The 70059-nt window shown below is 48.3% G+C and overlaps 2 protein-coding genes and 4 long non-coding RNA genes across 9 annotated transcripts; 4 read left to right on the top strand and 2 right to left on the bottom strand.

The window, feature by feature from the left end:
* The first annotated feature begins 14710 nt into the window (after positions 1 to 14710).
* Positions 14711 to 24934, top strand: FMOD (fibromodulin). Its single transcript, XM_004325632.4, has 3 exons — positions 14711 to 14848; positions 17561 to 18551; positions 23036 to 24934. Exons 2-3 carry the CDS (start codon positions 17570 to 17572, stop codon positions 23185 to 23187), a joined length of 1134 nt encoding a protein of 377 aa, XP_004325680.1. The 5' UTR covers positions 14711 to 14848; positions 17561 to 17569; the 3' UTR covers positions 23188 to 24934.
* LOC109547184 (uncharacterized) lies at positions 18544 to 32207 on the bottom strand. 4 transcript variants are annotated; one of them, XR_012330591.1, is made up of 5 exons: positions 31432 to 32207; positions 26676 to 26757; positions 25252 to 25364; positions 22036 to 22219; positions 18544 to 20322 (listed from the first exon to the last, which is right to left on the bottom strand). It is a non-coding gene; the product is annotated as an uncharacterized lncRNA (long non-coding RNA). The 4 variants fall into 4 exon arrangements; XR_012330589.1 differs by lacking the exon at positions 31432 to 32207 and adding an exon at positions 31350 to 31388; XR_012330594.1 differs by lacking the exon at positions 25252 to 25364 and having other exon boundaries at positions 31432 to 32204.
* On the top strand, positions 29051 to 32856 carry LOC141278237 (uncharacterized). The gene is made up of 3 exons (XR_012330588.1): positions 29051 to 29168; positions 29868 to 30081; positions 32748 to 32856. It is a non-coding gene; the product is annotated as an uncharacterized lncRNA (long non-coding RNA).
* Positions 32857 to 41958: 9102 nt separating this feature from the next.
* Positions 41959 to 53470, top strand: LOC109547158 (uncharacterized). Its single transcript, XR_002172894.2, has 3 exons — positions 41959 to 42221; positions 49603 to 49659; positions 53337 to 53470. It is a non-coding gene; the product is annotated as an uncharacterized lncRNA (long non-coding RNA).
* On the bottom strand, positions 45183 to 49275 carry BTG2 (BTG anti-proliferation factor 2). Its single transcript, XM_019918496.3, has 2 exons — positions 49007 to 49275; positions 45183 to 47662 (listed from the first exon to the last, which is right to left on the bottom strand). Exons 1-2 carry the CDS (start codon positions 49158 to 49160, stop codon positions 47328 to 47330), a joined length of 489 nt encoding a protein of 162 aa, XP_019774055.3. The 5' UTR covers positions 49161 to 49275; the 3' UTR covers positions 45183 to 47327.
* Positions 53471 to 54059: 589 nt separating the features above from the next.
* On the top strand, positions 54060 to 58597 carry LOC141278234 (uncharacterized). Its single transcript, XR_012330584.1, has 3 exons — positions 54060 to 54072; positions 56752 to 56908; positions 57830 to 58597. It is a non-coding gene; the product is annotated as an uncharacterized lncRNA (long non-coding RNA).
* Positions 58598 to 70059: the final 11462 nt, after the last annotated feature.

Here is a 70059-nt window from a genome sequence, read left to right as displayed (position 1 = left end):
TAGCACAGTGCTTACATTTGAAAGGTACCTGAACAGTGAGCTGTGCTGAATGCTTACCAGATGGTCTCTGGGGATCTCTCAGTCTGAGGGGGACACATGGACAGGCCAAGCACCCACAGACAACCCAACAGCAACATTATAACCAAGGTAGGAACCTATGCCATAGCCCAGTCAGGGGTCAGGGCACTTTGGGGTGGGAGCTGTGGACCTTTATAGTTGCAGACAGAGCAGAGATTTGAATCTGTCCTGTCCTCCACAGCCCATATCACGTGACCAATGCAGGACTCTGTGCTGAACTGGCCACTGAGCAGAGGGAATTACACAGCTGTGCATCCTCTCTCAGGGGTCTACACTCATTTCCACAAGGCAGTGTAAGTCCTGGGTTCTGAGTTCAACTACAGTTTATTTTTTAACTTCCTATCCTTTGATTCACTTGGGGACCAGGAATAAACCCTCTGGTGTTTTATAAAATCATATGGCTTTGACTTGTTGAATTTGAGCCCCAGAAGGGGTCACCATGCACTTCCTCTCCACTCATATCCCAGAAGACCCTTCTTACTAGCAGTGAGATCGAGTAACTTCCATGTCCTTTCCCAGCCTCAATCTTTTTATCTGAAAAATAAGGATGACATTGTCAACCTCACAATACCCTTATACCACGTTACAGGCATTTAACAAATTCTAATTTCCTACTTATTTTCTCATTTAGGCTGAAGAAGCCAGTGCCCAAGTCCACAAAGTGGTAGAAGTGGGGCCTGAGTCCAGTTTCTCTATCTCTCCATCCAGAATTCCATTGCAATGGGTTGAATTGTGTCTCCCAAGAGGATATGTGGAAGTCCTAATCCCTGGTACCTGAGAATATGACCTTATTTGGAAATAGGGTCTTTGCAGATGTAGTCAAGTTAAGATGAAGTCATATTGGACTAGAGTTGGCCCTAAATCCAATGACCTATATCTTGATAAGAGAAAGGAGACTGAAATTTGGACACAGAGACACACAAAGAAAAAGATGGTGTAAAGATGAAGGCAGAGATGGGAGTGACGCAGCTGCAAAGCCGAAGAAATCCAAGATCTATGGGGAGCCAGGAGAAGGTAGGATGAGGCAAGGAAAGGCTCTTCCTTGGAGCCTTCAGAGGGAGTGTGGCCCTGCCAATACCTTGATTTCACACTTTTAGGCTCTAGAACTGTGGAAGAATAAATTTCTGTTGTTTTAAGCCACCCAGATTTTGGTAATTTGTTCTGGCAGCCTTAGGAAACTAATACCTCCATCCTCCCCACAAACCCGAAGCATGGCTGCTGACCTTTCCTTGGCTGGCCCAGTCCCATCAGCGGCCTCTGCTCTCCTGCTGATCTCCACCCTTATCTGACCCTCCATAAAATAAAATAATATTTTACATGTGAATCATGCTTTATAGTTTACTGGGTCTCAACAATACACAAGTTTTTCACTCAACCCTCACAGCCACCCTGAGAGCTTTAAGGTTTGCTGACCCCATTTTACAGATGTGGAAACTGAGGACCAGAGAGATTAAGTTGACTATACTATGATCTCATGAAAAATAAGTGGAAGAGCCGCGGATGAACCCAGATATTCTGACTCGTAAGCCAGGATTGTTCTTCTTTAAGCTTTTTTGTTGTGAAATATAACAATACACATACATAAAGATGCACAAAACATGGGACTTCCCTGGTGTTCCAGCGGTTAAAAATCTGCCTTCCAATGCAAGGGACGTGGGTTCTATCCCACATGCTGCCGTGGGGCAACTAAGTCTGCGTGCTCTAAATCCCGCATGCCACAACTAGAGAGCCCACACGCTGCAACTAGTGAGCCCAAGCGCTCTAGAGCCCTCATGCCACAACTGGAGAGAAGCCTGAGTGCCGCAACGAAAGATCCCGCATGCCGCAACTAAGACCTGACTCAGCCAAATAAATATTTTCTTTTAAAAGATGCACAAAACACAAATGTATAGCTCAAGGTCAGCAACACCCACATAACCACTCTCTAGGTCAAGGAATAGAACGTTGCCAGCTCCCAGGCACCCTCTGCCAATCACTCCTCCTTCCTTCTGCCCAAGGTAGTCACTGCCAGGCCATTCCTCTCTGTTCCATTCTGACCTTTGCATCATTAGGAATCAACAGAGACCACAGGAAGAGACAGAAACCTGTCAACTTTTTCCCCTAAGGCCTTTCCCCTGAAGCTAGGACACTCTAGGGCTCTTCCCCACCCTACTCTTCAGGAGAAAAATAAAAACAAAACTCCCAACTGGTCTTGACATTTCAGAACCATAAAATCTGGGAGTGGCTGCCACTTTTTGAAGCGGTCAAACCACAGACTTTTAACAAGAAGAGAGAGAGAGGGAGGGGGGAAAGCAGAAGGATAGGCCCAAGGGCAACAATCATGGATGAGTTAAAGAAACAAAGCAAAAATTACAAAGTCCCCCAGGACCCCCTGGCTGCCACTTCTTCCTCCCCATCCCATCCGAGATGCCTCTGCTGTACGTGCAGGGGTCAGCTAGACCCACAGGATTTCAGCCTAATCTCATCCGGAGGCAGGGGTGAACCACATGGATTCTTGGATCTTTCCTGCCTGAGTTTGCGACACCTCTCTTCTCCAGAAGTCTGTGCTCCTACTCTCGGTATCATGGGCAGGGCAGAGTAAGAGAATGGGGGCTGGGCAGAAAGCGCCTGCCGGGAATCTGTGCTGTCTTCCCCTTGCCTGACTGCCGGAAAGCCACTTAACTCCTCTGGGCTGCAGACCCAGCCCTCTGAGGTGAGGGTACTGGTCAAGTCCCTCTGAGGTGCTGGTGAGTAAACACTGATGCAGACATGAAATGCTCAGGCGGGATCCCAGATGAGAAGAGACAAGCAGATGGATCCTCTGCACGGGGCGAGCCTCTGGGTCACACGCCCGCCCTGGGTTGCCCCAGGGGGAGGTCCATTGTAACTATTTCTGCAGATGGGCCAAAGGCAGGAAAACCAGGGGCTCTGGAGGGACAGTGGGAGTTCAGGGGAAGTGACAGCCCAGCCAGCTGTCAGTTACACTCAGCGCCACTCTCCACCTGCTGTCAGGCTGCTGTTGCAGAGCTGAGGTCCGGGGAGAAGGCAGGACAGCGCAGAGGTTGGGAGAGCAGAGTGGGAGGTCTCTCCCTGCTCAGTTCTCCTGTCTCTTCTCCTTGGGCTAGGGCAGGGCAGGTCCCTGAGCCCAAGGGGAAATTCACACTATTGGGTTTTTTTTTTTTCCTGGGGAAAATCCATGGCCTGAGTTCCTGAAATCTGTTGGAAGAAGACTGGCTCTATGGTCTAAAATTGGAAGCCGTGGATTTAGTTTAGATTCTATTATTTATAGGGAGCTTGTGCAAGTCACTTGAACTCTCTGAGCCTCAGTTTCTGCATCTGATAATAATATTTTAAAATTTATTGAGCACTTATTATGTGTAGGTAATGAACGACCTAGATGCTTAATATGCATTCTCTCTAATATCTGCCCTCTCTACTTCACAGGGGTGCTGTGAGGATCAAATAAAAAATATATTTCCTCAAAAAGTTGAACATAGAATTATGTTTAACCATATTAGCCACTATTCCACTACTAGGTATATTCCCCAAGGAATTGAAAACAGGTACTCAAACAAATACTTGTTCACAAATATTCATAGCAACACTATTCACAATAGCCAAAAGGCTGTAACAACCCCAACGTTTATCAATGGATGAATGGATAAACAAATTGTGGTATATACACACAACAGATTATCATTCAGCCATAAAAAGGAATGGAGCCCTGATACATGCTACACTTTGGATGAAACTTGAAGACATTATGCTAAGTTAAAGACGTCAAAGAATCACACATTGTATGATTTCATTTGTATGAAAAATTCAGAATAGGCAAATCCATAGAGACAGAGACTAGATTAGTGGTTGCCAGGGACTGAGTGGGAAGGAAGAATGGGGAGTGACTGCTTATTGGGTGAGGGGCATTCTTCAGGGGTGACAAAAATCTTTTGAAACCAGAGTGGTGGTAGCTGCATAACATTGTGAATGCACTAAATGACACTGCATTGTGCATTTAAATGGATAATCGTATTTTTATCTCAATAAAATATGTACGTATATGTGGAAGTGTGCAATGTGTGAAGCCTTTGGTGTATATGACCACTGGCTTGCTTACTCCTCTGCAATGAGAAGAGATGAGGGCAGCTTGCCTTAACTCTCCTCTAAAGCACATTGCAACCATGTTCCACTACATGTGGTTCAATTCAGCCTCCCTGGTCAGTGTTGTTGCCAGACTGTGCGGGCATATGTAACCACGCGTACACTGATGTGCCCACAGGCGGTGGTTCTCTGCAGAGAACACAGTTCCCACGTGGAGCACCCATCCCTCTGCAGTGAGCAAATATGTCCTAATTTACGCATCTCAGGTAGTAGGGAATTGTCAGCAAATCCAATGAGTTCCTATTCTCATTGAGTGTCTTCACACATAGCGGTGCCCACAGAAGGCTCACAGAAATGCAGGGCAGGCTCCAGAGACAACAGCAAGCGGGAGGCTGTGGGCACTTGCGGCCAAGTGCGAAGGCACGATTTGCTTTTAGCTAGTGAATGACACAAACACTCCCCTGGCGCCTCCTGCACTGATCTCCAAGCACTTAAAGGGTACTGCTTTCCTCGGGGAGGGTCCCTGGAGAGGCAGGGGCCAGGAGGGACCCAAAGCCTGTAGGGCTGGATGTGTACCAGGGGGAAGGAGTGTGGCCAAATTGTTGCTGCTCTGGGCGCTCCGGGTTGGTACCCAGGCTTCTTCTGCTGTTAGGGCCATTAGGCCTGGGTTTATTACTTTGCATGAAGATCCCAGTAGGGCTGGGTGGACAGGACAGTGTGTGTGAGGTGAGGAGAGAACAATCTTGGGTACTGTAAGCTCACCAGGAAGACTGCTTTCTTAGATTGACAAGCAAGAGGGGCCCCAGCTCTCCTCCATCCGTCACCTGCTCTAAGCCCCAGAGGATGCTGGGTTCTAGCAGGCGCCTGGTCACCAACCTCTAGAGGAGCTGCCTTGCTGCCCCTGAGGCCACATCCCTAATGACCCCAGATGAATGGGGCCAGGTGACCTCTCTGAATCCCAGAGCTTAAAGTGGAAGTGAGTTCATGCCTCTGGGCTCCTTTGCCCTGGTTGACGGGTTGGAGCCACAGTTACTACATGAGCTGCCAGAGACCCTGCCAGCAGCACTCAAGGTTCCTTCTGCCTGATGGCCAAGCCCACTCAACTGCCAGAAGCCAGAGGTCTTAGGTAATGGCTCCTTGCTGTTTCCTTGCATTTCCCCCAGGCCTGGGAGGTACTGGGCTTTAGGAGATGCTGCTGGCAGCCCGGGGCACAGACAACAGTCTGCATGAGGTAGGGAACCGGCACAACCAGGCAAACTGTGCACACCTATCGCCCTCCCCAGTGCTCCTGCGTGTGTACACACACAGGCACTCATATGCATAAGAAGCAAGAGGATGAATAATGCAGAAGGCAGGAGGTTTGTCAGGAGGTGGTCCTCTGTAGTTGGAGAGGCATCCAGCCAAAAAAAAGAAAAAGAAAAAAAGAAACAACAAAATCTGACTTTCCTTTACCTATAACCAGCTGGTGCTCTCTTCCCATCCCTCCTGCTGCGTTAAATCAGGAGAGGGCCTCACACAGCAGAGGAGAGGATGTTAATTAAAGCATCAGCTTTGTGCCTGAACCCCAGTCACTTTTTTCACTCACTTAAAATGCCTCCTGATGATATAGCAACATAGCTCAGAACTTCCATGGGGCTCCCAGCCCTGGGCTGCAGACACAGGTCTCTAAGAACAAAAGTGTGACTAGGCAAGAACATCTCTTCAGCTACTAACCTGTCAATTCTTCATTCCCTTCCAAATAACAGCACTTGTTCATGTCAAATCCCACTAATCGGTGACACTAACTCCTCTCCTCCAGCAAACCCACAGCAGCCAACTAAAGACCAGGGCCTTCCTAACTCAGAGCCCCTCCTCCCTTCCCCAGTGTCTCCCTCCTCTCCTCCATTTCTTGTCCTGTCTGGGCTCTCTTCCCTCCTGTTGAGACAAGATGGTATGTCTGGCAGCTGTCCACTCAGTGCACTTCAGCAAACCTTGACTGAATACCCACGATGCCCTAGGCATGGGTGCAGAGTCCGAGGAGATGTTCCTTCAGCAGTGTCAGTACAAACCAGGGCCAGAGTCAAAGAGAACTAGGCCAGAACACAGAAAAAGAAAGAAAGAAAGAGAGAACACCTGGCCTTCTGTCCCCTTCAGGCTTGGTTCTCATGGAAACCTGGCTCTGGAAGAAAGAGAGACACGGAAGGTGGGTGTTCTGCGGCAGGTCAGGTGGCTTCTCACAGTCCTGGACTCCGTGGTGGAGACCCCAGGAGCAGATCTTCTGGAATTGGGGCTTTCTGGGAGAACTTCCTTCCAACTAACTTTCCCAGGTGGGCACAGAAGATTCACTTAGACAGTACAGCTTGTAATACAGGTCCCAGGGCAAATGCTGAGCGCCTCTGCTGCTGCCCTGGGACGACAATGGGAGGCTGGGAGCCGCAGCAGCAGGAGAAACACAGACAATAAGGAGTTAGCACTGCCTCTGAGAAGCCAGGGACAGTGGCCTTCAGTATATTTCCCTGAGGGGGATCACTGACAGTTGGGACTCCTGGCGACCCTTGGGCAGGTGGTGCAGTCAAAAGAATCCTAATTTTGTTTCCTAGTTTACTCCATCCATTCACTCATTTATCTGCTCATTCATTCATACATACTACACACGCCATATGCTTGTGTTTAAATCTTAGTTCACCTCTTGAGCCTCAGTTTTTCTCATGTGTTAAATGGAGATAATTGTAGCTGTGTTCCAGCGTTTTATGACGTTTAAATGAAATGATGTGTGAGGACTTAGCCTTAAAAAACGTTAATTCCCTCTGCTTCCTTCTTCTAGTTCCCTGGAAAGAAGGCAGCTCCTTCTAATCCTACACCCCACATCCCACTTATCCCCTCAAACCAGAACATGTTTGCTCCTGGAAGATGTTGTTTTGTTGAAATTTATGAAATGGGGGGCTGGAGGAGGAGGGGGCAATGGATTTGGAGAGAGGGGCAGGTCCAAAGGAAAGTAGCAGGCCAGACAGAAATGCCTCAGGGCAGGTGAAGTTTAAGTACTTTTTGTGAGGCTGGCTGCTGGTAGGGAGGTAGAGGAGAGAGCAAATTCTCCCATAAGGATGTGTTTCTTAAAGCAGTTGGGGATCTAAAAAGTGGGAGGAAGTGGGGAGAGAGTGAAGCTTTCTGTATCTTGACTGAAGATGAAAACAATTTCTATTCTTGTAAATTCCCTTAGAAATACAGCCTCAGGAGGATTGGGAAAGGAATCTATTTCTTCACAAAGCTTTACCAAGCTGCCTGGCTAGGAGCCATCGGGCAGTTTCTCTAGCAAGAAAGTTGTGGAAGAAGTAACAGTGCCCCCTCCTCAGGCTACAGCAACAGACATAGGGAGCTGTGCTTGTCAGTTCCTGCTCTGGGTGACCCCACAGCCAGCATCATGCACAGGGGCAACCCCCCACCCAGCTGTCCCTCCAGTGGCCGAGGAGCTCGTCAGCCAAGGTGAATGACCTAAAATTATGCTGTTCAGTTGGGGATTCCTGGGATGCATGATGCCCTGGAGAAGCATGGCATATCTGGGGCACCATTTTTACTAAAGGAGATTTTTTTGGGGGGGAGGAGGGGTAATTTCTATTGAAATAAACATGAATGCTTTATGGAACAAAATTCAAAATTCAGATGATTTTTTTACATCAAATGTGAGATTTCAGTTTGAATGAGCTGCTTTGGATTATGTTCCTTGATCACATTCATTCTCTCCTTTTCTGGGTACTTCATAAATAAAAGTTTGAAAAGCCCTTCTTTTTGGAGCTAGATGTTAGGATGACCTCTATCTTAGAAGTCATCATGATCATCCCCCTGCCTCCGGATAGCACTCTCAAACCTGGTTTCACACTAAAATCATCAATAAGTCCACAAAAAGATGTCAGGCTCCAACTGCAGAAACTCTATTCCATTTGTCTGGAGTGGGGCCTGGGCCCGGGTGTGTTCCAAAGCCACCCCAGTGGCTCCCATGTGCAGCCGGGGCTGAGAACCACTCCTCCTAAATGGAGGGCTGTATTGTCAGACTCCTAGACCCTTTGGGCCTGCTAACCCCCATTTCTGTTTTTTCTTACAAGTGTCAGGTATTTAGTCTGTTTTCTTTCCAGGCTGTCACCAGCTACAGTCCTACTAAAATTGTCTTCCCTCTGACCTTCCCATAGATTAGGATATAAGGTCCTATTTTTAACGAGTTCCTGGACAAACACGCAAGGTGAGGAAAGGAAATGACATTTTCTAAATGTCTCCCATGTGCCAGGTGCTGTGCTAGATACTTACAATTGTTTTAAAACCACCCAAAGAGCTAGGTGTTAACATCCTCATGCTACAGATAAGGAGAACCAAGGAAATTAAGGAAACCAAGGAAATTAAGGGGCATGCTCTAGATTCTGGGATTCAAAGCCATTCTGCCTGACTCAAAATCCCTGTCCTTTCCAAGACAATGACAATATATTGCCCTTCCTCTTTTTGTTTTTAAGGAATTTTTCTTATTTGTTTTTTATTTAATTGTTAAACTATTGTTTTATTTCAGGGACCACAGAAAGAACTAGAGTTCTAGATATCTCACACAGTACTAAGGATCATTATTCCTGGTCTTTGCAGACCTAACTGAACTAGATCCAAGTCCACAGACCTTTGGATGGGCTCATGGGACCTGTTCCTAATTCTTGCTTTGAGGACTCAGCCTCATCCATCTCCAGGTAGGAGTTAACCACTCTCCTCAGCCTGAGGGTATTCAGAGTGGTGCTACCAGTTAGGTGGTATTCTCTCCCCAACCCAAACCTGATTCTTACACTCCTGTCTGGGAAGGAGCTGAGGCATCTCCTCTTGTGGGCTGCTCTGTACATGGCTCTTGAATCCTGACCTTTCCATGACCCCCAAGATAAGTAAGATATTTCCCTATCTATCCCCCAAAGATATTTGTACATTTGTCTGTGGAGGGTTCTACACTGACCTTATAGTCATCTTTCTTGCCCTTCCTTGGGGCAGTTCAATAATTCTAGCCCTGAAAGTCCCACCTCTACCCTTGGCTAGCTTCTCTCCGATTGGTTTAAGTTACCAAAGTATGTTTACTACCCTTTAGTAAAATCCAGCTTCTTCACCTTTCATTTATTCATAATGCTTAGAAAAGGGCTAATATGTGCCAGGCACTTGGCCAAGCATTGTACTAGTGGGAGGCACAACGACATTGCCTCATTCCTCGGGGAGCTGACAATCTACTAAAATAACCAAAGGATGCTACCATTTATTGAAGGTCCACGTGTGGCAGCCTCCCTACTAGGAGTCTATGTCCTTTATGTCATTTAGTCCTCCCAACATCTCATGAGGTTAAGATTATTGCCCCCATTTTACAAATGAGAACGTTGTCTCACTGATGTTTAAGCAATTAGCCCAAAGTCACAGAGACTACTTTAGTAAGTGGTAGAGCTGGAATGTGAACATATATCTGTGTTCCCAACCCATGCTTTTTCCTTTACTCTGGAGATTCTATATAGCATACTGGTTAGGAACTCAGACTCTAGGGGTGGACAGACTTAAGTTTAGAATCCAAGCCCTGCTGCTTTTAATTGCTATACAACCTTGAACAAATTAATTAGCCTTTCTGAACTTTGGTTTCCTCATCTGTAAAAGTAAGATATGAAAATACCTATCTCATAGGGTTGTGGTGAGAATTCAGAAATGGTACGTGATATTTTAGAGCGAATATCCAGACCTGGTCTCACCTACAGCCAGGTAACATCCGTGACAGGTACCAGCATCCTGGGAACTGGTCTATCCTACACCTGTTCTCTCCAACAGCCCCAAGCACAGTCTGAGGGGAACCATTAGCTCATTTGCAGAACATAGAGGGATGTCACATACTGAGTCACTGAATGACCAAACCCTCCAGGTTTCAAATTTCAGGTTGTCTCCTCTGCCTCCATCCTCATTTAGGTATCGCTCCCTGAACCAACAACCTCCCTTTCCTGACTCAGATACACTCATATTTTCCAGAAGGTGATCTTCTGGAATCCGTCATGTATGTCCTCATCATGTTAATAATAGCAAGCATGCAGTAAATATACAGTAAAAATAAGAGACACTATCCATTAAATAAGAAAGGTTGTTCTCTGTCTTATTTTTAAAGAGCTTATTAAAAGGAAATTCTGAAGCCCTCAATGCATTTCCCAGAACTTGGAACTTGAGATTCCAAGTTCTTATTCTCCTATTGCATTTGAAAGAAAACAAGCCATTCTCCCAGCTCCAACATCTTTGTTTCATCCTCTGGAGAGAGGAGACTATCCATGGTGAGGACTTCTAATGACCACTCAGTGCCAAGGGAATAAGGGGAAACATCTCCCTTGGAAACGCTGAGATACCACTGTTGAGTGCCAGTATAGCCAGGACTTCCCATCAAAACCTCAGACTAGTAAACAGTCCCTCTCTGGCATCAAGAGTTTTCAGGATGGGCAAGCAGCAGGGCCTGGATTGTATCACCATGATCATCTTTCTACTGACCTCTTTATATCCAACTCAATAATTTTGTTTGGGTGGATTTCAGGCTTACCCCTCATCCCTTGGTTGTTTGGGATCAGAGGCTGTTTTATAAAAACAGTGGCTTTTGGGTTCCGTGAAGGTTGAAGTGGAAGGGTTTGGCGGCCACAGGTGCATAACTCTCTTTGCTGGTAGGAATTTGAGTCAGAAGGCACTTTGTCTCTTCCAGACAGGGTGGGTCCAAACATCAAAGGGAATCAGCTTTGCCTAGTGGCTGTGGCTTAACCTGTACTTTTCTGGGTGGGAAGGAAATAGCAATGACATGAACCCCTGGAAAGTCTAACTGGCCTGAAGGCCTAAGGGTTTTCCTGTCCTGGTTGATGGTGGCTGTTCTACCAAACATTGGGTTCTGAAGACAGGCAGACTCTGTAGGGAACCAAAAATACAGTTCACTTTATAATACTTTACCAATTACCTACTAAGCGCCAAGCACTATATGCCCAGCTGGGGATAGGGGCTACAGAAATGAATAACATAGCCTCTTTCCTTAGTTTGCTTGCAGTCTAGTAACTGGGTAGTGCTGGCTTGACACCTCCCAGAAAGCACCAGTGTCCCAAATGAACTTTCTTCACATGCGGATTCCTTTGGCAATCTGAGAGACGTCAGGATCCCCTACTTGGTTTCCTATATTGAAATCAAGCTCTGAGGGCCTAGATCCAGGAACCAGGGAAACAGAGAGGCAGTAGTCAAAATGGAGGTTAGAATCCATTGACAAAGGAATTTTTGAACAGTGAATGATTCCCTGAAACTCTTCCTCCTGACCTGATCTCAATCATCCCCTCCCTCTTTTCTTCCTCCCAAGTCTACCTTGAAACAGAATAGGTGACTAAAGACCTAGTGCAAATCCACATGGGGATACTGTGTTTTTTGGTAGATCTTAGTTGGAAAGAATCCCAATCAATGTTTGGCCCCCAGACTCTGCTGACTTTCATTGTTACTAAGTGAAGTATTATTCGGTATGCTGGAATTTAAAAAAATTAACATCTGTACCTAATGGGTGTATTTGTCCAGGCTATCTAGATCCAGCTAAGGAGTGTCTCTCAGGCCCAGTTGCCAGAACTAGTGTTTTCCATTGAAAAGTGACTGCTTTCTAGACTCAAAAATGATGGGAAAGTTATCTGTGCATTTTTTTTTTTTGCGGCACGCGGGCCTCTCACTGTTGTGGCCTCTCCCGCTGCGGAGCAACAGGCTCCGGACGCGCAGGCTCAGTGGCCGTGGCTCACGGACCCAGCCGCTCCACGGCATGTGGGATCTTCGCGGACCGGGGCACGAATCTGTGTCCCCTGCATCGGCAGGCGGACTCTCAACCACTGCGCCACCAAGGAAGCCCATCTGTGCATTCTTTATAACCATCTTCACATTAAGGCCACTCTGCCTCCGTCATGAGATCAGAGTTTGCTGCTTATACATCTGCTTTATTTTGAGCAGGTACTCTATCAAAACCTTCTTTGTGTCCCGAACACTTAAGAGCATGCCAGGCCCACAGTAAATGCTCATATGCATTAAATTGAAATGAAATATGTGTGGGGTCAGGAAGAGAAACCCTGTATCCCAGCCCCCTCTCATCTTTACAATCCCCTGTCCCCAAATTCAAGCAGATTGGGCCACTGTAATTAGCTGCACTCCATATTAATTGAGTTCAGCCCTGACAGCAGGGTGGTCATTACCCCCTACACTCCACCAGTCCTCTGGCCTTGTGTTGTGAGAAAGGTCTTTGGAGTCGTGCAGGTCAAGGTTCAAATCCTTATTTTACCACTATCCAATCACTTTATATCTGTGATCCCCTATTTCCAACACAAAATATCTACTGTGATTATTAATGAGATAACATACGTAAACCATCTAGTTTATAGTAGGTAGTCAGCAGAGGTCCATTCGTTATATTTAATCTTTTTAAAAACTCTTTGAAATTCCTGAGGAGATTGGGTCCCTAATAAGGACCTTTCATATTATGTCAACAGCTCAACCTTATTGGAGCAACCAAAAGTGTCATTCTTTAAAATTCAAATTCTAAATTCTTCAAATTCAAATCTGAGGCTTTCTCAATTGGTACTTTTAAAAAATAAGGAGCGATTCAAATTCACACCCTTGTGCATTGTTGGTGGATATGTAAAATGGTGTATCCACTATGAAAAACAATATGGCAGCTCCTCAAAGAAGTTAAAAATAGATTACCATATGATCCAACAATTCCACTTCTGAACATATAACCAATATAATTAAAAGCAGGATCTCAAAGAGATATTTGTACACCCATGTTCACAGCGGCATTATTCACAATAGCTAAGAAGTGTAAGCAACTCAAATGTCCATTGACAGATAAATGGATAAACAAAATGTGGTATATGCATACAGTAATTACTCAGCCTTTAAAAGGAAGGAAATTCTGACACACACTACAACATGGATGAACCCTGAGAACATTATTCTAAGTGAAATAAGCCAGTCACAAAAAGACAAAGACTGTATGATTCCATTTATATGAGTCATGCAGAGTGGTCAAATTCATAGAGGTGGAAAGTCGTTCTTTCTACTCTGGTGGTTGCCAGGGGCTGAGGGAGGGTGAAATGGGGTGTTTTTGTTTAATGAATATAAAGTTTCAGTTTTGAAAGATGAAAAAGTTCTAGAGACTGGCTGTACAGCAATACTTAACACTTCTGAACTGCACACTTAAAATTTGTTAAGATAGTAAAGTTTAAGTTATGAGTCAGTTACCACAATTTAAAACAATTTGAAGGGTGTTTCTTGGATGTTAGCATGAGGCAGTTAGTTGAGGAAAGAGCATTCAGGATGCAAGGGTTCATCTAAGCTACTGAGACTCTAAGTAATCCAAATTCTTCTAGCCCCTGAACTTCCAGTTCAGACTCATCTATCTAACTGCCTGCATGCATCTCCACTGGAATGCCTAACAGGCATCTCTAACTTAGACTCTGTCCCTCCCCATCTTTCTAATGTCAGGAAATGGTGCTACCACCCAACCAGTTGCTCAAACTCAAAATCAAGGACTCGTCCTTGACTTCCTCTAACTCCCTATCTGGTCCATTTTCAAGATTCCTTGTCTAAAGATACATTGTTCCCTCTTCCATTGCACTAGCCCAATCTGCCATTATCTCTCAACAAAGGCGGGCTAGAGCTCCTGCTTCCACACTTTCCTGCTTTTTGCCACACAGCAGTCTCTCCCATGTGCTTTTAAAAATGTAGGTCAGATCTTTTCACTTCCTCTGCTTAAACATTCAGAATAAAAGTTAAATCCATGCCATGGCCTAAAAGTCCCTTCATGGTCTAGCTCCTGCCTACTTCTCCGACCTCATCTTCCCCTTGCTCAGGGTCTCTACATCTGTAAAATGGCCACAACAGCAATCATCTCTGGTCCGGGGGCCTCACACAAATTACCTCACAGAGTCCTTGCTACAACTCAACAAGGTACTTGTTGCTAACCCTAAGATCATCATGAGACAAGCGAAAGTGCATGAGGCTAGTGAACAGTAAGTGATCAACAAATGTGAGTCCCTTTCTTCCCTTTTATCACAGTGGCGAGAGAGAAACCCTACAGCCCAGACAGGTCTACACTGGTCAGGGATGGAACTGGAGCCAGAGCCAGCTGTCCTGTGTCCTCTCCCTTAGTCCATTAGCCTAACCACTTGCCCGTAGAGGGCGCCGGAGCCCAGAAGGGTGAGCCCTCGCTCTCCCGTGGGACCCGTGGGTTGCTGAAAGAGTTAAGATGCCTCTTCCCAAATCCTGGCCCTCCCCATCCCTGCATCTGCCCTTGTGGGTTTAATGAGAAATCCAGGCGCTTCGTAAGAGACTGTACAAATAACTTCGAGGGCGCCACTAACTCATTCAGCAGAAAGAGACCCTGAGCTGCCAATGCTTTAGGGCAGATGAGTGGAAAGAAGGTGGTTTTTATAGAGTCAGGCGGACAGCAGGATTTTGCGCGGTTGAGTGTGAGCTCCGCCCCTGCAGCAGAGCCGAAAAAGCCAGGATCCGGGCTCCTCAACCCCTCTCTTCACAACATTTGATTAGGAATGTGGGGGCGGGCCCTGGCCTGGCACAGACACACACACTCTCAGTAGACACCCTCACTCCTCTCCCTCTCACACGCTCTCCAACCAAGGAGGCCAGACAGAGAGACGTGGTCATTCTCTGAAAGGTTCAACTCGAGGTAAGTCAGTCATTTTACTTCAGGTTTTGTCCCTGGTAGTTCCACAAAGGGACAACAGCAAAGAGGCTGGGGAGCAGGGCAAGGGCCGGGCGGAAGGAGTCATTCGTCCTTCTCCCATCTGGGCTGTGTCCCAGGATGCTGGAGCCGGGAAAGGGGAGTAGAAGGAAGGGTTTCCAACATGCTACCTTTGTCCTACAGTTTCTTTCTGTTGTTGGGGGACATCCAATTCTCAGGCATGAAAAAGTGAAGGGCCAGGTATCTAGCATAGCCAGCTCTGCCCCACTACTGCTCAGAAAGCCCACCATCCTAGCCCTGTGTCCCTGCAGTCTCTCTTCAGAAGGGTTGTGGTAACTAAATTCTGTTATGAGAGCGGAGAGGGAGTTTTGTGTAGTGTGTGTGTGCGTACGTGTGCATGCACACGCGTGCTTGTGTGTTGCTGGGGTGAAAGGGAAAGAATACACAGAAATATTGAGACTTGACCAGGTCCAAGGAGCTGTGAAATGGGGATCCAATTCAGGTTAGGGAATAGCTCTGGCTTGACCTCCTGGACTCTGACAGAAGGGAGAAATGGTTCTCTAGAATGGAGAAATGAAAGAACGGCAGTAACTCCTGAGTAAGCTCCCCCCAACTCAGAGAGTGCCAGTCCTAGAAACTCTCCACCTTACAAAGCTCTGAGCACAGGAGGGTCTCTATCATTGGGGTTGGGTGGGTGAGGATTTAAGAGTATAAACCCTGGAGCAACATTGCTAAGAGATGGGGGTAGGGTAAAGAGAGGAATAAGGTACCACCAAACCCTTTTAGCCGTCATGACTCCAAAGGAGACTCAAGTGGGCAGGATGCACAGCCCTGGAAGGCTGGGTCTCGAAGAGGAAGATGGCTCTTGTCTGCCACGGTGCCTAGTCTGGAAGGAGAAATGGAGACAGAGGCTCACTGTGCCAGCCTCCAGACAGCCACTGTGATCCTGCAGCAGCCCAGAGCTGAGCATGGAAAAATGTGCTACTGGTAATGGGCCATTCCGTCCGTCCTCCCCTGGCCAGTGCCAAGGCCCAGCCAGCATGCCCAGGCAGTGGGTGGCTGGGTTGGCCCCTCAGAAACACTGTGGGCTCTTTGTCTGAGGCTGCCTGAGGATGAGCCCGGGGCCTCGCCTCTGCGACCCAGGGGCCTCGCCTCTGCAACCCAGAGGCTAATGGAATAAAGTGGGCCTAAGGGAATTGCTTTCAGGGGACAGAGAGGTCTGACAGAGACGGTGGCCAGAAGGTGACTAGATTGTCACTATTAGGGTCCTTCTCATCGGTTCATTGGATTTGATGTTGGCTTTTAGACTCCTTTCTTTCTCCTGTCCACGGGTGCCAACCCCAGCCAAGGGCCAATAGCAATGTGAATGGTATATGTGCCTATTCCCAGACCAAGAAAGGTTCTAAGGTCTTCTGTCCAAGGGTGACAATCACCCCTCTGGAAGGGACCCATTGCTCACAGGGGTTATGCAGTGCTTTGGCTATAGGTATTCAGAGTAAGACATCCAGACTGATATGCCACCCCATGACCCCTCATCTTCCACTCCTTCAGCTTCCCTCTCAGGTGACACCAAACCCACACTTCTCTCTAAACCTACCCTGCTCTCATCTCGCTAGCATAACAAGCTCGAAGGCAATGGGCTGCCAGGAAATGTGGGGGCCTAGATATGGAGACTGGTAATCCAGAGGTGGCTTGGGATGGGAGAGAAGGATGCCAGAATCCCATTCTAAAGGCATGTTCCCTTGGGCATACTCAAGAGGCTTCCATTCCTGTTCCATTGTTTGATGTTCCTCATTCATTCTCTTGGTCCCATTTGGCTCTTGCATAATGTCCATGGTGGAGCGGGAGAAGTAGTAACACTTTACTGGACAAGTGCAGGAAGACTTGCATGCACTCAGTACCCACTCTAGAAGACAAGTGCCACACCTGGGTGGCAGTGGGCCCAGTCTGGAGGGAATCTGTAACTGTTACATGAAGACCCTGTGCCGGCCAAGTTGCATGTGTAGCCACAGACTGCCAACCAGAGAGTTTCCTCCCCAGCAGACTGTTACAGGTGCTGGTACCACGAGCCCAGGCCTTGTGGTGGCTGCAGGGGGACCACAGCACTCCCCACAGACTCAAAACAGAAACCCTCTGCCTTCCCAAGTAGTTCAGATCTTCCCCTTTGAGATCTCAAGCCACTTCTGGCTGTTTCCCAGAGATATGGAAAGAGCCAGAGGGCTTTTTCCTTGGACTCTTGGGAAACATTATGTCCTGGGGAGTCCAAACTGGATGTGAATTCAGGCCTAAAGAGCACCCACCACCACTACCACTCCCATGGGAATTGCTGTGGCCTTTCTAGCTCCCCCAACAGTACCTTCAGGTTGCTAGAGGTTCCTATGGGCCTGCCCTCCAAAACAAATGCAGCACCTCCATTCAAGCTCCTTTTAATCTCAAAGGCTATGTTTCTGCGACTCTATGACCAGAGGAAAATGCACCTAGCTCCCCGCAGACAGCCACGTTTCTGCTGGACCAAGTGTGCAGGGGCGGCACTGGGAGGAGGCCCAGAGGAAGTGAGAGCAAGGCTACTGCTCACAGCTGTTTGCTGCTGAAGTCAGGTCTGCATAGCTCAAAGACTAAGGCTCACCTGCTCTGCCTCCCTGCCTCCCTAGAGTCTCACTCACGCCTGCTTACTCTGTTCTCTCTCCCTTCTTGCAGAGAGACAACATGCAGTGGGCTTCCCTCCTGCTGCTGGCAGGGCTCTGCTCCCTTTCCCGGGCCCAATATGAGGAAGACTCCCACTGGTGGTTCCACTACCTCCGCAGCAACCAGCAGTCCACCTACTACGACCCCTATGACCCTTACCCTTATGAGCCCTATGACCCTTACCCCTATGGGGGAGAGGAAGGTCCAGCCTATGCCTACGGCTCTCCACCCCCACCAGAGCCCCGCGACTGCCCCCAGGAGTGCGACTGCCCCCCCAACTTCCCCACAGCCATGTACTGTGACAACCGCAACCTCAAGTACCTACCCTTCGTCCCCTCCCGCATGAAATACGTCTACTTCCAGAACAATCAGATCTCTTCCATCCAGGAGGGCGTTTTCGACAATGCCACTGGGCTGCTCTGGATTGCTCTCCATGGCAACCAGATCACCAGTGATAAGGTGGGCAAGAAGGTCTTCTCCAAGCTGAGGCACCTGGAGAGGCTGTACATGGACCACAACAACCTGACCCGGATGCCTGGCCCACTGCCTCGATCCCTGAGGGAGCTCCATCTCGAGCACAACCAGATCTCGAGGGTCCCCAACAACGCGCTGGAGGGGCTGGAGAACCTCACGGCCTTGTACCTCCAACACAACGAGATCCAGGAAGTGGGCAGTTCGGTGAAAGGCCTCCGGTCACTGATCTTGCTGGACCTGAGTTACAACCACCTTCGGAAGGTGCCTGATGGACTGCCCTCAGCCCTTGAGCAGCTGTACCTAGAGCACAACAATGTCTACTCAGTCCCCGACAGCTACTTCCGGGGGTCGCCCAAGCTGCTGTATGTGCGGCTGTCCCACAACAGTCTCACCAACAGTGGCCTGGCCTCTAACACCTTCAATTCCAGCAGCCTCCTTGAGCTCGATCTCTCCTACAACCAGCTGCAGAAGATCCCCCCAGTGAACACCAACCTGGAGAACCTTTACCTCCAAGGCAATAGGATCAATGGTGAGACTTTCGCAAAGGGGAGTGGGGAGGGCTGTCTGCTGCATTGGAAAGACCCAATTCTGAGTGCTGGGGGCAATACAGAAGAAATAGAAGTAGGGGAACCAAAGAGTACCAATGAAGTAAGCTGAAAACCCTGCCATATCCCTGTACAAAATGGTATATAGTGGCATACTCTTATACTACACAGCAGTGCTAGGAAAAGTCAGTGGGAGAGTGGGTTGGTACGGAAGAAGACTTCCCAGAAGAGGTAAGTCTCAATCTAGGTCTTGAGAGATAAGTGGGCATGGGCTGGAGGAACACAGGACTGGGCCCTTCTGAGAAATGCAATTGCCACAAACAAAGGGACCAGTCATTTAACAGGCCACCTGGAGGGGGCAGCCAGGAAATTCCTGTGTCTAAGAGGTAGGGGTCATGTGTTAAGCAGTGAGAGAGGAGTTGGGAGAGGTTGGGGAGGTGGCAGTTCATAGACAGGGGGGTTTAAGTTGAACTTCTACGGTCCGTCTCAGGAGGAAAGTGTGCTGTTAAGAAACCGTGGTATCTGCACTTTCTCACTGACCCGGAAGAGGATGAGCTCTCTGTTTCCACCTGATCTACTCATGCCTCGACAGCCTGGTCTTGTGTCTGGATGTTTATTTGCTTTTTAAACATAACAACTGGTGGACAAGAATTTGTAGCCTCTCAGAGCTGAATGCGGCACTTGCTCTGGCTGGTTCTCCCTGGAGTACAAGGAGCCCCTGGTGGCAGGGCAGAGGCCCCCTAGGGTAACATGAGCCTGACCACCGCCAAACCCTGGGGTGGTGGACAAGGACAAGGGCTTCTTGTTTTCCAAGCTCTTCCCAGAAAAGGCCTAAAGTGCTGCCTCTCTGTGTCCAAGAACTAAAATCTTCATTTCAGATTGGATTATCTAGTTGATTTTCAGCTCCCTCTCAGGATCTTGTGTTCACAATGTGCTTACATTACCCCAGGGCCTCTGATATCTTAATCCAGCTGGAAGGTACAGAGCCAGATTTTAACCTCTCTTCCTCTGCAGCAAAGTACCCCTCTCCCTGGGGAATGAAGGACTCATTAATGACCATTGGCAAAGGGCTCTGAAGTAGAGCCTGCTGAGAGCAAACAGCACCATCAAAGCATGGATAGGGACTGAGTCTACAACCTCTCCCATCAATACTTTCTCTCCCTGTGCTCAGGGAACAGATCAGTCGTTTGGCAAGATGTTAACGAGCTAGACAGCCCTCTGAGTGAGAGAGGCACCAGTCCCAGAGGTTGACTGTGAGGTGGGCAAGGTGAAGAGGTCCCTGGTTCTCTAGTTGGAAGTGCAAGACACCATCATGTATAGGGCAAACTGTTTTGTATTTAAAGTCTCTCTTTCTTTGGGGGGTGGGGGTGTGGGGGTGCGGGTCTTCCTATTCCCAAGGCAGGGTTCTCTGGTCTCCAAGATGTTGCATGCTGCAAAGGGTTTGACATTTGCTTGTAGCTGTTCATCATCCCACCCAGAAGTCACCACTACTTATCTGCCACCCATTCTAAATACAGAAGGATCGTCACAACAGAAACGTCATATTGTATACAGTGCTTTATCAGAGTTTGACCCTGAAAATGTGACAGCAAAGAGCAGCTGTCACGGGAGAGAAGCCGTTAGTTATTGCCTGACTGTACAATCAGAAAACTTGGGGTGAGGAAGTCTCCATTGCAGCATCTTGTCACCCTGTCTTCTTGCAGAACCACATCTGCCGCTCAAATACAAGGTGGTTCACCCCTTCCAAAAGCTCTGCTAAAGATAAAATCACTTTAGTCGAGTGTCTCAAGGTCTTGCAAGAAATTTCTCCCTTAAGTCAAACCTAAAAATGTCCAGTGCCTACCCCAAATCCCTTCTTGTGCAATTTAAGCCAAAGCCCCTTTGTCTGGATATCTCCCTTTTAGTCTTCTTTTGGCAAAATAACACCAACTCCTTATTTTTCTTAATTAGTGGATGAATACATGTAAAGTGCTTGGTTCGCCTGGCACATTATTGAAAAAGCAATACACAGTAACTATATTATAAGCTTTTCTTCTATTGCCACTTTGAAATTGCCAGGTACAGTTTTGTTCTGTTTTATTTTTTTCATCGCAAAGTTGGGGAAACTGAGACACTGAGAAGGAAAGGCAATCTCTTTAGGTCACCCAGATCTTGTAGCATAGCCTCTACCATCAACAGCAAAGGACTGAAAGCCAGGCTTCTCTAGCTGAGAATGGAAGGAGTATCTCTCTGATTCAGACCAACAGCAGGAAAGACAGTTCTCCAGGCTCAGGCCCTCGCCTGGGCCAATGTGAAGGAGGTCTCCCTGCACAGCTGGTCAGGGACCCAGAGCAGGGGTGGGTGGTGAAGGTGGGATATTGAAGCAACCCTCTGAGAGGGGAGCTAAAAGGACAGGAGCTGAAGGGTGTGCAGTGGAATTAGGCCCGGCCCTCTCCCTCCCCCTTCCTTCTTCCATTAGCATCTCCCTCAGTTTTTCCAGCCTGGCAAGAGCAGGAAACACAGCTCAGAATGTTATCCAGCAGCTCTGAGATCCAGGGGGCAGGGCAGGTGTACCAGGAGGAATTTGGAAAGACTTTTGTCAGAATTTAATCCGGGATGGAAAGTGTCCTCCGGAGTCTCCAAGCAGAAGCCCCGTCCTATTCATGAGCTTAGGGAAGATAAACAGGGGGCTCACGGTGCTCAACCTGTGGATAGAATCTACACATGCTGTGTGCTGAGCAGCCCCTCAGTGCTCAACAGTTGGGATCCAGGACTTTAGCAGGCAGTCTGAAGGCCCCAGGATGGTGTAGAGAATCTATGGTGGAACCTCTAAGTGCAGTCTGCCGACAGGGTTGGAGGTGATATTTAAGCTGGGCCACTTTACTTCTCCCCAGCCCAACTCACTCCACCTGTTCCACACAGACACCATAGACCTGGCCCCTGGCCTTGGCTCTGCCCCCAACCTGTCCACCTGGAGGCCACTTGATCTATTCCCTGGGACCAGAAAGGAAACATCCAAAAGCATTCCAGGTCTCCACCCCCACCCCGCACCAAGTGCTCTCCAAAGAAGGGTATTTCCTGTTCTCATTATTCTTTGGGGCTGGGTTTTCTATCTTACATTCGCAGTACAAGTTAACTGGCTGCAGCCTCAGCCCATCTCCTCTCTGTCAGTCTTGACAGAGACTGAAAAGAATTGCTAGCGCTAATTTAAAAAACAATTTCTTCATCTATCTAAGCTCTCCATACTGTCTTCCTTGCAACCTTCACGTTCATACCCATAATCTCTCCATCCACAATGCCCTCGAAGGTCACCTCTAGGAAGAGAGTTAGGAAAGCCTTCCTCCCATTCCTCCTGCCCTGCTCCAGGCTGACACACAGCTCCTGACCACTGTGGCAAGCAGAGGAATGCCTCTGGTTGAGGCAAAAGCAAGCCCAGCTCTGGGTCTGCCTAAGTGTTACAGCCTACGGAGACCCGACAGGTAACCTCACCCAAAGCCCCTTTGACATGAGCCACCTTCCTGATGCTCTCACACATCGTGTTGAAGGCAGCCTCTAGGGGCTTCAGCAGCTTCTCAGTGGTGACTCTGGCTGTCCTTGCTGGAGTTTTAGCTGAGTTCTTGGTTTTTATCCTTCAAGTTCCTGACGCAGCAGGCTAGAGACAGAGGTGGCTGATCTGTCCAAGAGGACAACCAGAGGGAGAACAAGGTGAATGGTAGCAGAAGGATTTGTATTTAAATCAAACAGAACTACTGTATCAATTAGGACTGCATGGTTTGGAGGGAAAATCTTCAAAAAAGGGTACTTCTTTTGAGATTACAAAAAAGGAGGGTAAACCGTATCATATTAAATGTGGGATGCAAGAGAGTTATTTATTGGACTTTTGAGCTCCATAGCAGCCCTGTTTATCTATCAGTTTCCATCTCCTTAGACCTCAGGGCCTTGCTCACTCCTTTGGCCTTACTCAGAATGTACACGGACAACGCCCTCAAAGCTCTGCACTCAGAGACACTTGTCTCTCAGTCTAGATTTTCTCTCTTTAATTTTCTGCCACTTGCTCTATCTGCAAAGTGTTAGGAAATAGTCCAGATTTAAGTCCCTGCATTTCCCCAGTCTTCCTTCTTAAAGCAATTCGGAAACACCCTCCTCTCCAAAAGCAATCAAAGCTGCTAGGGTTCGTCTTTGACTGCCTTCTGCTGCCACCTGCTGCCTAAAGATGGAAAAAGATCAAGGCCTGGCTGGAAGGACATTCCAGGGTCTACAGAGAGGGATGAGTATGAGGTGGAGCTATGCAGGCAGAGACCCCACTCTGTCTCTGGTTCTGCCCACTAATTGGTGCAAGTATGACTCCGATCCTGGAAAGTGCCTGCCCCACCCAGCCGAGTTCCACCTCTCACATTAGAAGCTTCACAGAGGAGGTCTGGCCTCACTGCGGACCCAGGTCCCTGATCTGGGCTTCTCCGACCCACCCCCACCCCTCTTGTTCCCACAGAGTTCTCCATCAGCAGCTTCTGCACCGTGGTGGACGTCATGAATTTCTCCAAGCTGCAGGTGCTGCGCCTGGACGGGAACGAGATCAAGCGCAGCGCCATGCCGCCCGACGCACCCCTCTGCCTGCGCGTCGCCAGCCTCATCGAGATCTGAGTGGCCCACGCACTGGGCGCGGGGCCAGAGCCCCCGTGCCCCTCTGCATTTGGCTTGATGGTTTGGTTTGGCTTTTGCTGTAAGGTCTGGGACAGACCATGTGACAGAAGTCCATGGGCTCCCTCTACAGTTTTCTACCCTGTAGGCAAGTTCAGGTGGAATCAGGGGACAGGCAGCCTTCTTCTGAGGGACATGAAACTCTCCTTTCCAGGACAGAAGTGGTGGCAGACTTCTTCAGGGACTTCTGTCCCTGAAGTCCCAACCCCAGAAATCTCATTACCCGTTCTTCACAACGATCTGGTGCCGTGAACCCTAAAATTTGCTTGAGCAATAGTACATAACCTTACTTTTGAAACCATCACTGATTCTGTCTGTGAGCAGCGCTTGACAGCTCTGCCATGTGCTGGGCTAGGTGTGCAGTTACTCTGGGCTCCCACTCGCTGCTTCTCAGTATATACCTCTTTGGCCAACTGCCTCCTCTTAAGTCCACCTCATCCACTCAACATGGCCCCACAGACACGTCTTCTCTGCCTTGGGCAGAGGCAGGAGACGCCAAGGCATGTGCTCATCTGCCCAGTGCCTGTGCAGAGAACTCACACTCGCATCTGAGGTTGGAAGGACACCAAGAGTCACCTCTACACCAGAGGTCACCAGTATGATGACCATGTTCTTGGCTTGATGTGGGAGGAGAAAAGCAACCTCAGGCTTAGCTAAATGTATAGGGCTAGATTTTAACAGCTAAGCAATTCTTTGAAGGTGGATCAGACTTCAGAAGAGGAAAGGCCATGGACTCAGCTGGAGACTAGTTTGGGCTTGACTGAAAAAAAAAAAAAAAGAGGAAAGGCCAGATTCTGCTTATCGTCAGCATCCATAATGGAGGCAAACACACCTCGAATTGGCTGAATTGAGGAAGCAGCTGCAGTAGTTTCATGCTTAGCCAGCACTCTCTGCATTCCCAGCAGCTCCCTACTTGGGTCTTTATCTTCAAAGGCAGAGTCCATGCGGTTCTCAAAGCATGAGAGAGGTAATTTGTCCTCTCCTCTTATGCAAGCAGAAAGGTCTATATCCTGATGGGAGAGACAGACTCCAACCAGCCCAGGATTTGCCAAAGGAGGAGGCTGTGGTATTAATTGTTTTCTCCTAAGGCCACAGTTAATAGTACCAGCTCTGGCTGGAGACGCTCATTGGGTCAGTGAAGCCCAGGCCCGGCAGCCAAATCTTGCCTGTACTGAGCACAAAACCCTCTGCTTTCACATCTCTGAGCTACACTCTCATTACTGAAGATGGCTGTTGCTTTATAGCTTGGGTGGAGAGCAATTAGTTCTTCCCATTTCTGAAAGGAGTGTTGTCTGGGGACCTAACCCTCCTGCTCTTTGGGGTACCATTGGGATGGAGCCATCCAGGCAGCCATGGCCAGGGACTGCTTGAGGACAGCTAGCCCTAATCTGCTCCTTGCCCAGATGCCACTGTGTCCCTGATACAGTGTATGCTTTGAAGCCGTTTTCCTGAAAAGGGAAGGGGGGGATACTTGGACTGCTTCTTGGCTCCAGACCTTGAAATCCACAAAAGCCAAACCAGCTCATTTCAACAAAGGAGCTCTGAGGTGAGGGGCAAGGCTGCCCCTTGCCCCAGGGCTCTTCAGAAAGTATCTGCATGTGAACACCATCATGCCTCTATAAAGGATCCTTATCACAGGAAAAGCATGAGTGGTGGCTAACCCAACCAATAAAGTTATTTTACAATTGCATCTGCAAGAATGGAGTCAATTAAGGCAGACACAGAAGGGTTACTTTAAGAGGGGGGGGGTCACATAAGCCTCAGACTGGAGGAGCCCACTTTCTCATCTATTCTGCTTGGGTAGATATAGCTAAGAGGTTTTTAAAAAGTCACCTGTATAAAATCTCTAGTTAGCAAACTCTGTGCTCTGGAAGTTCTTCTTTAAGTCTAACTTCAATCTCACTAGCTCCATATTTCCTTCCATTTGGTCCCCAAGAGATAAAGAAAAAAATTATTTTTTTCAATCATTCTATCATTTTTCTCCTTCAACCATCCTCCCTTGTTTACCCAGTAATTATGGCGCTGGTGGGTCCAGAGTATTGTTGTCTTAACCGCGCCTGCCCTCTAGTGGCAACTATGTAGAACTGAGGGCAGTCAAGTACTGCAAAGCCAAGTTGGGCCTGGAAGAGGAAAATAAGCATTCAAGTAGCCCATCTGCTCTTTCATTCAACTTCTCAATGCACATTTCTTTTTTCTTTTTTTAAAGAAGATGTTGGGGGTAGGAGTTAATTAATTAATTAATTAATTTTTGCTGTGTTGGGTCTTCGTTTCTGTGCGAGGGCTTTCTCTAGTTGTGGCAAGTGGGGGCCACTCTTCATCGCAGTGCGCGGGCCTCTCACTATCACAGCCTCTCTTGTTGCGCAGCACAGGCTCCAGACGCACAGGCTCCGTATTTGTGGCTCACGGGCCCAGTTGCTCCACGGCATCTGGGATCTTCCCAGACCAGGGCTCGAACCCGTGTCCCCTGCATTAGCAGGCAGACTCTCAATCACTGCGCCACCAGGGAAGCCCTCAATGCACGTTTCTTGAAAGCCTTTAAGAGCTAGGCTTGTGCTTTTAGGACAATTCACTATTTTCTAATAGAGAAATAACCACAACTGATATTTACTGAGCTGAATATATTATTTACTGAAGATATTCACTAATATATTCTGTGAAATTCTGTTTCTAAATCCAGTGCTTCTCAAGGGGGTAGCAGGGGTGGATTATCCATCAGGCTCTGATGGATAAAAGTTGTCTCTTTTCCTTTAAGCTACCGTTTGATCAGTACTTATGTGTTAGGTGTTTTATTTATATGGCTTCATTAGCATTCCTAAACATTCTATGCCATTGGTACTATTATTTTCACTATTTTATATAGATGGAGAGACTGAGGCACAAAGAGGCTGAGGTCACCCAGGAAGAAAGCATCGAGGCCAGGATCTGACCCCAGGCCATCTCTCTCCCCAGCCTGCCAGTTTTGCTATACTGTTTCTACTGTGCTAGCCTGAAGATCTCTGTGTTACTGGTGTATGCAGAACTGCTAGGAGTGTGGGGGATGCTTGGTGGTAGATGGGGTCTCACAAGGGGGGGGAGGCCATCCGACTTTATTTTTTGTGGACCTAAATCCATTCTGCTAGCATTCACAGTCCCTTTATGAATTTTCCAATTAAAATTCACTCTTCATCAATAAATATTTACCACAAGCCCTTGGTCAGGCACTGGGGATACTGCAGACAATAAAGGCAAGCCTTCCTTGCCATTGGGGGATTTATAATCTGGTGCAGTGACAAGCAGTGAACTAAAGAGTCACCCCAAGGACCACATAGTTACAAACTGAGAAAGGGCTGTGAAGGAGATGAGGATGGGTCTACATGAGGATTATCAAGGAGCCTGACCTAGTCTGGAGGAACAGGGGCAGATAATCAGATATGGAGGGAGAGTGTACTTACCTAGATGAAGAGATGGGAGGAGAGTCCAGCAGAGATAACAGCATGTATAGACCTCCTAATGCAGGAGGAAGCTTCCTGGACACTGAAAGACAGCAAAAATGGCTGGGGGCACAGTGGCAAGGAGCAACGAGGCTGGAGCTGTAGGCAGGGGTAAAACCAACTACTGCCTTTATTCTCTTATTTCAGACACAAGTACCAAAAAACTTTACCAACATTCCAAAGCCCCGGCTCAATCTCACAGTTCTGTCTTCCAGCAACTAACGGGCAGATCTCACTTCGCACCATCAGAGCCTTTTCTGAAACTTTTAAAGGTGGCAATCCATGCCCACTTTCTCCCATTCGGCTCTGATCAGTACCGAGCCCCAATGGACACTTAACCAATAATCAAAGCAACAGAAGGTATGGTGTAACCAGGGAGTCTTGACATTTGTGGACCCCTTTGGCAGCCTGCCAAAGCCTATGGACCTCTTCTCAAAATGTTTTTGAAGGTATAAAATAAAATCCATTGGATTCCAAAGGAAACCAATGAAGTACAGTTATCAAAATGTATAAATATTTTAGATCATATATATATAAATATTTATTAATGTCATAAATAATGAGATCCAGCAACAAGTCTAAATACAGTCATTTCGAAGTGCTAATGAGCATGAATGTATGTATTTTCAATAACTGTAATGTGATATGAAAATATCTGTAATTTCAGTTGGTGACAAAGCTTCAGGCTGCTAATATTGCAGCGACTTGTTACCTTCATAATTGAAGGGAATGCTAAATTTCACTTAGCAGTGTGAAAAATGAAGATTCAGTGTTTTCTCATCCAAGTTCTGGGACCCTCCCTAAATTAAGCCACGAAAAGACAGGCAGAAAGGCAGATCATAGAGGAAAGGCAAGAAGAGAAGGCAAATCATGGTCTTGTCTCTCTATGAGCACAGCTCAATCATTCAACAAATTTTTTCTGTACGCAAAATCCTGAGCCAGATAATGTCAATAGTTGGTGCATTTAGTGTATGAAAGAATGAATGTAAAGGTCTCCAGGTACTTGCTGTGGAATTTGGTGGAGACAAAAATAACTAACTTGCATTACATCCACAGGGGAAGTAGAGAGTTGTTTGTGTCTTTAAACTTTACAGAGTAGCACTTTCTGTATTACTCTGCTTCTTTCAGTGAACATTGTGTGTTCAAGATTTATCCATATTGATTCTTGTGGTTCCAGTTCATTCATTCTAACCATTGTCTGAAAACACCTAAATTTATTTCTCTATTCTCCTTTTGAGGGACATTTAGATTATTTTCAATACTGTAATGTTAGAAACAAATGATGCAGTGAACATCCTTTTATCTGTCTCTTTGAGATTGCATTTGAGAGTCTCTCTAGCGTTTACATCAGGATTTCTTAACAGTGCGCTACTGGCCTTTGGCTCTGGATAATTCTTTGTGGGGCAAGGGGAGGGGGGACAGAGTGGACTGCCTGTAGGATGTTTAGCAGCATCCCTGACCTCTATCCACGAGATGCCATTAGCATCTGTCCCCTCCCCAGTCCAACTCAAAAATATCTCCAAATTTGCCAAATGTTCCCTGGGGGGTCAAAACCACCACCAGTTAAAAACTACTGGTATTTATGCCCAGGAGGGAACTGCTAAGTCGTGAAATATGAACAATTTACCTCTACTAGATTCTGTCAAACTGCTCTCCAAAGGGGTTGTACGAATGTGCACTCACACCAGTTGTACCTGGGCCTCCATTTCCCCACATCCCCATGACGCCAAATACTGCTTCAGACTTTAGTAATTTGGACAGTCTGATGGATGAGACTTGGTATTGATATTTATTTTAATTTGCATGCTCATCTTTTTCTTTTCAAAGATGATAGCAATTACACTGATCTATTCCTTCTTAGAAGCTATGCTGAGCCTTTGTTGACAGTCTCCAAAAAGGAAAGGAGCTAAATCTGCTGGCCCAGCACAGAGAACCTGGAGCTGGAATCTGCCTGCTGAGCATGCCGCAGCAGAACTGGTCCTCAACCCCATCCCAGACTAGCTCCCTCCACCAAGAAGGCTGGGGGGAGCCCCAAATGGGACACAGCCCTCTGTGCTGTGGGGAAGTGTGAGCAACTTGCATCTTTTCTAGTCTACCTGGCCATGGGAGCAAATACAGAGATTAGAAGAGGTAGGGAGGTGGTCTCTCTTGCCGGGTACAGGGGGCTGGGAATAACAGCATCCTCAGTGTCCCACCCAAAGCCCACCCCAAAGGAGCTGCTGTAGCTACAATGGCTGTGATGGCGTTTGTAAGCAGTGGCAGTGGGCAGGTGCAGATGAGAAAGCATCAGCAACAGGTAACTACATGAACAGTAAGTGAAGGGCAGCATCAAAGGTGAGCATCTCCCCAACCTCAGGTCACAAGGCACCAGGCCATGACTCATGAGCATTGGCGAAGGCAGCAGTGAGGATGGTCTGTAAGACCCCACACCCCACCAAGGATAGAAAGAGAGAGGTAAGAGGCAAGCAGCTGTGCTAGCTGCAGTAAGGCACGTCCACCTATTGGCTCCATTGTCACACCACCAGATCATCCTTTACTTGTAAGTCAGAAGAGGATATGTGGGGGATCCACAGTCAATACGACACATCATTTCATGTGTTAGTTGAGCAACCTGGTTAGACTGTAAATTCTTTAAAGGTAGAGAGCGTGTCATATGATCCCTCCATATACCTCACAACAGTTAGCACAAAGCTGGGTTCATAAGTTTTTAATAACAACTGTTGGATCATATTTCTGGGAGCCAAATGGAAATAGTAGCATAAAATGAATTTAATAGCCTGTTGCACACACCCACACCCACACCCACACAAACACACCCCTTCTAATTTCCAAAAAAATATGAAGTGCTTTCAACAGTATGACCCCAGTTATTTTCCCAAAATATCTATAAAGTAAGGAGCCAGGTCTGATTCACCCACTTTACAGATAGGGTAATTGAGACCTAACACTTTTTATTGACTTGTCCCTAATGGCATATACTCAACACTGAAACCCAGGTCTGCTGGCTTCCCACTGAAATACACCCCAGTGCTGGGTGCCCCTTGCATCCTCCCTGTCCCCGGCATCTGGCACCACTGAGGTGCCCCAGGCACATCATTGCTTTTGTTCTTAATAATGCAAAACATCAACAAAGGCCACTTCTGACATCAACAGGGTACAGCAGGTGATAGAACATGGCAGGATGACCACTAGGGGTCTGGGAGCACTGAACTGCCAGCCTCTGTGTTCACTGAAGAAAATCTATGGACCAGTGTGTAGCATTCGGGGGAGAGGCAGAGACTGCAGAAAAGATGAGTCTCTGAGCAACAAGAAAGGACTTCAGTGGAGAGTTTTGGGAAAAACTTAACAATCACACCTTGGTGTTAATGTAAGTATATGGAGAGGTCAGGTAAGACACTCCATGAGTCCGTGAAAAAAAAGGAGACTGTTAAATCCTGTTAAAAATGGGATTACTGTAAATCCTCAGACACTGCTGTTCTAAAATTTTTGAGAGGGAGGAATTTGAAGAAAAGTCCTTGACTCTGAGCTTCCACTGCCAGGGGCACAGGTTTGATTCCTCGTTGGGGAATCCCTCATGCTGAATACGGCGAAAAAAAAAAAAACCTTAAGAAAAGTCCTTGAGGAAAAATGAATCCTATCTTGCCAACATCTCTCCCTTCGTAAAATCTGAGCTAAAACAGGACCCATGTGAAGGCTGGGAGCTGTGAGACTGTGCTAAGTTTTATTCTGAGTCCTAAATTGTTTTACTGATAGTAATTTTAAATGTCCCTAGAATCTAGTTGTTAGCCCTAGCACCTAAACCAAGAATGGGGGGCTGAGATTAACTGTGGGGAAGTAATACTCATTCCTTCTTTATTAATATCTAAAATAATATCATTTATTAGGCATTATGTGTCAGGCATTTTGTCATAATAATGCTAGGAGGTAGGTGCTATTATCATTAGCATTTTTCATTGGTAAAAACTGAGGTTCAGAGAGGTGAAGTATCTGCTCAAGGTCACACAGCCAGTAGCAGTGGCAGAGCTGGAATTGTACCCTGTCACGGTCTCTAGAGTCTTAATCTTGATGCTACCGTGCTAGGTTCTTTGAATATGTATGTGTGTATGTTTGTGTGCATTGAGGTGGGGGAACAAAGTTATTCAAAATGCTTTCTCTTACAAAGCTTACAATGTATGTCCTCAGAAATGTATACTGTACTAAGTCTAGGAGGTTGGTGCCAATAGGTACAGTGTAATAAAGCGGATGATTAAGTTGGTTTTAGAGGATGGGTGACTGGTAACACGGCCCTAGGAGGGCGTGAGCACACACAGATGTACAAAAAGAAAACGAAGAGGGCCCGAGTAACAAACTTGGGAAAATAAACGCCCAAATACAGAGGGACTTTGGAGAGAGGACAGAGGAGGTTTCAGAAACCCGGAACCTCCAAAATTGCTCAAGAAAGGCTGCACCAGCCCTGCAGTCGGTCAGGCTGTGAGGAAGGCCTGAGAAATGGAGGAAAGACCTAAGCTTTAGGGACCCGAGACGCTCTAGCAGCAGGTGGCGGGAGGGAGGGGGTCCCGTCACAGAGGCCGCCACTTCTCGGCCCCTCCCCCGCCTGCCCTTTCCTGGTGAAAGGCCCGATTCTCCGCTACCTACCCGCGTAGCACCTCCACTCCGAAAACGCGTAGTGTCCCGCCTCCCCCCCCCCCCCCCCATTTTTAACTCCTCTCTGCCAAACCTCGACATCAAGGAGAGCTTTGACTGGTCCGCTGTGCCCCACGGCCAGCCAATCAGCAGCTTGTTACCAAGGTGGGGGCTTCCCAGAGGGGGCGGAGGCTGCGGCACTACCCAGTTGCCAAACTAGGAAAACGAACTAGCTAGCGCGTTTGGTCGCGTTTCAAGGTCCCAGACAGCTTCTCCGTAGGGACTGAGGGACGTGGATGATTGGCCTGGGGCTCCTCCCTCTGCCCACATCCGGGAGGGAGGGAGCCAAACACCTGCCTGCCCTCACGCCCCCAGCCTCTCCGTAGCACCACCCTTGCGGTGCACGTCTGAGTGCGGGCGGCCCGCGCGGGATCATCCTCGGCTGTCCCCGACTGAAAGCCGTCGCCGTTGCCTCCCAGGCGTGTTGAGGACGGGAGAACTGCCTCGCTGGAAGGTGCAGAAAACAAGCCCACCTCACACGTTTGAGGCCGGCCAGACTGAGAAGTGAAGACAGGCTGAGATGCTGTATTGCACTGTGTGCCCCACAGTGACCAAGTGACCAGTTCATTCCACATGACCTTGTGGCCTGGGCGGGGCTAGAGTAGGGAAAGCCCCAAGAAGCAGAAGAATCAAATCTCAAGTCCCTTAACCCTTTTGAATTGGTCATCCCATCAGTAAAACAGGGCTAACAGTAATGCCTAAACTGCCACAAAGCAAGGGGCTGGACCAGAGGGTTTCAGAGCCCCAGGTCCTGGAGCTGTTGGCTCGCCCTGGTGAAGGTGGAAGAGGGATGCAGGTGGGAAAGGGGGGCTACCCGAACAGGACTACTATTTTTGGAACAGCAAAGACCACATTTCCAACCGTAGCTCATTACAAATGGGAGAGAGGATGGAGGCAAATCGACACCCTTACCAAATTCCCCTTTGGCCTTGTACCCAATTCCCAAATTCCCTGTTTCTCTCAGTTTCCATTGTGTAGCCTATATAAATGCCTCCTGATCTGGTAATGGTAATGACAATAATATTTAATAACATTTATTGTGTCCTTACAAAGAGCCAGACACTCTTCTAAGTGCTTCACCTATATTAATCCCCTCAAGAATACTGAGTGGGAGCAATTTTTTATCCTCATTTTAAAGATGAGAAAATTGAGGCATTGAACAATTAAATAACTTACCTGTGGTCGCAGAGCTTGTACATGGCAGAGCTGAATTCAAATTGAATCTGACTAGTATGTTTCTACCTAGGGACCTAGGCCCCTGTGCTCTCGGGGGCACAGACTGCCTTTCGAAGCACCCTGTGCCCCCAAGAGCAGGACCTCCAATTATTTGCTTTCTCATTATTTCCACAGACTCAGTGTACGGTCTCATCTTATAAAATGAAACTAGATAAAATGGTGAATTTTATGTTGCAGAAGTTTTACCACAAGTAGAAAGAAAGAAAAGAAGGAAAGAAAGAAAGAAAGAAAGAAAGAAAGAAAGAAAGAAAGAAAGAAAGAAAGAAAGAAAGAAAGAAAGAAAGAAAGAAAGAAAGAAAGAAAGAAAGAAAGAAAGAAAGAAAGAAAGGAAAGAAAGAAAGAAAGAAAAAGAAAGAAAGAAAGAAAGAAAGAAGAAAGAAAGAAAGAGGAAGGGAGGGAGTGAGGGAGGGAGGAAGAGAAAATCCTCCTATCCGTCTGCCCAGTTCAGGTCACCATTGAACCAACCTGGAACATCCCTAAATGCCAGAAGAGAAGGGGTAATCCCCTAAACTTAACAGTTTTGTTGTGTGTTTCCAAAATGGTTCCCTCTCAGGGCAGATACGAATTTAAAAGTTGGGGAGTGGTGGGCAGGAGTACAGAAAGGAGAAGCCGAGAGCCTGCTCACAGCTGGTGTAGGCAAAGACTATCCACAGGGCATGCTTGGGTCTAGAGGGCAATCTCTGTTTCACTTCCCCTCCCCCATTCTCTTACTCCCTGAACCCTGACCTCTAGCTCAGTCCTCCCTCCCTCCCCCACCCCCACCCTCACCCATTCTGCACCCAGGTTCCCAGCAACTTGGGCACACCATCTGCCTATCCTCCCCCTTCCCCAGGGTCTTAGCTCCTTTTAGTGAGCCCTTTAAATAATTAAATGCCCCAAAGCCTCCCACACACTGATCCCAGCTCCTGGCCTGGGGTGTTATTCAAAGACCAGGAGCTGGGCTGGAGAGCTGCCAACCCCGACGTCTCAATTCAGCTCCTTTTTTTCCCTGCTCAGCTGCTGGGTGGTTAATGGGCCTTTCCTCCCGCTTTGGCCCCTCTGCCCGCCAGCCTAGTACGCAGAAACCAAACAAAAAGAAAAACGCTGTGAGGGACTGATGGGGGTGGGGAGGGAGGAAGACACCAGACCCACCTCCAACTGGGAAAGGGATGGGGACAGAGGGGGCACAGAGAGGGACAGAGCAGCTTTCCCTGCTCCCCATCCCTGCAGAGGAGCTGGGGCCACTCCCTCTAACCCTGGGGAGCTGTTTGGCCGAAGGGGGAGGGGGAGGGGTGTGACCAGGAGAGAGGGCTGGAGGCTGTCAATCACTTGGGTGTTTGGGGGCTTAGGCAGCTTCCTCATGCAAATCACCCTAGTGAATCACTGAAAGTTTGGTCCAGACACAAAGAAGCTGCTTCTCTCACCCGCCGCCTCTCTTCACTGCACTACAGCAACCCCACCCCTAGCCAACCAAACAAAAGGCCCGAGCCCAGCGGTGCGTGAAGGAGTGAATGGGCGAGACCATCCCTGGTGACGTCCCACCAGACAGATGGCAACAGTTGCCCCACACCAGTTTCAAGCCTCCTTTCATCCTTCTGCCAGTCATAAAGAACAGCCTCCATCCCTCCAGAGTCCATCAGCTACTCAGAGCCCACCCAAAGACAGAATGGGGGTGGGGGGGGGCTGCCTGGGAGCTGGAGGTGAGAGGGGAATGACATTGGACGTTTGGCTGGAAAAGAAAAGGGTTGTTCAAAGTGCTGGCACTGGGGCCAGCCTGCCCATCTGTTTCCCTCTGGGGAGGCTCTGCCCCCACACTCCTCCTCGGCTTCTGTGCAGCTCTGTGCAGAGCCAGAATCCCTGGGAAGGGAGACCTCAATTTGGGGCAACAATGTTACACTGTGGTAGCTTGGGGTATTGTGCTTTGAAGGCTTTCGTTCTGTAAAACTCCCTTGACTGGGCATTGTTTTGCCTCTCAAATAATAGGGTTAAATAGAAAAATCTAAGACCTATCAGGTGGAGAACAGTGGGATCTGGCACTCTGCCATTAAATAATGAATTTTGAGTTGTTCTAGAATAGGATTCTATCAAAACAACCCATGTGTGCTTTCAAACATTAAGAGGCTAGGTGGAAAGAAATGGACCAGGAATCAGGAGACCTGGCTTCCATGCTCAGCTTACCATCTGCTTGCTGTATAATTCTGGGCAAGTCATCTAGCCTGTCTGAGCCTCAGTTTCCTCTCCATAAATGGTAAAATCACCCGCCACCTCTACCTCCCAGCATAGTAGAGAGTAAGCTGGTGTGCAATCCAGTGCTCTATAAACAGGACAGGCTGTGCAATAGGAGGTTTTCTCTTCTTTTCTTTTCTTTTTTGGTGGAATCTTAGTTCTCCAACCAGGGATCAAACCCGTGCCCCCAGCAGTGGAAGCATGGAGTCTTAACCACTGGTCCCCCAGGCAAGTCCCCCATGGAGGCTTTGCTTTCAGCTTGCCCACAGTCATAACTCCCAGGAGGTGGAGTGTTGAAACATTTTTCAGAGTGCTTCACATCTATTATTTCATGAGGCAATTGAGACCAGAAAGGTCTAGGGCAATGCAAAGATCTTTTTTAAAGAGTAGAGGTGAAGGCTCCCCTGGCCCCCTAATCTCCTGAATCTCCGATTTTTGTCTCCTTCTCGCTCCACCCTCCAACATCAGTCCAGTCTGTTTTGGGAGGATTAATGGGAGCTCTAGGTTAAGGTGCTAAAAGATCTCGATAAATTCAGAATAAAAGGGAATCATTCCCTATGTCTTAAAACAGTAAAAAGGTTTCGCATATGCAAAGTTATGATTCTGAGGCCACAGGTCTGCATTCTTCGGGGCTGAATGCCCCCGGTTGCTCTTTCTGCAGAAGAACTGAGCTGTGGTGCTGGGGGTGAGGGGTGAGGGGTGGGAGTGGGCAGAGTTGCTCAGAGCTTAGGGAACACACAGCTCACCACTCTCCTCCTACCTGGCTCCATGCCCTGCTCCTCCACCCACCCACCGGACCTCCTGTTGTTTGAGCTGGCCAAGGTGCCTGTGCTCAGAGCTGTTTGGGCACAAGATAATAAAGGCATTTCTCAAAACAGCTCTCTTTCCCGATCCTTGCTTGAACTAACCTCACCCATCTCTAATCATTTCCATTTGTCTAGCAACTGTCTAAGCACTTATTTATGTAGAATGTATCATTCTATGTAGTTCCATTAATTTGTATTTAATCACATATCAGTGTTTTATGTACCGGCATTTATGATTATCCCATCAACATCTTTGGACTGACAACACACTGAGGACAAAAACTCTCGCCTCTGCCCACCCCCCCACACTGTGCTTCTCACAAGGACCCGTCTCTGGACATAAGAGAGCCCTTACTCCAGGACACATTGCCTGCCTGCCAAACTGAAAACTCAAAACCATAAAAATGTCCTTTAAGCTGCACGTGCAGCTGGCTCCGTGCTAGAGCCCAGATACAGACCCTGGACTCCAAGACCTGTGTCGACCCACTTCAATCCCTCATATTCAAATAACACTATAATCTTAACAAGTGGTTTTACATTGTGTTCCGCCCTCCTGGGTATCTTTGAAGCTCATCTCAGGACACAGTCAGTGTTCCTTTCTTTTCTCTCCCACCTGGGAGGTGCCATGGGAAAAGTCATGGGAAAAACCTATTGGCGACTATGACAGGGAGATTATTTTCCTTTTGCAAAAACAAGAGAAGCCACTGAGACCTAAGCCTCTACCCTGAGCAGGTCCTAGTAAGAAAGGAAGTGGGTCACAATGAGCACAAGGAGTTCCTGTGTTTTGCACAAGAGCTGGGAAGTCAGCAGCTGAGGATGAAGCAATCCATCTGGCTGGTTGGTCTCTATTGGATCAGGATTTCTCCATCTGGAAAGAGGCAAAGGGCAAAGGAGAGAGAGAGAGAGAGAGAGAGAGCCCTATGGGGTTGGGGGGAGTCCACTGAAGTGTATAGACTAGACTGCTTGGTTCCCCAGCCCTTCTTGCTCTCAGTTTCATACCCAGGTACTGCATTAAACCCAGAAGCTACAGTGGGTATTGAGAAATACCAGAGGTGATCTCTAGAGCCTTCAAATTGAAATATGACATAAAAAGAAAGCAATTCAAGGAAGACATACACAAATAAAAGATCATATACATGAATAAGCGAGGGAACAGCAACTTCTTCCTATAAAAGTTTAGAGGGTTGTTATAAAATCAGTCAAGGCTAGGATAAGTGTCAGGAGTTCAGAGGACAGGCAATCTGAGTTTGGACATAAAATATACGTAAGATTGAGATTCCAGACTTCTTAACTGTTTTTTGACCACCTGCAATGTGAACTGTGGCTTGGTGTAAAAGTTCCTGGAATCCAGAAGACCAGAGGGCTAAGGGTGACAGGGGGAATTAGAAGAAACCCTGGATCCAGTTTTGCCTTAGTTTTTCTTTCTTTCTTTTCCCCCTCTGTTTATTCAGTCAGTCCTGTATTTGACCCGACCCTGTCACTTACTAGCAGTACGCCTGTAGGTAATTTGCTTCACCTTCCCTGAGTCTTAGTCTCTTCATCTATAGTCTAAGGGTAATAATATCAACCCATGGAGTTAATCTGAGAATTTAATGATATTATACGCATGGCGAATGCTCACTAGTGCCATTTATTATTGTGTTATTCTGTTAACCCATTGCAAACACCAAGACAGAAAAGGATTAAGGAGGTAACATTCCCATTCATTCATTTACACTATTGTTGAGAACCTACTGTATGCCAGGCCCCATGCAAGCACTGGAGATACAATGTAACATCAAGATATGCAGCCCAGCTCCCAGAGCCAACAGCCTCCCAGGGAGACATAAATAAAATAATCATCCAGATGAGTGGATCACTTCAACTAAAATGGAGAAACTTGAACCGCAAATACTACCCTACCTTCCTGGGAAGAGTGGCCAGGGAGAAACCCAAGACAGCGTTTGTCTTTGCACCAACTGTCTGGGGTTGGGGAGGTTTGGTGAAGATGGGGTGTATAGTCGCTTCAGCTCTGAGGTAAGAAAACGGAGGCTTTGTCAAGACGGCCCCTTCCACTCTCAGCCTTTGCCTTGAGAAGCAATGCACTCCACTTTATGGCAGGTGAACGGTGGAGGGTGACCCAGCACCACCAGCCCTTGTCATGTTGGCGTTAGAGTCCAGGGCAACCAGGCCTTTGTGCTGAGGTCCCTGTGGTGACTCACACTTTAGACCTTGACCCTCTCCCCTGGGGAAAGGGGAATTAAGGTAGGAAGCTTCTAGACATTTCACTTGCGATATGACCCTCTGTTCTGACCCAGCTGAAGCCCCTGCCCTGCTCTGCCGAGAAAGCCTTCTTCCTCTCTGGGCCCAGTACTGTTTATACACTCTCAGAAAGGCAGGTATCAGGAGGCAGCTGGTGTTTGTGGTCAGTTCCCCCCAGATACAGGAGCTCCAGACCTACCCCCACACTGGCTGCCATTGGTTAATGGGAAGCCAAAACAGACTCCCACCCGCTGCCCTCAGCCACCCAGCCAGCAAACAAAGAGCTACAGGAAACACCTGGAGGAATGGGCAGCTGGCAAGGGGATGCTCTGCCCAGGAGAAGAAAGGGCTTTCAGGATTAGTTAGGCCAGCGAGGAGCTGGGGGAGGGGCTTGGCTGCTTGATTGCCTTCTCTGGGTACCCAGCAGCGGCAGAGAACTAACAGCTGAGTTGCTCAAATGCACTGTCACTCCCCCCACCCAACCACACACACACAGAGGAAAGGGATCATCCCCCTCCGGCACCAGCTTCCCTAGAGCCAGGACAAGAAGGCTCATTAAGGAAAGACTCCTGAGAGGGCTTGTGCCTCTGCCCCTCTCCTTCCTTCCGTGGCCTCCTCACCCTCAGCCAGAAAGCTTAATCCTCTTCAGACCATGTAAATTTAAAGCCATGGTATAAGCATGAAGACAGAATCCTTAAATGATGCATCAGCCTATGGTATGTGAAAGCATTTTTCCAACAATAAGTCTCCATTTATTTCCAAACTTATTTATCCAGACCTGCATTCATATCTGCCTACTCATTGCTTATTATTTCAAGTTGTTGTGGTTCCAGTTGTGTGGAACAGATTTGACTGAAAAGATCAAATGAAGTCCTACCATCAGTATCCACCTAAGAACAAATTTGCTGGTGTGTAGACCATGTGCTGGGAACTGTGATATCTGCAGGGGGACTCAGCTCACAGGGCTCCCTCACCCGCTCTTAGGAAACTCCCAAAGTGGGCAATTTCCTTTTTAGGTCCTGAATGGGAGGGAGGATGTTAGGAGAGGGCAGTGAGGAGAGGGCACTTGCCCCACAGTCACCTGTGGGCACATCCTTTCATTCAACCACCAGTGTACTCAGTGTACTAAGACTGTCTCATGCCAAGTTGTGCATGGCACATGGGGGTATAAAAAGAAATAGAACACAATGGTTCCTCCTGTGGAGGTGTATATGGTAACAGTTGGAGAGGGGATGCAAGCTTGCAAAGCCACCAGACCTCAACCAAAAGCAAAACATGAAGATGTGCTGATTCTTTGTTATGAAAGTGTAAACAGTAATAAATGACATGTATATATATATCATTAAGAGGCTCTAGAGTAAGAAATGTGTTATAAAAGTGCAAGCAGTTTTAAACCATATGTACAAACATTGAAAAGCCCTGAGGTAAGAATGTTTTTAAAGAGGACTAGCAGGATTATTCAGGAAAAGTATCCTGAAGAGGCAACAGGGGAAGGAAAAAACTCTAGAGAGTCATGTAGGTTTTTTTGGTGGTTTTTTGTTTTTTAAAGCTTTATTTATTTACTTATTGGCTGCGTCAGGTCTTAGTTGCAGCACAAGGGATCTTTCGTTGTAGCGCGTGGGTTCTTCATTGCAGCACACGGGCTTCTCTTGAGCTGTGGCATGAAGACTCCAGAACGCAGTAGTTGCAGCACTTGGGCTTAGTTGCCCCGCGGCACATGGGATCTCAGTTCCCTGACCAGGGATCGAACCCGTGTCCCCTGCATTGCAAGATGGATTTTCAACCACTGGACCACCAGGGAAGTCCCAAGAGTCACATTGATTTTAAATTTGTTTCCACTACCTCTCCCTCTAGTTACTGGTGCTTTGCTTTCTTCATCTGTGAACTTGAGGTAACAATATCTCACAGTGTGCTGTGGACATTACAAGAGACATTCTGTGTGTAAGGTACCAGGCAGAGTATCTGGCAATTGTGGGTGCTCAGCACATGGTTAAGTGCTCATGTCCTAGAAGGAAGTGTGTCAAAGTCTTTTACAAGCAGTTTTGGGCCGTGATAATTGTCGGAGTAGAGAAACTTGCAAATGTGGACGTGGCTGCAAGGAAAGGTGAGCAGGTAAGAATTGACAAGGTGAGGGGTCCTGGTGCAGATAGGCCATTGCACAGAGTATTTGAGGTTGGAAAGACTGGGAGAGCCTTATATTCCCATTTTAGGGATTCAGAGTGAAAAAGAAAGGCAGCAGGAAGGGAATGGCACAATGAAAATAGTTTGCACTTGCCCCGGGCTGCTGGGCAGGCCAGGTAGTAGAGCAGGTAGAAGGCTGTTGTTTTATTTCAAGTGTGACAGGGGCCCGACTAGAACTCTGTGCTGGCCTAAATGGGACAGAAGAATCAGAGATTTTCCTGTTCCATCTGGAAATGGAAATGGAATGGTGAGAGGTGATTTAGCATAAGTGACTCATTTTACAGATGAGAAAACCAAGACTCAGAAGGTGGACGTGACCAGTCTAAGTTGTCAAAGACATCTATTACTAGCTATTTTCAGACCTGAAGCTAGGGCCCCTATTTCCCAACTCCTAAACCTAGAGTTATTTCCACCACCTCATAGCTGGCTTCACAAGTAAACATTGGGAAGAGAATTTCTGTAGACAGCATCAGTGTTCAGGAGCTATGGACCCTATTCTCTCTCCTGCCACCTTGGAATTCCTTCCTGATGGCAGCCCAGGCTTTTCTTCTCCAGGTGATTACTTTCTGGGTAAACCCATTTAAGGAGTTCATTGTTAACTAAGGCTCTCCCATATTATGACTTAAAGTGTGTGTACGCCTCTTTAAGTGACATTTACATTTCAATGGCAGGTGGTTAAAGACCTAAGAGGCTGCTAGAGTCAAAGGATTGGTTTTTTTTTTTTTTAAGAAGGTGCAATCACAGGTTGGTATTTTGAGCTGGGACTCCTCGTGGCAGACCCTGAATGGACTTGAGTTTTTCCTCCCATCCCTGATCTAAATCTCCTTGATCTGCTAGCCTCTACTCTTGGCCACTTTGACATTCATTCATTCAACCAGTATTCACTAACACCCACTAAGCACCAAACACTACTCAGATAAGGTCCCTGGCCTACATTCTAGCTGTAAACTCAGGGTTATAAGGACTAGGGTAGAGGAAAGAACTGAGTAACATGGGAACACTTGTCCCAGACTGGGAAGGGGAAATGTCACAGAAAAGTTGCCTGGAAGAGATGCTCTAAATCTTCAGAGGCAAGAGTTAACCAGATGAAGTGGGTGGGTAAGAGAGGGGCAGAGCATCCCTGAGTAAAGGTCCAGAGGCCACAGTCCCAGGCACAGGCTAATGGACACCAGTTGAGGGAAGGGAGAGCTGCTTCTAGTCCAGTCCTTGGAGGGGGAAGAGGCCTCAGGTGTGCCCTTGGTTCTATTAGGGGTGTTACTTCCTAAAGATCATGGCCATGGTGACAGCCAGCCACTGATGTCCTCAATGCAGAGCCTCGCTGTGAGTATGGGGGATGGGGTCAGAAACTTCTACATCCCCACTCCTCGGGGCATCATAGGTCACAAACTGGCAGCCTAGGCTGATATGCACTTTAAAAAAATAGCTTAACACTTTAAAAAAATTAGTTGCCATCTTTAGAATTCAGGGAGATGTCAAATAGAAGTCTGCATTTCAGGTTTCTCTTGAAAAATTACAATATCTGGTATAGAGCTAATGAGTGGGGTCCTTTTCAGACAAGGCTTGAGCTGGCTCTCCAAGTTCATTGTAGCCTCTGTCTAGCTATCCTCATTCATTGACTGTCTGGCCTTACCCTCACCCCTGCTACCCACCAAATTTTAAAGGAGCTCTCCCTGCTGGTATATAAAGTAGTCCTTTGTCCAACCTGCCCAGCTATAACCTCCTCTTATCTGATGTGCTCTGGGCAGCCTGTCAGGTTTACTGAACCAGGGTTGGATTAAGGCCGCCCTTGTTTATGGCAATGAGGGTGGGGAGTGGAAGAGCCAGACTTCAGCTGGGAACAAAATGTCTTGGAGCTGGTGGGAGCTCAGAGAACCAGGTTTCTCTCAATCCAAGGGAAAGGACTGGCTGCACATCTGGGGTACACTTGTTTGTATAAGATCATTGTTATCCAGGGCCCTGGTAGCCTTTTAGACTAAGCTCAAATGGTTTTTTGTTTTGTTTTGTTTTGTTTTGTTTTTGCCAGCTCTGCAAAGAAATGGTGCAGAGAGAAAGCCAGAACTCTCCGGAACTCATTACCCTTCCCCATCTCCCCATTTCTCTCTCTTCTGGGAAGGGAGAGCAGATGGGTGTGATTCCACAGATGGGCAGGATGGAGGTAAGCAAAGTTGTTATTGGAAAATCCCTTTCCCCACCCACTTGGTGTGTGAATGAGCACGTAGCCGGTTTGGTTAATCTCCACAAGCAGAACATGAAGCCAACAGGTCAAAACTGCTCGGTGGTCAATGAGATCAGATGTCTGGAAAGGACACTGTCCATTTCAGCAAGAATGACAAAGGTCAGACATCAGTTCATTCATTTATTTATCAGGTACTTATATAGGCTTCTTGGTGTTAACTGTAGCTGCTCTTGGAGGCCCAGTAGAAATTTAATTTAATAATGGTTTCCTTCCAGTTATCAGAATGTCAGAGTGTCCTTATTCGTCTCAGGACCAGTTCAGAGCCCATGAAGAGATGAGGTTAATTTCTACTTAAAACTACAATTCTCATTTATTTAGTACTCAAGTGTGCAAAGCACTATTCTAAGTAGAATATGGATCTCACTTAATCCTCATACCATTTTGAGATAGGTTCTATTCTTAATCCCATTTTACAAATGGGGAAATGGAGGCCTGGTGAAGTAATCTGCCCCAGGTTTCACAGCCAGTAGGTAGGTGGTAGAGCTGAGATTAGACCTCCAGGCAGCCTGACACCAGGGCCTGAGCTCCTGACCTCTTTGCAGCACTGTCTCACTAGACCTGGAAATTGAAACCTTATCAGGCAGGAGTCTGAGCCAAACAAGGGAAGATTATTACAGACTTCACTTCCCAGTCCAAATGAACTTTCAGTTCAACTAACTGAAAATATGATAATAATTGTTCTAATTTGCTCTCCAGTAATTGCTAGGATAATGGAGATGATTTAGAACCAGAAGCTGAAGAAAGGAACAGAGTTCATCTAATCCACCCCCTAATTTCTGAGACAGGAAACTTTCAGGGTTTATATGAACTCACATAGCTAGTTAGGAAGAAGAACCTGGACCACAGCCCATAGATTCTATCCCCCGCCCCCCCACCCCACCCCAGCCCAGAACTCTTTCTATTGCACCACTCTTTGTTGGGCTGGGTGCCAGCACTGGCTCGGAAGCCAGGAGTCCTCACTATCTTTCCGGACCACAGGCTACTCGAGGAACAGATGTCAGCCTCACAGAAGTGGGTTTCTTCCCCCGGGGCTCGTTTGTTGCAGCATCAAGGACTTCCCCACCCAAACCTCCTTATCAGGAGCCAGGATGGGCTCTTAATCTGCAGCTCCCAGGGCCTTGTCTACACTCTTTGGGGTGGTGCTTATCATCCAGAAACAGCTGACCAAGCACAGGTCTCCCAGGCTGGCACTGTTTACCAAGTGGGGAAGCTGGGAGCAGAATGGACCAACAAATGCCCAGTCCCTGAACACATAAAAGCCACCAACTGCAATTCCTCAAGCAATTCTTGTCTACAGCCCCTATTCCCTCACCTGGCTAAGGGGTACTCTCCACTCCTATTGACATTGGTCAGATCTAAAGTAAATAACAAACTGCTTGATCACAGAACCCTCTTATTTAAATTGAGGGACTATTAGTTCTACCTAGAGCCATGAGAAACCTCAAGATCAATCTGCCATTCTGTGGTTTACCTGGCTTGGAAACAGAGGTGGGTGACGGTGTCCCCTTAACCCCCAGACAACCCTCCCTGAATTTCAGGCCTTTGACTAAACAATGAAATATCCTTCATGAGAGAAGCCTGTTAGGAAACAAGAAGTTAGATGCTGATTTTGTACTGAATAAGAGAAGAGTACACCAGGATGGCAAAAATTCGACCCTAACCTCATTTGTTAAGGACCTAGGTAGGTCCTTAACAAATGAGTACCTAGGACATTTGTGTTAGAAGCTAGACATGAAAATGGGACCATTATTTTAAACAACTCCTTGACACAAGTGGGTCCCTAACCAATTCTATTTGTGATACAGATGAGCTAGCTTCCCTGACCCCCATCTCCTGGCTCACCTACCCTCCCAGTATATCACACACAGACTCCCAGGCCGACCTCCCACCTAAGACACCTAGGTCAAACTGCATGTTTGTTGATGAGGGTCATGGAGGTATGAAATGAAGTGTGTGTGTGTGTGTGTGTGTGTGTGTGTGTGTGTGTGTGTGTGTGTGTAGGGTGGTACCACTGCTCATGAGACAACATGTTTACAATTTAGTTTAAGTATAGCCCACGTACAGCCAAGAAAAAAGATAGCCCAGGTCAAAAATGTACTTGTGACCTTAGTACAAACTGCGGAGCTAGCAAGTGAAGTGGGGGTGGGGAAGCCTGTTTCAAAACCTCATGGGCAGAACCCTAGAGTCAGGGATGAGAAAGGGTGTTTCTATGTCCTTGCATAGATCCTATCTACATAGCCAGAGTTATAAAGGGTAACAGACCTATGCTCTTGGTGTTTGCTGTCAGAAGCAGCTCCTTTTTAGCTAACTGGTAACATTGGCCTTCTGTCACATGTTCAGCTCCAGTGCCTGTATCCTGAGGCCCAATTGCTCTTGTATAATAAGAATGGTGGTTGTCAAGTGGGAGCCCCAAAGATGACAAGAGAGCTTGACCAGGAATTTCAAAAAATTCTGCCCCAACCTGGAAAGGGGTTCAGTGTCCTCTGTTAACCATCCCAGTCTGTGAGCGGGCTGTGAGTCTTAATCATTTTTAATAATTTTAGTACCTAGCACATACAATAAATGCTTGCAGAATGAACTAATGAGTAAGGCGGAGGAAGAAGAGGATGCATAAGATGAGCCCTGGCTAGACTGAGGAATGCTCAGACTAGAACACTGGCCCATCTAGCATTTTCTCAGGGAAGTTAGAATATGCATTAAAGAAGGGAAGTAAGGAGCTATCTCCCAGGAAAGAGGGGATGCTTGGAAATGTCCCTACCACCTACGCGATAGGTCTGCTGATTCCAACTGAAGAGAAATACTATGAGGCACAAAGGATTTGCTTCTGAGGGAAATGCAAATTAGTGATGTGGGAATTTTATCTTCTCTATACCACACGACTTCATCTGCTACACTTTTATTAAAGAAACCAAAAAAAAGTGTACATTTGTCCATAAAGCTGTACATTCTTCCATATAAAAACACTATTATACAATTAGTAACCTTTGTGTTTTCTGTCAGAATAGCTTACAAACGTACTATTTATTTTTACTTAATGGGAGAGACAGGCCTGCTCAACAGTCCAGCTCTGGGTGTTTTGTTGTTTTTAAAGTGAACGTGAAAAAGAAGAGAGAAAAGATTAAGAATGAGACCATGAGGCTGCTTATAAAAAGGCAGGGACCTGTTTGCAGACAAGATGCAACAACAATCTGCAGTGATTCACAGCTTTGTTTCAACCCACAGACCGGAAAATTAGCTCTTGGGTCTACTGGCCTGAAGTTAACTTTAAAGCAATAAGGACTGGAAAAAGGATCTGGGAAGGTACTCGGGATCTGGAAAGTTGAAGAGGCAGTACTGGCAGGAATGGGTAGGGGAGTGTTTGGTAACTAGCACCCTTGAGTCAGAATCGAGTGTTTAAGAAATGCAGGAAAGGGGACTGGCAGTGGGGAGAAAGTTTCCTCACTAAAGGCAACAGCAGGAGGGTAGCCAGGTTGACCAGATGTTCTAGCTACATCCTTCTTAAGGTGATTCAGGTTTGGGAAACTCAAGGCCTTCTGAGGATCCCTCACTAACGTCACCGAGAAACTGAAGGAAGGAGATTTCTTCCCTGTGTAATTTTCCATTTTTCTCCAACCCAGAACAGTAAGTATTGCACAAGTCTATAGACAAATTTGGATTGTACTGAGAGAGACAGTAGCCTCTCCCACAGGTGGTCTGAGCACCAGGGAGAAAAAACACTGCCCAAGGTTTGGCTTTCAGTGTCAGCCCTACAAGAATACCAAGTAGTCCTGCAGAACTTGGGGCATTCTCCCATTCAGCCAAGGAATATCTACAAGGCTAAGCATCCAGCCATAGTCCTGAGGACAGAGGGAGAAATGGTTCCTTAAGCCCACCAGGGCACCAGGAGGTTGTGAGAGCCAGTTCTCCTCCAGATCCTCCTGGGACCCAGGAGGCCATATTGCACAGTGACTGAGAACTCTTGTCCTAGAAAATAGGGTAGCTCCATGACCCAACCAGAAGGGGAGAGGAGCGGTGGGGGGGCAGTTAGAGAGGAGTGTTGTGCTTTTAAAAAGAAGGCAGTATTCAGGGACCTGAAGTTCCCTGTAGCTTTTGAGCCACCTCTCAAAGGGATAATGGCAGCATCATGAGGACTTCTGTCTGGTTACAAAAGAAGGGTTTTGGCCAAAAAATATCCCAGTGGATACTCTATGGTTCCCAAAATTCCATTGCAAATCAACCCCAAGGTATTTGCCACACATACTCACACATAGAGCAGCTCATAGCAAGGCAAAGGTTTTGTGCAGAGTGCCCTTCTCTCCCAACTCCAATAAACCTCAACCCCTGCCTCACTCCCCTGACTCCCAAAACAAAAAGCTTTATATTCTTGGTGGGAAGCAACATCTACAGCCCCCTGAGAATAGAATTAGAAACAAGTCATGATTTCAAGAAAAGCTGCTCAGGACAGAAGGAATCAGGAGAGGCCTTTTCACTCTCTGCCTAGAATCTCATCAAAAATTGAAAGAGAAGATTAGGCAATATAGTATGATTTAAGTCCAGGCTTGAATGCCCCTGAGTTGAGTAAGAGAGGGGCCAGGGATGCAGGTGCCCTGGGTGAGAGGTTTGAACTCAGCCTCTCTTCTCTCCCCAGGGCAGATCCTGACCTCTCTCATTCACAGTTACTAACCTTGCTTGCTCCCTCTCACATCTTCCTGGGTTGCTAGCCAAGCTTCTCCCACCTCACCTTGGCCAGACCCATGCCCTCCCTGACCATTCCCCCCTCCCATTCCAGACACTGCCTCCCAGACTCAAGCACACAACAATTCTCTCCAAAGGCACCTGGGGAGGCCACTTCCAAGCAGCTCCCTTTAAGGATTTTTTTCTTAAAAAAATCTTTTGGTTTTTTTCCCCCCTTTTCTTAAAAAAAATAATATATATATATATAAATAACTCTTCACTTAAAATACAATTCCCCAGGTAGAGGTATGCAGTGGCCTGTTGTCACAGCAGAATGAGTACAGCAGAGCGCCGGGTGGGGTGGCGGGGGATCTAACTGGAGACTGCCATGATGTAGTTCTTTGAGGGGCTGCTCCTGCCCAGCATCATTTGGTTCTTGCAGGTGAGGAGCCCGTAGGAGGTGGCCACCGGGGCCTCCTCGTACAGGACGCAGATGGAGCCATCCTCCCCAATGCGGTAGGACACCTCGTAGGGGTCCACCCACAGGGTCAGCTCACTGGGCAGCAGCCGGTGCAGCTGAGGCTGGCTGAGTCCAATCTGGCTAGCCACTTTACTGATGATGGGGTCCATTTTGTGGTTGATTCGGATGCAGCGGTAGCCAGAGCCCTTGGATGGTTTTTCAGGAAACCAGTGGTGTTTGTAGTGCTCTGTGGAAACAGGACAAGGGGGATATGCACTGGTTAGAACAGTTGGGCCATGGATGCTACACAAGGGGGTGGGGGTGATGGGATAGGAGAGGAAGGGACCTAGTGATTTTAAGTAAGCAACATGGTTTCTCATGAGTTTCAGGACCCTCCTGAAACCCTCCTGACACTGTAGCAGAAAAAAAAATTACGGGATCTGGAAAAACCCCTCCTTCCAGGACAAGGGTTTATGTGTATCGGGAGGGTGTCCCAGAGCTCTGGGTCAATCCTCTGTAGCCAGTATATTGCCTTTGGCACATCCCCAGTTTAAGGAGGAGGGGTGTGACTGGGGCTGGCATGTCCAGGCAGGGCCTCTGGGGACCTATGAGCTGAAGTTTCAAGGCCAAGAAGGCTGCCATTATTGTCGAACCCATGTCTCCCACCCTGTGCCTCAGTGGTTCCCTCTGCCTTGAAAAGTCAGAGGCCTGTCTCAGCGGGTAAGGGAGGCAAAACCGGGATGTTTGGGTGAAACATACGTTGTTCCTCAGAAGGCAGGATCTGTGTGGGCACGTTCAGAGATGGCTATTGCTGCCCAAGACCGCCGGCCAACCCGCTAGAAACCGCTGGGAGATGGGTCTCTTCCCCAGCCAGCAGCTGCTTGTATCTTGTCAACCTCCTCCGTCTCACACCGCACCGCCCCCAACCCCGACACACGCCCGCAGAGCGCAGTTACTACGTACAAGGCTCTCTCTGTACCATAATAGGTGGCAGATGGCTAAGGGGGTGGGCAGAAAATACAAAGGGGGCCCGGATTCCAACTTCGACTGAGTGAACAGCAGACGCAGGCTCAGCGCAGCCCCGCGCGGCGGGAAGAACCACGGCTGGGACTCCAAGTTGTTGAGAAGGTTCAATTGCGCCTTCTTGTTCCATAAGGACCCCCCGGCCGGTCAGGCTTTGTTGCCTGCAGGGTCTCAGGGTCCACTGAGGGAGATGAGCTCGCACTCAGACCCGCAGGTACCCCCCCCTTCCGGGACATAAGCTGGGGACTCGGGATCGCACTCAGGTCTAGTGTTTGCGCCCGCGACAGCTTGGAGGGGAGCGCCCAACCAGAACAACCGCGGACCGAGACCCTAGAGCAGGGCCGAGGAGGAGGGACAGGACCCAGAGGAATGGGCGGAAGGTGGGGATGTGGGGGTGGGGGGAGGAGACTGCAGGCCGCCCCGGGAGCTGGAAGGAAACCGAGTCCCGGAGCTGCTCGAGTGGGGAGCCCTGCCCTAAGTGGAGAGGAAAGACGCCTCAGGCAGGGAGGGGGGCCGAACCCCGGTATCAGGGTTCGACGGGCGCCAGGACCCTCCGCAATGTGCTCACCCGTCAGGGCTTCCTGGAGAGCCCCGCTGAAAACCTGAAGTCGCTGCTCGTTCACGCAGCCCCGGGTCCTCAGAAGGCTGGAGAGGAAACCCACAGCGGCGGCGATCTCCGGGAGCATGTCTGTTCTCTTCCCGGTCCAGCTGGCCTGGCTCATGTCGTGTGCAACTCTGGGAGCGGTGGCGGAGGCGGGGGTCAGAGAGAGGTCTCTGATGGGACGTGCCGAACCGTAAGCCTCCGCTCGCTCGCCAGTCGCGAGGGCTTTGCCCGGACTTTACCTGCTACACGCCTTTCATACTGTTGCGAGAGCCGGAGGAGCCGGCGCCGGAGTTCATTGGCCGCAGCCAGGGGATAGGGGCGGAGCCTGGCGTCCGCCCCGCCCCGCGCGCCATCGGTCTCAGTCCCGCCCCCACCTACCGCCACCTCCTCTGCGCTGAGGTCATCGCCCGCTGACGTCAGTGCTGGGAACAGTAGCTGAGCTTGCAGGCTGAGGGAAGCGGGAGGAGAAAGGGGTGGGGGGGCCCGAAGGCTCTCTGGGAAGGAGAGCGGCGCTTCAAGCTGGGGATTCTCTGACCTCTCCTATTCTCCCATTCTTCCAGACAGGTTAAAGAACACCTCCAAGAAGAAGCCTTCGTTGACACCACCTCTACCAGGAGGTCGCCTTTTCTGATTCCCCCACTTTCAACCACACCCTGTCAGAACTCACCCATTTTACCGCTTTGCCGCGTTTCCCAACTAGTCGGAATGGGTTCCTCTTGGCTCTCCGGAAATGGAGACTAAGTATTCTATTTACTTCCACAATAATACCAACTTCCCCAACAAGTTATGCTCTTCTACAGCAATGCCTTTTCTCTTGCCTAGAACCATCCGAGTCTTACCGACTGCTGGGTGGGTAGGGGTGGAGGGAGTGTTGCAAAACTTTTCAGTCTTCCTCTTCCACACGGGGAACCAGGCTCAGAACCTGGCAGCATCACAGGCACTCCTAGAGGTCTGTTGAATGGGGATAATTCTTAATATACCAGGGTCCAGCATACATAGGTGCCTCATACGTATATGTTAAATGAATCAAACCCAGTGGCCTCTGTAAATTCTTATTTTCCTTGACCACCTTTTTCTGGAGGCAGTCTCCCCTCTTTTTCCTTGACCCCAGGTTTCTCTGCCTCCTTCCCCGGCTGTGTCTCCCCTGGATCTCTTCCTGTCCCCGTTCCCTCACTAAGTCCACTCACTCTTCCTTTTCTCTCCACTTTATTTCCTTAGAGAGATTCTATTCATGTTGTCCATTTTGATGTTTACTTTTTTACTATTGACTTTCTTATCTGCATAGTCTGTCCACATCTTCTCTCATCCCGCCCCTCCTACCTGCCCTGTCTCTCCCCTTGGATGTCCAGCCACCAAATCAATGTCAGTCTAAGCCCACTGTCTTCTCCAAGGCCAGCTTCCTTCCTGATCTCCATTTCTATCAGATACCATCGGTTCCCAGTCACTCTACCCAGAAAACTCAGACTCACTTTTGGCTTCACCTTGTACTTTGCTCCTTAGATCCAGTCTCAAGACCTGTCGCTTCTTCATATCTAGATGATTGCAGTAGACTCTGTCAAATCCAATCCCCAAATCACCCTTCCCACTGTTAGTAGACTTACCTTCCTAAAGTTCTGCATTCACTTGCTCTTCTTTTGCTCAGATCATTCTGAGACACCCTCCATTTGTCTACTGCATTAAGTATGGACTTCTTTGCCTAATAGTTAAGACCTTTCATAATTTGGCCCCATCTATCTTTTTAGGTTTCTGCCACTTTGTGCTCCAAGGTGACTCTCATCACTGTTCTCTAAGCATCAGAGCAGCTCTGCATCCCAGAGCCCTCAACATTTGCCTATGATCCCTATCCCTGCCCTGTAATGTGGTCCCCATTCCATGTATGCCTATATGTGCCTGGCATTGCTGCACCATGGCTCATGCCATTATCTCTTGGATACCTCACTGCCTCCTTCGCATCTTTCCCAATCCCTCACACTCCTGAACGCACAGCTTAAGCTTGGTCCTCCACCTTGAAAACCTGTGCTGACCATTTTCTCACTACAGAATTAATATTATCCATACCATCCATTTGGCATTTATAATCTGTTGTTTGATATTCTTAGTGATCTTTTTAGAGGTTGACATCTTGTTTGCAGACTGCTTGAAAACAGGTTACTATGCTCATATGTCCTACATTTCCAGGACAGTTCAGGTTTCAAATATTCTGCTCCATTGCTTCATATAGCTCACTAAAATGCCCTGGAATTCTAGTATTTTGGCATTGAACACATCTCTTAGATGGCCTCTTCACTGGCTCCTCCACAAAGCTGGATCAGGCCAGGTGAGACCTCTGCTCATTGAGGGGGAAACAATTGTTACTGGAAACAGGGCTAGGACTGGAAACAAGATAACCTGGAGTGCATCAAACAAAAAGATCAGGTGTCAGCAAGACCAGAATTGACCAAGGTCAACCACCAAGGAGGCCAGGGAAACAGGTCAAGGTATAGACAGGTGTACAGGGTGGTTTAGCACCAAAACCTGAAAATACTTAACATCTTCCTGACTATGCTGTTGACTGGGGTCTGGTGTTCTGGGCCTTGCTTTAGTCCATAATTGACGGAAAAAAAGTCTTGTGACAGATCATCACCTGTTTTTTGACTTAGGAAATAGAACTCTGTCCTTATGTAGGTTCTCGTATCACTCACCAGGTCACACAGCTAGTTCTTAATAGAGCCAGGACTGGCACCAGATCTGCTGACTTCAAATATGCCCTTTTCATTAGACCATGGAGTCCCTGTGCTATTACAATGGCTGCTGGTCCCACCTCATCCCACAGAGCTGTTCTAGATGATGATGCAATGAACTGAAGGGAAACAGTCTTCATTTTTGGACAGTAGCAAGGTCTTATCCCCCACATTCCCCCATTACCTAGGAAGTGTCTTATTCTCATCATTGGTGATTAGTTCTGAACTTTGTAGAGGGCAGTGATAATAAGAACCAGAAAGCACTTCACCTACTTTCTCATCCTCTCTTCTTTCTACACACAAGCCTAGGGAGAGGGAGTTTAATGTAGCCAACATTCAAAGTTTCCAAGTTACTCTACAGTGTAGTTGTACCCAGCTCAGGATTTAGATTCTCGATCAGTTTAAGGCCAACTATTGGGGTGGCCAAAAAGTTCGTTTGGGTTTTTTGTCCCATCTTATGGTCGAACCAGAACAAACTTTTTGGCCAACCCAATACATTGTAATAATCCAAATTACTTTTGGAATTCGCTGAAACTGCCCTTAAACTGCTAGGACCACAGTCCTTAGAAGCTCTAAAGTCCAGATTTCACTTCTTCTTCTGTTGCCTGCTGCCTCCCTTTCCTCGGTAGAGCCAAGGCATAGTTCAAGCATCAGGATAAGGACAGTGTGTCCCTCCCTCTCTCTTCTCCTCTTCTTCCTCACTCCTCTCTTCCCCTCCCCTGAAGGGCCTTGAGTTGAATTTTGAACATTAAATGTCCTGACACTGTGCTGACCTGTGGCTCTACCTACTGCCAAGTGGGCAGGTAGTGGTGGAGCTGGGGGTGGATGCTAGTTTGTGCCTCAACTGGATCAGAAACTTCTTCTGTACCATGTGACCCCTACCCACTGGCTCCCTTGGTCCTGGATGCCCATCTCACCCACTTGCACAGCCTACCTGTGTGGCCCCTCTAGAGTGACCCACAGCATCCCAAACCGCCCTCTTCAGACCAAATCCCCACCAGAACTGGGTCCCTCTCCTCAGGTCTCAGCCCTGGCCTTGTCTGTGGAGTCATCACACATGCCTTGCTCTCTACTCCCCAGTCAGGAGCAACCAGAACGTTGTACGTGACTGTCTTGCTCAGCATCCTGCTGGGCCTGCAGGGTCTTGACTTGGTTGCCAAGGCTACCTCCCAGTTTCCTGACCACATGTTGAAACCTGAGGTTGAGTAAAGTTGATCTGCAGGCAGAGTCTGGGCTGCAATATTCAAGGAAGATGACATCAGCTCACTCCTACACTGTGCAGTGTGTAGTTTTACTAGGTCTGTGTGTGAGTGTGCATGTGTATGTGTGTGTGTATGTGTGTATCAGTGTGGGTAGGAGGGCAGTATATATATATTTGAGTGTACATACTGAAATGTGTATGATGTTTGTGGATAGGAGGGAATGTGGATATATGTTTGCAGATGTTAACACGTACTTAGTATATGTTGAAGAACATCATTTTGATGTGTGGGTGTTTTGTTGGAGTGTGTATTTTGGCAGGCATGTCTGAGTGTGGCTGGTATAGATGCTAATTTGATCTTTCCTCTTTTCAGGCCTCATCGGTGACAACCTTGCTCTGCGCACCAGAGCTGATAAGAAACATCACCCAGGGAGGACAGATGCCTCTTCTTCACTTTCTAATCAGAGTGGAAATACCACTAAATATATTCATAATTCTTTGCAAGCATCATTGGGTAATGTCCAGAACATCTTTTTGAGTTCCCTATCACCTTCTCACAAAGCTGTACCCTTCAAGTTCAGATCTAGGCCAGCCAGTCTGGGGGTTACTCTTTAGAATCAGGAACAGGAATCGAGGACAAAAAAAGATGACGTTGTCCCTAGAAACTGCTAACAAAGACTAAGAAAGTGGGGATGTTAGCTATCTTTAAGTTTCTGTCTTTAAATCCCTCCCCCCTACCCCAAAGTGAACTGAGAACAGGGACAGAAACAGATAATGCGAAGATGATTAGGGTAGAGTGGAAAACTACCCATCTGGACTGAAGGAAGGCTTGGTAGAATATAAATGTGAAAAGGGCTTTCTAATCCCCAGGTCACAACAATTTTCAAGTCCCTAAGGACCATTTCTAAGAATGCCTTGAGGGCTGGAGAAGAGTCAGGAAGCTAAAAAGTAACCCATTTCTCCACTTGCTCTGAAGATAGATGCAAAAAGAAGATTCCATTGTATAAAAAGCACCTAAATTAAGCAACAGAAGAACTTCCTTATAGGAAAGTGAGCAACTAGGATATGCTAAACAAGATGTCTGCTCCAGTCAGGACTCAGACACTGAGGTACAGGGCACCTTTATAGTGAAGGATGAAAATAGCCACAGAGGGTGGTGGAGTGAAGTCTGCTGGCCCCAAGCAGCATCTAACCTGCAAAGTATCAGAACGTCAGCCGTTGCCCACACAGTCTCCAGGTGCTGAATAGAAATAGCCAAGGCAGATGCAGGCTCCACCTGCTACCACCAACCCGGGAGCCCATCAGACACCTGGTGGCTAAAACAATCAGGGCCTCTCTAAGCTTTACTGGGCTCACGCATAGGCAAACTTGGGAGCCTGGGTGGGTCATTGTTCTCCACAGCACACAGTCTCTGGATTTCCTCTCAGTGTGCTCAACTCTCTCTCCCAAATACGGTCCATGTAGCTCAGAAGTCACAAGTTGGAAGCCTGTGAGGCAGAGCTGACTCAGTCACAGATATATAGTGTCTGGTCTCTACAGTGTTTAAGCATTTAAAAAATTAGTTGTCAGCATTTAACGATTAGGAAGTGTCATATCAAAATAAAACCCTAGAATTATAATTTCTCTTTAAAAATCAGAATATCTGTTTACACTGGTTCCACCTTCTTATTCAGTAATGACTGTTACTTAAGACAGGAAGTGTGTCCTTCAGTTCACCCGGGTCCCCACCAACTCTTTATCGCATCCCTGCTGAGACCAAGTGGTGGTTATCATTTACCAGGGCTGGATGCTGGGATTTGCTATTATTATTACACTTAATCCTCTTTTGTATAACTTGCCTTGATCCTGGAGGTATTTGAATTAGCATCTCCCGATATAGAGCAAATGTCAAAGCATCGTCTCTAACCCTAACTTTCCTGCTGAACTCCCAACTACTTTTTTTTTTTTCAGTTGAGAACTGGACATTTTTTTGTTTTTGTTTTTGTTTTTGTTTTTGTTTTTGTTTTGCGGTATGCGGGCCTCTCACTGCTGTGGCCTCTCCCGTTGTGGAGCACAGGCTCCGGACACGCAGGCTCAGCGGCCATGGCTCACCAGCCCAGCCGCTCCGCAGCATGTGGGATCCTCCCAGACCGGGGCACGAACCCACGTCCCCTGCATCGGCAGGCGGGCTCTCAACCACTGCGCCACCAGGGAAGCCCGAACTGGACATTTTTGAAATATTTTTTCTGGTGTTTTTATCTCAACATGTAGGAATCAAGATACTTTTCTCCTTTCTCTACTTCTGATTTCGTTCTCTCCCTCAATAGCATTACCATTCTTTGTCTGGTCACCAGGCTCACAGTCTGCAGACACCTTTAACTGTACCCCTGCTAATCAGTTTCCAAGGCCTAGAGAGTCTGCAATCGCAACATCTCTCCTGTTTTCGCCTCTTGCCACGGGCAGTGTCCTCCCTCCCCCAGTCTTTCTGCCCCATCCTTTAAAAAACATCAGTGGCTTCTCATTGCCTACAGCATTAATTAAAAATCTGTTATCCGGCATTCAAATCCCTACACCCGGGGACTTCTTAGGACAGTAACTCAGATCACTGGGGAGTTTGGTAAAAATTCAGATTAAGCAGCCTCTCCCTTGATATTCTAATTCGTAGTTTGAGATGGGATATGGGCCTGTTTGTAATGAGAATCCAGGCCATTCTGATGCAGTGGTCCATGGACCCTACTCAGCACACCTTGTCTCAGAGGCACTCTTAGAGCTCCAAACCCACCTGACACGTCTGCCCAGACACCACCATCTGTGTCAACCCCTCCCCCTGCTGCAGCACCTGGCTCATAACTGTTGGCTGAATTGGTGGTGGTCAGGCACACGCAAAGGGTGGCCTGTACCCGCAGCCAGGATTCTGAAGGCAGCCCCCTGCCACTTCAGAGAGACCTTCACTACGGGAAGCCTAGTTTATCCTTATTTATTTATTTATATATTTTTTGGCCTCACCACGCAGCAATGTGGGATCTTGGTTCCCCGACCAGGGATCAAATCCGTGCCCCCTGCAGTGGAAGTGCAGAGTCTTAACCACTGGACCGCCAGGGAAATCTCCCTCGGAGCCCTAGTTTAGAAGAGCAGACAGCAGTTCCTCTAAAGAGGAGGCTTCTTTCATCTTGAGACACATTCAGACATACTTGCTTTTGTTGACCAACCTGGATTCTAATCCTGAATCTGCCACCTACTATCTATGACAAGGCAAATCTTTAATCTCTCTTATCCTCAATTTTTCTCATCTTTATAATGAGGACAATATGTTCTTCACATACTTACTGGGTAGATAAGTAGTAACATATAGAAAGAGCTTAGTGCAAAGCCTAAATATTACAGATAAGTATAAGTAAACCACAGCTTGGTATTGCCAACAGTCAGAAGCAGGGTTTTCAGAAATCATCTACACAAAATTTTTAATTTTGCAGATGAAGAAAAGGAGGCTGTGAGATGGGAAAAGATGCCCAAAATCACACAGCTGTTTAGTGGCGAACCTCCGTCTCCCACCCCATCTAGTGCCCTTTCCATTTTTCCACATCCCGTCTTGTGACACAGGCTTCATTCACTCCCTCATTCATTTTTTCACTTACTCAGGGACTATTTATTGAGTTCCCTTGGTGCCAGGCTCTGGAGGAACAGTGGTGGGTTTTGGAGTGGCAGGTGTTGGAAGCTGAGGGCAGGATACGGTCAGGTGGAGTAGGAGGCTGAAAGCCCAGGAGGCAGAATGTATTCAGCTGCTCACACACATGTTGATGTTTCCTCAGGTGGAGGCAGGAGTTTGGGACAGAGAGAAAGACTGTGAGCCCTGCAGGGGCAAGACCTGGGGTCAGTGAGAAAGAGTGACCAGGAGGGTCAAAAACGATGGTACAGCAGGACAAAATGAACTTCAGAGAAGGTGATGCGGAGTGACGGTCGGAAGAGGTAATGCAGAGCACGGAAGATGCTGCCCCCCCATGTGAGCCTGAGGGGTTGGGCTGTGACAGAGGAACAAGCTCCCCTCGAGACAGCCCCGTTTCAGCTAGGGTCAGGAGGCACAGAAAATGCTTGGATGGGCTTGAGGCTACAAGGGATTTTGCTGGACACAAGAGGGTTTGAGAGGGAGGTGGCGGGAGTTGGATTAGCAGAGAGCACTTACACAGAGGGTGGGGATGAGAGTGTTTGTCCTTTGGACGGCGACCAGTGTGAGGAGGAGTGAGGACTTAGACCTGACTGGGCCTTGGGAGACAACTGAATTCAGGGTCTCAGGGCAAAGAGCCACAAAAACATGAGACACAGAGTGTTGGACAGGACAGGGAACTGCCACTTTTGCTCTCAGGGGTCAGCCAGGGGACCACAGGTGACCTCTGTGGCTTGGAGGGTTGAGGCCTCCAGGCTCCTGGAATTGGGCTCTAAGGGCCTGCTTTGTGCTCTCCAAAGTCACCTCTTCATCCCCTTATATCATCCTGCACCACATTGGCTCATACAGGTTCACACTCCTTCTGCTGGGAGGGAGCGCTGGAAAGTGTTATTAATTCATCAAACTTGTGACATATGCTGACAGTATGTCAGTTCCTATCTAGGGAGGAGATCTGCTCCCCAAAGATAGCTATTCCCTTGAGGGTTGCTTCTCAGCTGCTGTGCCCTACTGACCCACTAGAGGAATGCTCCGGTTTCCTTCCCTCCTTTACCAGCACGGGCCTGTGGTGAGGACAGAGCAAAGAAAGGCAGGATGGCTGAGGGTGTATGAGAGAGAGTGTGAATAAGGTGGGAGCTGGGGGAGAGAAGACATGTGGACAGATGGCTAGACCACTATCTGGCTGGAAAGGTCCCCAGCGATGTGTTTTTGTTTCTGTGACTCCCTAGGTATATCAGAGGAGCAAAAGGATGGAGACTATCTGTTAAAAGTCTATTATCCTGGAGGGCCCCCCAGGAATGTGACCTCCCACACCTTCACCCTCTGGGCCTTCTCCAATAGTACTCGAAGGTGTGGCTGAAAGTGCCGGAAACTCAACGGGGGAACACACGGACTTGGGGACAGCAGCAGATCTGAAGCTGAATTTATTGCCTCTTTCCCAAACTTAGAAGACAGACACATTGCAAACTCTCCTCATCCTCACTCCCAGGGGCCCAGCATAAACCCCCTTCATCTCCAGACAGAAAACAAGAGAAGAGGCCCTGAGGCTGTTGGAGCTGCCCCAGATGTTGTTTTGGCAGAGACTTAATTGGGCTGGGCCTCCTGGGGCTGGGTGTCTGGGGCAGGCAGGAAGCTGGCATCACAGCTGTGATAGCCAGAAACCCCCCTGGGTAGGGGGCTAATGTGTGGAGAAAGACAGACTCAATAAAAAGGGACATGAGGAAGAATCTAAAGAGGTACTGCACGTGCTTTGTGACCACCTAGATGGGTGGGATAGGGAAGGTGGGAGGGAGGGAGACGCAAGAGGGAGGAGATATGGGAACATATGTATATGTATAACTGATTCACTTTGTTATAAAGCAGAAACTAACACACCATTGTAAAGCAATTATACCCCAATAAAGATGTAAAATAAATAAATAAACAAATAAATAAATAAAGAGGTACTGCAGCTTCCCCCTCTGGCCTCCTGGCTCTGGGCCCCAGGTATTTCTCAACTGCACCATGGCTCAGAGCCAGCGGAGGCCAAGCATTTGATACCTGTGGTTCAGAGGAGGGAGCCTGGTGGCTGGATTGGGAGTCACCTCCCTGAGTCACACTCTGCTTATCTATAACAAGAGAGTGTGGGCCAGGAGACCCACCCTGTCTCTTCCTTAATCTGTGTGAATCCCTATGTTGTAATATCAGTGAGAGGCCCGTGTGCTGAAAAAAAACAAAAAACAAACAAACAAAAAAAACAAAAACGTATGTAAGTCCAGGAAGACCACCAACCACCCCACTCCAGCCTGGCCTGGCTTAGGAGGAGGGACTCTGCCTAAGAACTTAAACACACAGAAGCTTTGGGCCCATCTCACTGAATTTGTAGAGAGGCACAGAAGTGTGGGTAGGGGTTAGAAAGAGGTGACTTACTCTGCAAAAGAAAACAGGAAGAATCTGAAAGGAAAAGGGCTGAAATACACCGCTCACATAGCAAGAGCACTTATAGATTGGCAAGATGATTCCTAAACCGATTTGACTTAAGAAAAATAGGAGCTCAGAGCTAGAGACACCCCCACTCCTGGAGGAATCTGGAATATTTTGAGGAGGGGCATTGGATTTCCCATAGTTCTTAGAATGAAGATTTTTTTTTTTTCCTTCGGTACGCGGGCCTCTCAGTGTTGTGGCCTCTCCTGTTGCGGAGCACAGGCTCCGGACGCGCAGGCTCACCGGCCATGGCTCACGGGCCCAGCCGCTCCGCGGCACGTGGGATCTTCCCTGACCGGGGCACGAACCCACGTCCCCTGCATCGGCAGGCGGACTCTCAACCACTGCGCCACCAGGGAAGCCCTAGAATGAAGCTTTGAACCAATCTTAGCCAGCACCTAAGGAGCAGTGGATCTCAGCTGACAGTTTACCAGTTGGGAACATGGCCTTAGGTATCACCCTCAAGTGCCTTACCTTTAATGAGAACCACCACCTCCAAAAGGAGGGTACCTGCCTCCTAGCAGGGTACCTTCCCTGGTAGCGCAGTGGTTAAGAATCTGCCTGCCAATGCAGGGGACATGGGTTCAAGCCCTGGTCCGGGAAGATCCCATGTGCCGCAGAGCAGCTAATCATGTGCGCCACAACTGCTGAGCCTGCACTCTAGAGCCCGTGAGCCACAACTACTGAGCCCATGTGCCACAACTACTGAAGCCCACGGGTGCCTAGAGCCTGTGCTCCGAAACAAGAGAAGCCACCACAATGAAAAGCCCGTGCACTGCAAAGAACAGTAGCCCCTGCTCGCCGCAACTAGAGAAAGCCCACGTGCAGCAATGAAGACCTAACGCAGCCAAAATTAATTAATTAATTAATTTTAAAAAACACACAAAAAACCCCATATGTCTAATTTAAAAAAAAAAAGTAGATTAGAAGAAACTCTATTTTCCCTCTATTGCATTAGTAAATACACAGAAGAGCAATGAAATAAATGGATTACTTCACACTACTGGTTCTTACACCCATGAACACATATCAGAATTACTTGTGGAGGTTTTAAAAAATATTTAAGTCTAGGCCTTACTCAGCAGTTACAACGGGGGGCAGGACCCAGGTATTTTTTCCAAGCTCTTTGGATAGCTCTGATGAGTTTCCTGCTGGTTGAGTGTCTGATGTTAGGTTGACTGGGGTAGTTTGAGTTCTTTGGGCCACTCTTTGAGGGTACGGGGAGCTTTTTTCTCAGATTTACTAGCAGTAGTGAAGAACTTGGCCTCAGGCTTTTTAGGAGTCTGTCTTGGGTCTTTTTTCGCGAGCGAAGAGGTTCTTTCTTTCTCCAACTCTTCTTTGATTCTTCCCTGGGCCTTTACCTGGGGTCTTGGGCTCCGCATCTCTTGGGGTCTCCAAAGCTGGGGAGGCCTTTCTCTTCTTCCCATGAGGTGTGTACCAGGACTCTTCTTTGGAGACTTCTTTCCTATGGCATCTTTTCGTGTCTCTACGCTTCCTGCAGCTGGAGTTTCCTTCACTGGCACCAGCAGTGGGATTTCATCTTCAGACTTGTCTTGAGCTTTAGTGGGGGCAGGTACCCTCTACCAGAAAAAAGTAGAAGTAGATTGCCAGGGCACACTGTGCAATCTACTTCTCAACAACTCAGCACAGTTCTCCCTGGCAGGGAGTGGATTCTGTGGGGATCACTGAGACAGGAAGCAGAGAAAGAGGGGGAGGTGAATACTGCAGAGATTGGCCTTGTCTGACCCTCCCATGCCTCACTGCCATTTATATATGGGTCATAAATCAGTCACTTGACCCCAGGATCTGAACACCTTTTGTCCTCCTTGTTTTATAGCGATCAAAGGAAGGAGACTTGGTGCCTGTCCTCAAGCATGGAGGGTGGAGGCTCTTCAGTCTAGTTTGAGAGAAATTGTTCCTGCCCTCAGGAAACTCCAAGTTGGGGACGAGGAGGAAGCATGCACACAGAGGACACACAGGCAAAGCTGCCAGCAGACAGAGAAATGTGGGCAGATGAGCACTGAGAAAACACAGTCCGAAATGAATGAACAGGGTTGGAACGGAGGCACCAGCAGTTAGCTGGTGTCCAGTATGAAACAGCTTTTAGGGGCTGGGAGTCCTGAGCTGGATTTGGAGGTCTTATTAGCAGGGGCAGAAGACAGTCCAGTACTGTATGAGGCATTCACACAACTGCTCACCCACTGTCTTTTGGCAATTCTGGTTTCCTTCCGTGGTTTAACTGGAAAGGCCATCTCAAGCATACTCACCACTTGCGTATTAGCAGCGGCCCGAAACAGCCCATCACAGCCTTGGAAGCACAGACGCATACATCAGATGACTTTGTGTACACAGCTGAAGCTTTTCCACAGGGCCAAGGGCATTCCCAGAGTGGTTGGGCAAGGCCCCAGAGACAGGTTCTGGAAGCCAAGTCAGTATCTGGGCCTCTGCTGCTCCCTTCCTCAGAAAGGGACCTGAACAAGGCTCCTCCAGGGTACAAAGTGACCACCGTAATTTTGCACAGCACTTCACAGCTTAAAAAGCGGCTTTACACGAACAAGTTGAACACCCATCTGATCCTCACAACCACTCCATCAGGCAAGAACCTTCTACACTTCACGGATAAGGTAAATGAGGCTGGAAGAGACTAAAAGGCTTGTTTAAGGTTGCCCAGCAGTGGCAAGCCTGTCCTTTCCACTACTCCACGCTGGCCTCTGCATCACAGCCTTCTGGACGTGGACATTAGGGATCCAGAGCATTAAGGGACCATTTGAGTGAATCTATTAAAGGCCAATTGTCATCTGCATTTCAATCTAGCTCTGAACACTTCAAGAGAAACACAAACAGGGAGGATGCCCGGAGAGAATGTCTTGGAAGGCTGCCCACCTGGGCTCTCCAGCTCTCTGGAGGAGATGGGAAAGCCACGTCCTTATCTCCAAACGGGCTCACCTTTGCCCGGGCCTGGGAATCTTTTGGAAGTTGAGAGCCTGGCCGAGAACAGCGGGTAGCTGTCGCCCTGCCTCCCGCCCCCGCGGACCCCTTCGGAGCCTGCGCCCATATAAGGGCAGTGCTTCCCGTCGGCCGGGTAGTGACGCGCCGCGGGCTACGTCAGAGGCCGGCGGGGAGGGGCGGCCCCGCGACAAGAAAACCAGTGACGCCGGCGGGGAGGGAGGAGGAGGGGCAGAGAGGAAAGGAGGAGGGGAGGGCGGGCTTAACCCCTGACGGGGCTGTCACCTCCGAGCCTCGTCCTTACGCTATGTGTAGAAACGTCGGTGCAACAGGGGGTTAGCGTGCGTGATCACTTTCTGTCCCCGTGTGGTAGCAGGTATTTGTATTCTGGGCGATCTTATCTTTGGACGCCCAAGTGTGTTTGCAGTCTATTTTGTCTCAAGGTGTCAAGGATGCGTATTTCACGTTACAGCCATGGTGTGTATTTTTACTTTGGAGACAGACGAGGAACTTTGCTGGGGGATGCTTGAAGACAATCACATCTCTCCATTGTTTTCCTTGTTAAACAAACAAAAAGACTCTTGGCACTTGTGCTTCCGGAGACCCCCAGAAAGTCTCACTAGAGACGCTGCTGTAAGGGACTCGCTTCCCTTCTCCTAAGCTGCCTCTCACCGCTGCCCTAGCCAAGTCAAATAAAAAGGGGTCGTCATGGGCATATACACAGTAACAAACGCAGTAAGGTAGATAGCTAGTGGGAAGCAGCCGCATGGCACAGGGATATTGGCTCGGTGCTTTGTGACAGCCTGGAGGGGTGGGATGGGGAGGGTGGGAGGGAGGCAGACGCAACAGGGAAGACATATGGGAACATATGTTTATGTATGACTGATTCACTTTGTTAAAAGCAGAAACTAACACACCATTGTAAAGCAATTATACTCCAATAAAGATGTTAAAAAAAAAAAAAAAAAGGGGTCGGCCCTAGGGGCTGAAGGCGAAGAAGCCTAAAAAAGGAGGGCTTCAAGATGCCTAGCGCCCTGTAGAGGCCAGGAAACAGAAAAGGAAGAGAAATTGCAACAAGAGAAGCTCAGGCTCACATTTCAACCAGGCTTCTTCATGGAGTCTCCATTGGGGGCGGGTGTGTGGGGGGGGGTTGTCTCATTTCTGAGTCCAGCTGTGCTGGGGTAAAGCCTGTTGGAGTGCGCCCCCCCAGGCCTACTTTGTCTCACCTGAAGTTGGGAGGGAAGGATGGGTGAGGGGAGCAATGGGTAGTAAACAAATTCTAAGATGAACGGAGAGGGGGTACACTGCAGAGGGTGAGAGAGAAATAGGACATGGATGGGAAGAGTCAGAAACCCAGCCAGAGGCTCACAGCCTGTGGGGTGTTGGGGCACTTGGCTGCCCTGTCTGGGGGAGGAGTTCAGGCATAGGGGAAAGTCCCCAGGGCCTCCCAAACTGTCCCTTTGCACCCGCAGTGCTCACCCACCCACTCTCCCTACCCTACTTAAGACCCACTTCCTCTCTGTAGTTCCCCTGGTAGAGAATTGTCTGGTGAAAACCCTACCTCACACCAAGCTCTGGGCCCAGTCAAAGAGTGGGAATCACAGGTATGAGGAGAGATAGTGACCTACCTTGTCAGGGGATCTGCCCAGAATGTGGTCCCTTTGCCTTGTCTGCAGACATCTCCCCACCCCTGAGGCCTAGGCTTTTGTGGGGGGGGTGATGGTGGTGGGGAGTAAAAATGGTTTTAAGCCTGAGAATTTAAGAGGATGCAGAACAGAGGCCTTCCTTTTTCAGGGACCAGCGTTCTGGGGCTGGATGATGCCAAAGGTGTTGAGGAATAAAAATAATGGGGCAGCATTTGTGTCCCACCTTGGCCGTACTGCACAGTGGGTATGAGTGTGGCCCCTGCCACCCACTATGAGGTCTCAGGAAAGTCCCCAACCTCTCCGAACCTTAATCTCCTTGTCTGAAAAATAGAAACAAAAGTATTTATCTTATTGGCTCTTCTGAGGGTTAAAAGAGATCACTTCTAAAGCATTTTGTACATTAATCCCTTCCACAGTATTTATGTATTTGGCACAAGGTGAACAGTAAATAGTAACCGTTATTACTATTAGAAGTAGTGGCAGTAATAGAAGTCCTCTCCAGGACACCACATGGAAAGTTAGCCAGCATTATCAGGTGATCCAGGGTTGCCTTTGGGGGTCCCCTATCCCTCAGTTTTCTTCTCCCTCTGGTACCTCATCAGCTCCACCACTTCCTCCTCCATCCTGATCCCAACCTGGCTTCGAAGAAAGGGCAGCGAGCACAGAAGCACAAGATAGGTGTTTGTGTCCTGGCTACACCCTTACTGGGACCTCAAACCTCTTATCACTAAAATGGGGAGAATCCTTTCTGGCTGGCTTCCCTTTTTGTGGAAGTTAAGGGAATAAAAAGTTTGTGGAGGGCTTCCCTGCTGGCGCAGTGGTTGAGAGTCTGCCTGCCGATGCAGGGGACACGGGTTCGTGCCCCGGTCCGGGAGGATCCCATGTGCCGCGGAGCGGCTGGGCCCGTGAGCCATGGCTGCTGAGCCTGGGCGTCTGGAGCCTGTGTTCCGCAACGGGAGAGGCCACAGCAGTGAGAGACCCGCGTACCGCAAAAAAAAAAAAAAAAAAAAAGTTTGTGGAAAGACTGAAAACTGTCTCAGCCTCAGCTCCTATGCCTATGCCCACCCCCCGCCCTGCCCTGACACCTTTGCTTACAGCTCTGTTGATGGCTTTCCTTTAATCTAGTAATTCTCCTTTTCCCCTCAGGGAGGAAAATATGTCCTTTTTCATTTCATTTCATGACTGCGGTGCGAAGCCCAAAAGCTAGTTCCCTTTTGTCTGTCTTAGTGATGGGGCCAGAGGCGGTGGCCCCAGTAGAATTTGGGGAAGCAGTGTCCATCCTCTGGGAGGTTGACAAAGAGAGGAGGGCAGAAGGAGGGGAACCAAGTCCTGGCACTGCTCAGACTCAAGGATTTCTGCTGTTCCCATCACAGAAAGCCCGACATCACCCCCATCTCCTCAGGGTGACGTTGTGCTGACTGGTTTTACTCTAGGTTCCCAGGGCTGGGAGAAACCTCTGCAAGCCTCTAGCCCCTGCTGCTCCACTCCTCCCAGGAGGAGAGCAAGTGTTCTGGCTAACAGGGAAGTCCTTTGGTAACTAGTTCCACTTCCTCACAGCTAGAGCTCTGAACTCCGCCCCCCCATCCCCCTTCCCCCAACACCCACACACAACCCATTTCCTCTCCTGCTGATTTGTGGAAACAAAGAACCTTTGTCCTCTCTTTGGTTTTAAAATAAGACACTTGTTTATCTTACCCTTACCTCTGGCCACAAAAGACCTGGGCTCAGTCAGGCTTCCCTCGGGCTAGGCCCCCACTCCTGGGCACAGGGCAGCAGCCCCTAGGCCAGCCATAGCCCCACCCCTCTCTCTAGGGCGTTGAGCCACACCCACCCTGGCTGGGCAGCCTGGTCCCAGCGCTGCCCCTGAGTACCCCTGGCTGCTGTCCAGGCAGCAGCCCTCATCAGTGTGGCCCCCTGCACACTCACTTTTTACCACTATGACTCTGCATCTGCAGTGGGCCTTGCCCAAGGTTGGGAGGAAGCTGCCTCTGTAGGGTCAAGGTTTCCTGCTCCGTGAGATTTTGCCTGACTTCCCCAGGCAAACTGCCACGTAAGGGAAATAACTTGAGTCAGAAACCACTTGAGTTCACGGCCACTCAGAAACTTCTCTGAGCCTCAGTTTCCTCATCTGAGAAGTGAGGGTGGGGGAGCCTGCTTGCGGAGTGGCTGTCAGGATCAAGTGAGATGTGGTTGTGAAGGTGCGCTGTAAACAGTGCGACCGTGCGCGCCGTTACTTCTACCTACTGCCGCACAGAGCCCAGGTCACCACCGGCAGCCATCTCCACAAGGCAGATGCCTTCCTCAGACATCACATCAAGCCTCCCCTCCTTGGGCAGCTGAGCGCATCCCACTATGTCCTCAGGGCTTACTTACCCAAATTGTACCACAGAGAGCAGCACCTGTTGCTTGCAGGTGTGGGAAATACCCTCAAGTTCTTTTCCATGGTTTCTGTGCTTGTCTTATCTGCTTCTGCCCCCTTCTCAGCATCATGAGAACTTAAGCTCATTCTCTCTTGATCCACAGCCGGTACCTCTCTGTTCCCCCGCAGCACAGAGTAACAAGTGTACTGAATGGAAGCGTGGATCTGGGAGAGGGCACACAGCCAGATGGCTTCTTAGGGTAAAACTTTATTTTTAGCACATAGGTCTTCATAGACAACTCACTCTCTGGCTGTAGAGGGGTTCTGTGTATTTTCCTCTTATGAATCAAGCTAATTTGGGATCCACTGGGCATTCCAAAAGGCAGCTGCTTGCAGGAGGAGCCCAGAAAACCGAGCAGAGTCAAGCCCTGAGGAGAGGGAACTGGGGAGTCCCTTTATTTTAAAGAATAAAGGTCTCATGGTTCCAGCTCTGCAGACTGTCCCTCTCAGCCCTTCTCATCTCTCACAGGTGTGGCAGAGGGCAAGCACACCCAGGAGCTTCCCATCTGAAAGCTGGCTGGCACTGGCATCAGTGAGCTGCCCCTAGTTGCTGAGACAGATGAGCCTCTGAGGTGTGAATCCCTGGCCAAATAAATTCCCTGCTGCCCCAGGGAGCAGAAGGTTCTAGAAGGCAACAGGATAGCGTTATTCCTGGCTTATCAAGCAGATCTAGAACTGGGATGGAGAGGGGTTTTGAATCTCCCTCCAAAGGTCCAGAGAAATTTCCCCGGGGTCAATCATTGTAACAAGGGTTCCTTCTCACCCAACAAGCTCCCCAGAGCGGTGTTCTCTAATAGAGTCAGAACTGTGTAACGAGGTGTCGGGGTTCAGGCTGCTGTGTCGAACTGCTTGGGTTCAAACCTTAGCTTGAGCAAGTAACCTAATATTCTCTGTGCCTCAACTTCCTCATCTGTAAAGTGGGAATTACAAGAGTTTCTATCATATAGGATTGTTTGTGACTAATGAGGTAACGGGTACATAACACTTGGGGCTCAATGAATACTGTTATTATGAGAAAGGACCTTACTTAAGAAGCCTTCTAATCTATTTCTCTGCTGTTATGAAATGAAGTTCTCCAAACAACAATTATATGCCAGACATTGAGCTGGGTACTGGAAAATCAGTGGTGCTTGAGACAGCTGTTTTCAAGATGCTTCCAGACTGGTGGGGTAAGACAGACAAGCAAACTGTAATGAGACCAGGGTTTCTGGGTCAGGGAAAATATCCCACCAGGCCAGAGAGGGTGTCCCTGGGGAGATTTCTTCCCTGGGGAGAAACTCGTCTACCTCCAGGAGGAAGGGGAAGGTGGATTAACCTTTAGTAATGACCTCTTTAGGCCAAACTCTGTGCTAGATATCTTATATATGCTATTTCATTTCACCCTTATAACGATCTTTAGAGTAAGTATTAAGCCCATTTTATAGATGAACAGGCTAAAATTCAGGGTGCTTAAGCCACACTAGGGGGTCAAACTGAGACTCAAATTCAAGTCTGCCTGATTCTGGAGCCCAAGTTCTTTCTGTCCAACTGACAGAATGTGAAGGGCAGGAGTAGTTGCGACTCTGAAAACTGCTCAGTTTGAGCCCTGCTGGCCTTTGCTAAGTCCTCCGGGTCCTTCCCTCTGGCCAACAGGAGAACTGCCACTTTGAGAGACGCAGCTCTTTCTTCAGTGTGTTGGTTTCCATACATTTTTAATGGCCCACTGCTGTGGTCTCCCTGTCTCCCTGCAGACTAGCCAGGGAGTTTCACTGCAACCGAGTACCATGCTCTGACCTGTCAATGTTTAATGGCAGCAAGAATCTTATCTCAGTTACCCAAGTTGTTTAGATTACCCTGGCACAGGGACCTGGGCATCGGGGGAGGCAGCAGATGGCAGATCCTTCAGTCAGCCCTCTGCATAGCAGAGGGAAGAGAGATTATTGGAGTGAAAGGTATGAGAGGGCGGGAGACATGGAGAGTGGCATGGGAGACACACTATAGTGGGGACAGAACACCCAAGTGCATGTTTGTATAGCTCTGACCTCACTCTCCTCCACTCCGCCTCTTCTCAGCCATCTCCAGCCGTGAGTACGCGGGGTCTTTCCACTGCCCTTTTACAGAGCCTTCCTGGGAGACCCAAAACATGGGGGAGGGGGGGTGAGTGGATGAATTTCTGTAGGGTTTAAACACAGATTTCTTTTGAGCCCATTCTGGTGTCTCCCTGGACATCTGAATCTCTGTTTATTTTCAGGGGGGAAACACAGCAATATTTGTCATTGTTATGAACTGTTGGAAAACAGGGACATAAGCATGTTGCAAAGGTCACACTAACCATATTTCAGCAGAACACTGCCATTAACCTATGAGCCCTGAGTCCTGGCTCTAGAGTACCCTGAGAGGGAGGGACAAGTTCCAGTCTCTCCCCCAGTGCCTGTGGAATGCCTGGAGCAGATAGTCAAGGTCTATTTGGGGAGTAGAAAGTCATGGTTCAAACACAGCACGAGAGACCACTCAGGTGTTTACAGACCTTGTCTAATAACCCAGCCTCCAAGCTGGGAGGGAGAGGAATGGACTTGCTGCCTTCTCCAGTTTCCCCTGCTCTCTGACTTTCTCACACCCTGTCACCGTTCCTTGCCTTCCCATCTTCTTTCTACCCAGTAGCATCGTGCCCCTGTATCTGATGTGTCACTCACAGCCGGGAGCCCGGAGAGCATATTCTCAGGACAGAGGGAGGTGCTTGGGAGTGGGGCCGAGGGCTCACCATTAGTGGCAGAGGATCAAGAGAGGTTCCTAGTCCTGGGATTGGTGGGGCGGGGGGGGCAGAGAGGTTCCACGGAGTTGGATTGACATGGCCCTGCCCTATAGGGGCTCCCTGTTTGGTGGGAGTTAAAGAGGGCAGGATGCTTTCTTAGGAAGACTTCTGTGGGAAGCAAGTAGAAACAAGGACGGGGAAGGGTGATTTCATACTTATTTCACTCCTAATTCAAATGGGAAGAAAGCCAGTTGAATGGATCAAAAGTGGCCAGCATATCAGACAAATGTTCACAAAGCCTGGACCCTTGATTCCTAGGTTGGATTTTTGAAGGTTGAACTTCTAGAGGCTGGGAAATTCTGAATGACATTCCTGAGACTTGGTGGTATCAAGACTGAAGGCATGACAGAGATGGAACTGAGTCTCTCTGCTCTGAAAAACTCATGCTACCTCATGTGTACCTGGGGTTTCCACACTGATCAAGTCTCTCTTCCTGATCTCTTCATTGACCTCTCAGCACACATGCTTGGCCTCCCCACCAACACTTCACAGCCTTTATCCCCAGAATAGCTCTGATCCTGCAATGCACGTGACATGTATAAAAATGGTCCCTATCTTGAAATGTTATGAGAATTAAATGAGATAATCCCTGTGGAATGCTTAGAATAGCACTTAGCACACAGTAAACAGTGCATAAATGTGAGCTATTATTACTGGAGGTAGTAGTAAGAGGAAATAGGTGAGCAATTTAGTTCCAACATCAAGGCATGTTGCTGTATAGTCCCCCGTCCATAGTTAATCCCTGTATGATAGAGCTTCACAGTAAAGAAAACTCCACTGTTCAGTCCCCTCTAGGCCCTAGCATATGCCAAGCCCTGAATATAACTGCATTCCATGTGCTTTTCTTTCATACAGCCACAGACTCACGACTCATTGGGCACCTGCTCTGCTCTAGATAATGGCAGATCAAGGCAAATAAGACAGAGCCTGTACTGTCAGCAAACTCACAGTCTACTTAGGGAGGCAAGAAGGATGTCTGTGAAGGGCCCGCTGACAGTGCAGCACCCCACCTGGCCACTGAGTGCTCAGATTGTGGGACTGGCCCCTGGTGCTCCTTAGAGCTCAGAGAAGGAGGAGAAGGGAGGGCCTGCTGGGTGGAAAGGGGCCTATAGTATGGGTGGGAATTATAAAGGCAAAAGGGAGGAGGTCTTGGGAGGGAGGAAAATGTGCTGCTTGTCTTAGGCCCCATCACAA

This window comes from Tursiops truncatus, chromosome 1, assembly GCF_011762595.2.
Source record: "Tursiops truncatus isolate mTurTru1 chromosome 1, mTurTru1.mat.Y, whole genome shotgun sequence".
Lineage (NCBI taxonomy): Eukaryota > Metazoa > Chordata > Mammalia > Artiodactyla > Delphinidae > Tursiops > Tursiops truncatus.
This window is presented reverse-complemented; position numbering and strand designations above follow the sequence as displayed.

Coding starts and splice junctions, on each gene's coding strand:
- BTG2 (XM_019918496.3), bottom strand. CDS start 49,160: ATGAGCCAGGCCAGCTGGACCGGGAAGAGAACAGACATGCTCCCGGAG. Junction 47,663..49,006: donor TCTCCAGGAAGCCCTGACGG/GTGAGCACATTG, acceptor CTGTTTCCACAG/AGCACTACAAACACCACTGG.
- FMOD (XM_004325632.4), top strand. CDS start 17,570: ATGCAGTGGGCTTCCCTCCTGCTGCTGGCAGGGCTCTGCTCCCTTTCC. Junction 18,552..23,035: donor CCAAGGCAATAGGATCAATG/GTGAGACTTTCG, acceptor TTGTTCCCACAG/AGTTCTCCATCAGCAGCTTC.